Source organism: Pongo abelii, chromosome 12 (genome assembly GCF_028885655.2).
Source record: "Pongo abelii isolate AG06213 chromosome 12, NHGRI_mPonAbe1-v2.0_pri, whole genome shotgun sequence".
In the NCBI taxonomy this organism is placed as follows: Eukaryota; Metazoa; Chordata; class Mammalia; order Primates; family Hominidae; genus Pongo; species Pongo abelii.
This window is the reverse complement of record NC_071997.2, coordinates 18,397,900-18,469,446: the sequence shown is the minus strand read 5'-3', so window position 1 is coordinate 18,469,446 and position 71,547 is coordinate 18,397,900.

Here is a 71,547-nt window from a genome sequence, read left to right as displayed (position 1 = left end):
GTGAGGTCCAGGCAAATGTGTGGTGTGAAGGAAAAAAAAAGTGGTGCACCAGAAGTGCCCCCCACGGGTGAAATTTCTTCCAACCACACATGTAAGGGACCCACGGGATCCTCGGCTTCCCTGATTGTCGCCCATGGAGCATCTCGGGCCCACGGGTGGCAGCCCAAAGCGGCAGGAAGGCTTGAAATGAAAGGATGAGGCACTTGTGTCGAGTGGAAGGAAAAAAAAACTCTGCGACAGAGGTCCCCACATGGGCGAAAGTGCCTCACAACTATGCATGCGAGGGGCCCATGAAATCTAAGGAGTCTCTGCTTCATGCCCACAGTGTGTCTGAGTCCCACGGGGGTAACTCAAAGAGGCAGTAAGTCTTCAAAGGAGAAGTCAAAGCACCTGTGCTGTATGTAAGGACAAAAAAACGTCGGGGCAGAGGCCCTCCAACAGGTGAAAGTGCCTCCCAACCACAGATGCATGGGGCCTTGGGGATCCTGGGCTTCCCTGCTTCAATCCCACAAACGTTTTGGGCCAAAGTGGCGCAGCCCAAAACGGCAGGAAGGCTTGAATGGGGCGGTGGAGGCACCTGTGTGGTTTGGAAGAAAAGAAAACAGCACGGCAGAAGTCCCACCGCAACGGGCAAAAGTAACTCCCGACCGCACATGCACAGGTCCCAGGTAATACTGGGCATTCCTGTTTCAAGCCACGGAGCATCTCGGGGCCACGGGTTTCAGCCCAAAGTGGCAGGAAGTCTTGAAAGTGGAGATCGAGGCATCTTTGTGGTTTGAAAGGAAAAAAAAAACATGGCGTGGCGGAAGTTCCCCCCAAGGGCAAAAGTCCCTCCCAACCGTGCATGCTATGGTCCCAGAGTATCCTAGACGTGCCTCATTCTTGCACATGGAGCATCTCGGGGCCACAGGGGCAGCTCAAAGCAGCAGGAAGTCTTGAAATGGGAGGTTGAGGCACCTGTTTATTGTGAAAGGAAAACAAAATGGTGTGGCACAGTTCTCCCCCACGGAAAAAAGTGCCTCCAAACCGTGCATGTGGGGTGCCCAGGTTATCCTGGGCATCCCTGGTTCATGTCTCTTGAGAGCCTCGGGCCCCAGGGGGGCAGCCTAAAGCAGAAGGAAGCCTTGAACAGGGAGATCGAGGCACCTGTGTGGTGTGAAAGGAAAAAAAAAAGGCGTAGAAGAGGTCCCCACCACGGGAATAAGTGCCTCCTTAACAAGCATGCATGGGGTCCACAGCATCCTGAGCATCCCTGTTTCATTCATGCAGAGCATCTCTGGCCCACAGGGGGCAGCCCAAAGCGGCAGGAATTCTTGAAACGGGAGGTCGAGACACCTATCTGTTGTGGAAGGAAAAAAAAATGGCGTGGCATTGGTCCCCCTTAAGGCGAAAGTGCCTCTTAACTGCCCATGCGTGAGGCCCAGGGGATCCTGAGCATCCTGGTTCATGCCTACAGTGTGTCCCGGGCCCATGGGGGCTGTCAAAATTGGAGGGAGTCTTGAAATAGGAGGTGGAGGCACCTGTGTGGTGTGGAAGGAAAAAAAATGCATGGCAGAAGTACACCCTGGGGTGAAAGTGCCTCCCAACCACACATGTTCATGGCCCATGTAATCCAGCCCATTGCTAGTTCATGCTCACGGAAAGTCTCGGGCCCAGAGGAGGCAGCCCAAAGCGGCATTAAGCCTTGAAAGGGGAAGTCAAGTCACCTGTGTGGTGTGGAAGGAAAAAAATATGGCAAGGCAGACATTCCTCCACAGAAGAAAGTGCCTCCCACCCGCGCATAGGCGGGGCCCAGGGGTTCTGGGCCTCTTTGGTTCATGCCCACAGAGCACCTTGGGCCCAAAGGGGAAGCACAAAGTGGCAGGAAAACCTGAAAGGGGAGGTCCAGGCACATGTGTGGTGAGGAAGAAAAAAAAGGCGGCACAGCAGAGGTCATGCAAGGGCGAAATTGCCTCACAAACCCACATAGGTGGAGCCCTGGTGATTCTGGCCATCCCAGGTTCTCGCCCACGGAGCATCTCAGCCCACCGTGGCAATCAAACTCAGCAACAAGGCTTGAAAGGGAAGGTGCAGGCTCCAGTGTTGTGAAAGGGAAACATAAACAGCAAGCAGAAGCCCCCCACGAGGGCAAAAGTGCTTCCCCATCATGCATGCGTGGGGCCCAGGGGAATCTGGTGGCATCCATGATTGGAGCCCAAGGACTGCCTCGGGCCCACGGGGTCCAGCGCAAGGCGACAGAAACCTTGAAAGGGGAGGTGGAGGCACCTGTGTTGTGGAAGGCAAACACAAACGGCACTGCAGAGTTCCCCAACCATGGGCGAAAGTGTCACCCCAACGCGCATGCGCAGGGCCCAGGGGACTTTAGGCATCCCTAGTTAGCACACTTGGAGCAGCTCAGACGCCCAGGGTCAGCCCAAGGAGGCAGGTAGTTTTGAAATGAGAGGTGTAGTCACCTGTGTTGTGGAAAGAAAACACAAATGGCGAATCAGAGGTCCCCCACAACGGGCGAAAGTACCTCCCCACCGCGCATGTGCAGGGCATAGGGGATCCTGAGGATCCATGGTTCATGCCTGGGGAGGCTCTCGGGCCCACATGGGGCAGCCCAAAGCTGCAGGAAGGCTTGAAAGGGGAAGTAGAGACATCTGTGTGGTGTGGAAGGAAAAAAAAATGGTGTGGCAGAAGTCCTACCCAGGGGAGAAACTGCCTACCAACTGCGCACGCACAGGGCCCACAGGATCCTGGTCATCCCTTCTTCGGGCCCACGGAGCATATCAGGCCCACGGGGGGCAGCTCAAAGCTGCAGGAAGGCTTGAATGAGGAGGTCAAGGCACCTGTGTGGTGTGGAAGGAAGAAAATACGTCATGGCAGAGGTCCCCTCACGGGTGAAAGTGCGTCGTAACTGCACATGTGTGGGGCCCAGGGGATCCTGCGCATCCCTGTTTCATGCCCACAGAGCGTCTCATCACCATGGGATGCAGCCGAAAGTATCAGGAAGTCTTGAAAGGGGTCCTTGAGGCACCAGTGTGGTGGAAAGAAAAAAAAAAGGCACAGCAGAGGTCCCTCCATGGGTGAAAGTGTCTCCCAAACGAGCATGCATGGGGCCAAGGAGATCCTGGGCATCCCTGGTTCACACCCACAGAGCATCTCGGGCTCACGGGCAACTGCGTTAAGTGGCAGGAAGCCTTGAAAGGGAAGGTCGAGGCACCTGTGTGGAGTGCAAGGAAATTAATATGGTACCTCCCAACCGCATATGCGGGGGAACCAGGTGATACTGGTCACCCCGGTTTTGCACACACGGAGCATCTTGGGGCAAAGGGTGACAGCCCAAAGCGGCAGGTAGACTTGAAAGTAGAAGTTGAGACACCTGTGTGGTGTGGAAGGAAAAAAATACTGCACGGCAGACGTCCCCACCCAGGTGAAAGTGCCTCCTAACCATGCATACACGGGTCCCAGGCGATCCTGGCAATCTTTCTTTCTCGCCCAGGGAGTGCCTAGGGCCCACAGGTGGCAGCCCAACATGGGAGGAAGGCTTGAAAGGGGAGGTCGAGGCACCTGTGTGGGGAGAAAGAAAAAAATGGCACATCAGAGATCCTCCATGGGTGAAAGCGCCAACCAGCCAAACATGCGTGGAGCCCTTGGGATCCTGGGCATCCTAGGTTCTTACCTACAGAGAGCCTCGGCCAACGGGGGTCAGCCCAACGCGGAAAGAATTCTTGAAAGGGGAAGTGCAGGCTACAGTGTTGTGAATGGAAAACAAAAATGGAGAGGCAGAGATCCCCCCACATGGGCGATCATGCCTCCCACCACATATGCGTGGGGCCCACAGTACTCTAGGCCTCCTTGATCTGTGCCAAAGGAGTCCAGCCCAAGGCTGCAGGAAGCCTTGAAAAGGTAGGTGGCGGCACCTGTGTTGTGGAAGGAAAACACAAAAGGCAGGGCAGAGTTCCCCCGCAACGGATGAAAGTGGCCCCTAACGCACAAGTCTGGGGACCAGGGGCCCCTGGGCAACCCTGGTTAGCACCCATGGAGCGGCTTAGACCCATGGGGTCAGCCTATGGCTGCAGGAAGTCTTCAAATGGAAGATGGTCTCATCTGTGTGTTGGAAGGAAAACACAAATTTCGAATCAGATGACCCCCTCAGCGGGCGAAAAAGCCTGTACACTGTGAATGCGTGGGGCCTAGAGGACACTGGGGGTCACTGTTTCACGTCCACAGAGCACCTCGGACCCACAGGGGCCAGCCCAAGGCGGCAGGAAGGCTTGCAATAGGAGGAGAAGGCACCTGTGTTGTGGAAGAAAAAAACAAACGGCGAGGCAAAGGTCCAACCCCCCGGTGAAAGTGCCTCACCACCGCGCATGCACGGGGCCTAGGGGATCTTGGCCATCCCTGATTCATTCCCACAGAGGGTCTTTGGCTCACAGGGGCACCCCAAAGGGGCAGGAAGTCTTGGAAAGTGAGGTCGAGGTACATGTGTGGTGAGGAAGGAAAAAAATACAGCATGATAGACGACCCCCCCATGGGTGAAACTCCCTCCCAACAGCGCATGCCCCTGGCCCAAGGGATCCTTGGCATTTCTGGTTCATGCCCACCGTGTGTCTCAGGCACACAGGGGACAGTCCAAAGCGGCAGGAAAGCTTGAAAGGTGAGGTTGAGGCACCTGCGTGGTGGGGAAGGAAATCAAAATGGCGCAGCAGAAGTCCCCCCATAGGCGAAAGTGCCTCCAACCGCGCATTTGTGGGGCCCAGGGGTTCCTGGGCATCCCTGATTCACGTCCACGGAGAGTCTCGAGTCCATGGGGTGCCACCCAAAGCGTCAGAAAAGCTTGCAATGGGAGGTTGAGTCGCTTGGGTCTTGAGGAAGGGAAAAAAAATGGCGTTACATAGGTTACACCATGGGCGAAAGTACCTCCCAATCACACATGTGCAGGGCACAAGGGATCCTGGGCTTCCCTATTTCATGCCCACAGAGCATCTCACGCCCACAGGGGGCAGCCCAAAGCGGCAGGAAGGATTGAAAGGGGAGGATGAGACACCTGTGTTTTGGAAAGTTAACAAAAACGACATGGCAGAGGACCCCCACAGGCGAATGTGCTTCCCAAACGAGCATGTGAGGGGTCCAGGTTATCACAGGTGTCTCTAGATTGCACCCTTGGGGCATCTTGGGCCCACAGGGGGCAGCCCAAAGCGTCAGGAAGGCTTGAAAGGCGAGGTCGAAGCACCTGTGTGGTGTGAAAGGAAAAAAACAGGTGCAGCAGGGGTTGCTTCCCCTGAGAGAAAGTGCCTCAAGCAAGAGCATGGGCAGGGCTCAGGACATCCTGGGCATCCCTGGTTCATCACCCAGAGGGTCTCGGGCCCACGGGGTCAGCCCAAAGCAGAAGGAAGTCTTGAAACGGGAGGTTGAGGCACCTGGTTATTGTGGAAGAAAAAAATGACGCAGCATAGGACCCTCTTAAGGGGAAAATGCCTCTCAACTGCGTATGTGCGGGGCCCAGGGGATCCTGGGCATCCCTGGTTCGTGCTTACAGAGTGTCTCGGGCCCACGGGGTGCTGTCTAAATCAAGGGAAATCTTGAAATAAGATGTGGAGGCACCTGTGTGGTGTGGAAGAAAAAAAAAACAGCAGGGCAGAAATACTCCCAGGGACGAAAGAAAAAAAATACTGCGCGGCAGACGTCCCCCTACAGAGGAAAGTGCCTCTCAACCTCACAAACGCAGTGTCCAGGGGTTCCTGGGCATCTTTGATTCACAAACACGCAGCATTTTGGGCACAGAGGGGGCAGCCCAATGTGGCAAGAATGCTTGAAAGGGGAGGTCGAGTCACCTGTGTGGTGAGGAAGAAAAAAAAAGGCACAGCAGAGTCCCCCACGGGAGAGAGTGCCTCCCAACCCCACATGCGTGGAGCCCTGGGGATCCTGAGTGTCCCAGGTTCTTGTCTATGGAGGGCCTCGGCCCATGGGGGCCAGCCCAGGGTGGCAGGAAGGCTTGAAAGGGGAAGTGCAGGCTCTAGTGTTGTGAAAGGGAAGCAAATGGTGAGGCAGAGGCCACCCGACAGGGGTGAACGTGCCTCCACACCACACATGCACTGGGGCCAGGAGACTCTGGGCATCTCTGATCCGTGCCCAAGGAGTGCCTTGGGCCCACGGGGTCCAGCCAAAGTAGGCAGGAAGCCTTGAAAGGGGAGGTGGAGACACCTGTGTTGTGAAAGGAAAACACGAGAGGCGCCGCAAAGGTCCCCCTTCACGGGCGAAAAAGCCTCCCCACCATGCATGCCTGGGGTGCAGGGGACCCTGGGCATCCCTGGTTAGCACCCATGGAACAGCTCAGGCCGAAGGGGCCCAGCCCAAGGCGTCAGGAAGGCTTGAAAGGGGATGTGGAGGCAGCTGTGTTGCAGAAAGAAAAAACAAACCGTGAGGCAGAGGTCCCATCTCAAGGGCGAAAGTGCCTCCCCACTGCACATGAGCAGCATGTAGGGGAAGCTGAGCATCTCTGGTTCATGCCCACTGAGTGACTCGGGCCCTCATGTGCCCCCCAAAGTGGCAGGAAGTCTTGAAATGGGAGGTAGAGGCACCTGTGAGGTATGGAAGGAAGAAAAAACGGCGAGGCAGAAGTCCCCCCATGGGAGGAACTGCCTCCCAACCGTGCATTTGCAGGGCACACAGAATGCTGGACATCCCTTGTTCGCACACGTGGAGAGTCTCAGGCCCAAGGGGACAGCCTAAAGTGGCAGAAAGTCTTGAAACAGAAGGTTGAGTCCCCTCTGTGTTGTGGAAGGAAAAGAAAAGCAGAGCCGCAGACGTCCCCCCAGTGGGCGAAAGTGCCCCCAACCACGCATTCACTGCACCCAGGGTATTGTGGGCATCTATGGTTCAGGCAAAAGGAGGGTCTGGGGCCCACGGGGCACAGCCCCAAGCAGCAGGAATGTTTGAAAGGTGAGATTGAGTCACTTGTGTTGTGTGGAAGCAAAAAAAAAAACGGCGCACCAGAGGTCCCCACCATGGGCGAAACTGCTCGAAACCGTACATGTGCAGGCCAAGGGGATCCTGTGCGTCCCTGCTTCATGCCAACAGAGTGTCTCAGGCCCACAGAGGGTAGCTCACAGCAACAGAAAGATTTCAAAAGAGAAGTCGAGGTACCTGTGTGGTATGGAAGACAAAAATCGTCGCAGCAGAGGTTCCCCCACAGGCGAAAGTGACTCCCAACTGCGCATGCACATGTCTAGGTAATCCTGGGTGTCCCTGGTTCACACCCATGGAGTACCTTGGGCCCACAGGGGGCAACCCAAAGGAGCAGGAAGGATTGAAAGGGGAGGTCGAGGCATCTGTGTGGTGTGGAGGGAGAAAAAAATGGTGTGGCAGAAGTCCCCCAGTGGGCGAAGGTGTCTCCCAACTACGCAAGTGCAGGGCCCTGGATATCCTGGGATTCCGATTCGAGCACAAAAAGCGTATGGGGCCAAAGGGGGCAGCCCAAAGTGGCAGGAAGCCTTGAATGGAAGGAAAAAAAAAAATGGCACGGCAGAGGTCCACCCCACGGGCAAAAGCATCTCTCAACCTCCGTATGCGTGGGTCCCAGGGGATCCTGGGGATCCCTGTTTCGTGCCCACAGAGCATGTCAGGCCCACGAGGGGCAGCCCAAAGCTGCAGGAAGGCTCGAAATGGGAGGTCGAGGCACCTTCGTTGTTTGAACAGAAAAAAACATTATGAGGCAGAGGTCCCCCCCAAGGGCGAAAGTGCCTCCCAACTGCGTATGTGGGGGTCCCAGGGGATCCTAAGCATCGCTGGTTCTTGTCCTTCCATACCACTCAGGTGCTTCGACTTCCCCTTTAAAGACTACTTCCTCTGTTCTGTCCCCAGTGGGCCTGAGACACTACATGAATGCAAAGCAGGGACACGCAGGACCCCCTGGGCCCCGCGATTGTGTGGCTCGGGGGCACCTTTGCCTGCTGGAGGGACCTCTGCTGCTCTATTTTTTTTCTTCCCACAACACACAGGAAAATCGACCTCCTCTTTCAAGCATTCCTGCCGCCTTTGGCTGCCCCCGTTGGGCCCCAGAAGCTTCGTGGGCACGAACCAGGGAAGCCCAGGATCCCCTGGGCCCCATGCTTGCACGGTTTGGAGGCACTGTCGCCCATGGGGGGACCTCTGTTGAGGCCGGTTTTTTTTTCACAAGAAACTGGGGCCTCCACCTCCCATTTCAAGCCTTCCTTCCATTTTGAGCTGATCCCCATGGGCTGATCCCCTTGAAAGGGGAGGTCAAGGCACATGTGTGCTGTGAAAGGAAAAAAAAATGTCACGGCAGAGGTCCATGCCATGGGCAAAATTATCTCCCAACCCTGCATGCGCTGGCCCCAGGGGACATTGGGCATCCCTGTTTCATGCCAGCACAGCATCTCAGGCCCACGAGGGGGCAGCCCAAAGCTGCAGGAAGGCTTGAAAGGGGAGGTCGAGGCACCTTGGTGTGAAAGGAAAAAAATACGGCGTGGCAGACGTCCTCCCCAAGAGCAAAAGTGCATCCCAACCACGCATGGGAGGGTAAGAGGGGACCAAATGTTTCCCTGGTTCTTGCACACAGAGCTACTCAGACCCACAGAGGGCAGCCCAAAGTGGCAGGAAGTCTTGAAATGGGAGGTCGAGACACCTGTTTGTAGTGGAAGGAAAACAAAATGGTGTGGCAGAGGTCCCCCCCAATAACGAAAGTGCCTCTCAACAGCGCATTTGTGGGGCCCAGGGGATCCTGGGCATCCCATGTTCACGTGTATGAAGCGTTTCAGGCCCACAGGGGGCAACCCAAGGCTGCAGGAAGGCTTGAAAGAGGAGGTCGAAGCACCTATGTGCTGTGGAAGGAACAAAATACGGCATGGCAGAAGTCCCGCTCACGGAAGACTCTGCCTCCCAACCGCGCACATGTGGGTCAGAAGGGATCCTGGGTGTCCCTGATTCATGCCCACAAAGTGTCTTATGCCCACGGGGTGTAGCCCAAAGCAGCAAGAATGCTTGAAAGAGGAAGTCAAGACACCAGTGTGCTGGAAAAGAAAAAAAAAATGAAGCAGCAGAAGTCCCTCCCAACGGGTGAATATGCCTCCCAAACGAGCATTCGTGGGGTCCATGGCATCCTGGGCATCCCTAGTTCATTCACCCAGCGTGTCTTGGGCCCACGGAGGGCATCCCAAAGCAGCAGGAAGCCTTGAAAGTGGAGATCAATGCACCTGTGTGAGGAGGAAGGAAAAAAAATGGTGTGGCACAGGTCCCTCTTAAAGCTAGTGTCTCTCAAATGTGCATGCATGGGGCCCAGGGTATCCTGGACTTCCTGGTTCCTACCTACAAAGTGTCTTGGGCCCATGGGGGGGCTTTTCAAATCGGGAGATGGCTTGAAATAGGAGGTGGAGGCACCTCTGTGGTGTGGAAGGGAAAAAAAAAAAAACAGCGTGGCAAAAGTACCCATTGGGGCGAAAGTGCCTCCCAACCGCGCATGTGCGTGGCCCAGGGGATCCGGGGCATCACTGTTTTATGGTCACGTAGCATCTCGGTCCCAATGGGGGCAGACAAAAGCGGAATTAATCTTGAAAGGGGAAGTCGAGGCACCTGTGTGCTGTGGAAGTATAAAAAATACAGCACAGCAGACGTCCCCCTACAGAGGAAAGTGCCTCCCCACCGCACATGAGGGGGATCCAGGGGACTCTGTGCATCCCTGATCCTTACCCATGGAGTGTCTCAGGGCCACGGGGTCCAGCCCAAGGTGGCAGGAAGCCTTGAAACGGGAAGTGAAGTCACCTCTGTTGTGGAAAGAAAACACAAACGGCGAGGCAGAGGTCCCACCCCAAGGGTGAAAGTGCTTCCCCACCATGCATGCGAGTGGACGAGGGGACTCTGGGCATCGCTGGTTAGCACCCATGGAAGGGCTCGGTCAGCCCAAGGCAGCAGGGAGTATTGAAAGAGGAGGTGGAGGCATCTGGGTTGTGGAAGAAAAAAACAAATGGTGAGGCAGAGGTCCCACCCAGGGGGCAAAAGTGCCTCCCCACTGCACATTAGTGGGTGTTAGAGGATCCTGTGAGTATCTGGTTCATGCCCACAGACTCTCGGGCCACGTGGGGCAGCCAAAGATGCAGGAAAGCTTGAAAGGGGAGGTCAAGGCATCTGTGAGGTGTGAAAGGAAAAAAAATGGTGCAGCAGAGGTCCCACCCAAGGGCGAAGTGCCTCCCAAATGAGAATGCGTGGGGCCCAAGGCATCCTGGGCATCCCTGATTCATGCACCCAGACTGTCTCAGGCCCATGGGGGACAGCAAAAAGAGGCAGGAAGGCTTGAAATTGGAGGTCAAGGCACCTGAGTGTTTTGGAAGGGAAAAAAAATCGTGGCATAGTTCCCCCTAAAGAGAAAGTGTCTGTCAACAGCGCGTGTGTGGGGTGCAGGGGTTTTCCTGGGCATCCCTGGTTCATGCCTACAGAGTGTCTCGGGCCCACATGGAGTTGTCCAAATCGGAGGGAGTTTTGAAATAGGAGGTGGAGGCACCTATGTGGGGTGGGAAAAAAAAAACAGCATGGCAGAATTACCCCAAGGGGCGAAAGTGTCTCCCAAACATGCATGTGCATGGACCAGGTGATCCGGGGCATCCCTGGTTCATGCACAAGAAGCATCTCGGGCCCAGAGGGGTCAGCCCAAACTGGCAGGAATGCTTGAAATGGGAAGTCGAGGCACCTGTGTGGTGTGGAAGGAAGAAAATACGGTGCGGCAGACATCCCCCCACAGAGGAAAGTGCCTCCATCTGCGCATACGCCAGGTCCAGGGGTTCCTGGTCATGTTTGATTCATGCCCACGGACAGTATTGGCCTCACGAGGGGTAGCCCAAAGCGGCAGGAAGGCTTGAAAGGGGAGGTCGAGGCACTTGTGTGGTGAGGAAGAAAAAAAAAGGTGCAGCAGAAGTTCCCCACGGGCAAGAGTGTATCCCAACCACCCATACGTAGAGAGCCGGGGATCCTGGTCATCCCAGATTCTTGCACAAAGAGCACTTCAGCCCATGGGACAAGCCCAAGGAGGGAGGAAGGCTTGAAAGGGGAGATGCTGGCTCCAATGTTGTGAAAGGAAAACACAAAGGGCAAGGGAGATGTCCCTCCCACACTGGCGAAAGTGCCTCCCCACTGTGCATTCACGGAGCCCAGGGGACTCTGGGCTTCCCCGAGCAGTGCCCAAGGAGTGATTTCAGCACACGATGTCCAGCCCAAGGTGTCAGGAAGCCTTAAAAGGGGAGGTGGAGGCACCTGTGTGGTGGAAGAGAAACAAATGGCGAGGCAGAGGTCGCTTTGAGGCCTATGCTGGGAAATGAAATATCTTCATCTAAAAACTAGACAGAAGTATACTCAGAAACTTCTGTGTGATGAGTGCATTCAACTCACAGACTTGAACGCTCCTTTTGAAAGAGCAGTTAGGAAACACTCTTTTTGTAGAATCTGCAAGTGGACATTTGGAGCGCTTTGAGGCCAATTCTGGAAAAGGAAATATCTTCACATAAAACTAGACAGAAGCATTCTCAGAACTTCTTTGTGATGAGTGCATTCAACTCACAGACTTGAACCTTTCCTTTGAAAGAGCAGTTTTGAAACATTCTTTTTGTAGAATCTGCTAGTGTATATTTGGAGCGCAGTGAGGCCTATGCTGGGAAATGAAATATCTTCACCTAAAAACTAGACAGAAGGATTCTCAGAAACTACTGTGTGAGGAGTGCATTCAACTCACAGACTTGAACGTTCCTTTTGATAGAACAGTTTTGAAACACTCCTTTTGTAGAATCTGCAAGTGTTTATTTCGAGCGCTTTGGGGTCTATGCTGGAAAAGGAAATATCTTCACATAAAAACTAGACAGAAGCATTCTCAGAAACGTCTTTGTGAAGAGTGCATTCAACTCACAGACTTGAACCTTCCTTTCGAAAGAGCAGTTTTGAAACACTCTTTTTGTAGAATCTGCAAGTGTTTATTTAGAGTGCTTTGAGGCCTATGCTGGAAATGGAAATATCTTCACATAACAACTAGACACAAACATTCTCAGAAACTTCTATGTGATGAGTGCATTCAACTCACAGACTTGAATATTCCTTTTGAAACAGCAGTTTTGAAACACTCTTTTTGTAGAATCTGCAAGTGGATATTTGGAGAGCTTTGAGGCCCATGCTGGGAAAAGGAATATCTTCACCTAAAAACTAGACAGAAGCATTCTCAGAAACTTCTTTGTGATGAGTGCATTCAACTCACAGACTTGAACGTTCGTTTTGAAAGAGAAGTTTTGAAACATTCTTTTTGTAGAATCTGCAAGTGGATATTTGGAGAGCTTTGAGGCCTATGCTGGGAAAAGGAAGATCTTAACCTAAAAACTAGACAGAAGCATTCTCAGAAACTTCTGTGTGATGAGTGCATTTAACTCACAGATTTGAGCGTTCCTTTTCATAGAAGAGTTTGGAAACACTCCTTTTGTAGAATCTGCAAGTGTTTATTTGGAGTGCATTGAGGCCTATGCTGGAAAAGGAAATGTCTTCACATAAAAGCTAGACAGAAGCATTCTCAGAATCTTGTTTGTGGTGACTGCATTCATGTCACAGAGTTAAACCTTCTTTTTGATAGAAGAGTTTTGAAACTCTCTTTTTGTAGAATCTGCAAGTGAATATTTGGAGTTGTTTGAGGCCAATGCTGGAAAAGGAAATATCTTCACATAAAAACTAGACAGAAGCATTCTCAGACACTTCTTTGTGATGAGTGCATTCAACTCTCAGACTTGAACCTTTCTTTTGAAAGAGCAGTTTTGAAACACTCTTTCTGTAGAATCTGCTAGTGTATATTTGGAGCGCACGGAGGGCTATGCTGGGAAATGAAATACCTTCACGTAAAAACTAGACAGAAAGATTCTCAGAAACTACTGTGTGATGAGTGCATTCAACCCACAGACTTGAAAGTTCCTTTTGATAGAATAGTTTTGAAACATTCTTTTTGTAGAATCTGCAAGTGTTTATTTCGAGCGCTTTGAGGCCTATGCTGGAAAAGGAAATATCTTCACAAAAAAACTAGACAGAAGCATTCTCAGAAACTTCCTTGTGTTGAGTGCATTCAACTCACAGACTTGAACGTTCCTTTTAAAAGAGCAGTTTTGAAACACTCTTTTTGTAGAATCTGCAAGTGGATATTTGGAGCGCTTTGAGACCTATGCTGGGAAAAGAAATATCTTCACCTAAAAACTAGACAGAAGCATTCTCATAAACTACTGTGTGACGAGTGCATTCAACTCACAGACTTAAAAGTTCCTTTTGATAGAACAGTTTTGAAACACTTCTTTTGTAGAATCTGCAAGTGTTTATTTCGAGCGCTTTTGGGCCTATGATGGAAAAGGAAATATCTTCACATAGCAACGAGACAGAAGCATTCTCAGAAACTTCTTTGTGACGAGTGCATTCAACTGATAGACTTGAACGTTCCTTTGAAAGAGCAGTTTGGAAACACTCTTTTTGTAGAATCTGCAAGTGTTTATTTAGAGCGATTTGAGGCCTATGCTGGAAATGGAAATATCTTCACATAACAACTAGACACAAACATTCTAAGAAACTTCTTTGTGATGAGTGTATTCACCTCACAGACTTGAACTTTCCTTTTCAAAGAGCAGTTTTGAAACACTCTTTTTGTAGAATCTGCACGTGGATATTTGGAGAGCTTTGAGGCCCATGCTGGGAAAAGGAATATCTTAAACTAAAAACTAGACAGAAGCATTCTCAGAAACTTCTGTGTGATGAGTGCATTCAACTCACAGACTTGAGCGTTCCTTTTCATAGAAGAGTATGGAAACACTCCTTTTGTAGGATCTGCAAGTGTTTATTTGGAGCGCTTTGAGGCCTAGGCTGGAAACGGAAATATCTTCACATAAAAGCTAGACAGAAGCATTCTCAGAATCTTGTTTGTGATGACTGCATTCTTGTCACAGTGTTAAACCTTCTTTTTGATAGAAGAGATTTGAAACGCTCTTTTTGTAGAATCTGCAAGTGGATATTTGGATGTGTTTGAGGCCAATGCTGGAAAAGGAAATATCTTCACATAAAAATTAGACAGAAGCATTCTCAGAAACTTCTTTGTGATGAGTGCATTCAACTCACAGACTTGAACCTTCCTTTTGAAAGAGGAGTTTTGAAACACTCTTTTTGTACCATCTGCAAGTGGATATTTGGAGCACCTTGAAGCCTATGTTGGGAAATGAAATATCTTCACCTAAAAACTAGACAAAAATATTCTCAGAAACTTCTCTTTGATGAGAGCATTCAACTCACAGACTTGAACGTTCCTTTTGAAAAAGCAGTTTTGAAACACTCTTTTTGTAGAATCTGCAAGGGGATATTTGGAGCGCTTTGAGGCCTATGCTGGGAAAAGGAATATCTTCACCTAAAAACCAGACAGAAGCATTCTCAGAAACTTCTGCGTGACAAGTGCATTGAACTCACAGACTTGAGCATTCCTTTTCATAGAACAGTTTGGAAACACTCCTTTTGTAGAATCTGCAAGGGTATATTTAGAGCGCACTGAGGCCTATGCTGGGAAATGAAATATCTTCACCTAAAAACCAGACAGAAGTATTCTCAGAAACTACTGTGTGATGAGTGCATTCAACTCACAGACTCGAAAGTTCCTTTTCATAGAACAGTTTTGAAAAATTCTTTTGTAGAATCTGCAAGTGTTTATTTCCAGCGCTTTGTGGCCTATGCTGGAAAAGGGAATATCTTCACATAACAACTAGACAGAAGCATTCTCAGAAACTTCTGTGTGATAAGTGCATTCAACTCACAGACTTGAGCATTCCTTTTCATAGAACAGTTTGGAAACACTCCTTTTGTAGAATCTGCAAGTGTTTATTTAGAGCGCTTTGAGGCCTATGCTGGGAAAGGAAATATCTTCACATAAAAACTAGACTGAAGCATTCTCAGAATCTTGTTTGTGATGACTGCATTCTACTCGCAGAGTTGAACCTTGTTTTCGATAGAAGAGCTTTGAAACTCTCTTTTTGTAGAATCTGTAAGGGGATATTTGGAGCTGTTCGAGCCCATTCTGGAAAACGAAATATCTTCACATAAAAACTAGACAGAAGCATTCTCAGAAACTTTTTGTGATGGGTGCGTTCAACTCACAGACTTGAACCTTTCTTTTGAAAGAGCAGTTTTGAAACACTGTTTTTGTAGAATATTCTAGTGTGTATTTGGAGCGCACTGAGGCCTATGCTGAGAAATGAAATATCTTCACCTAAAAACTAGACAGAAGGATTCTCAGAAACTATTGTGTGATGAGTGCATTCAACTCACAGACTTGAACGTTCCTTTTGATAGAACAGTTTTGAAACACTCCTTTTGCAGAATCTGCAGGTGTTTATTTAGAGCGCTTTGTGGCCTATGCTGGAAAAGGAAATGTCTTCACATAACAACTAGACAGAAGCATTCTCAGAAACTTCTTTGTGACAAGTTCATTCAACTCACAGACTTGAACGTTCCTTTTGAAAGAGCAGTTTTGAAACACTCTTTTTGTACAATATGCAAGTGTTTATTTAGAGTGCTTTGAGGCCTATGCTGGAAATGGAAATATCTTCTCATAACAAGTAGACACAAACATTCTCAGAAACTTCTGTGTGATGAGTGCATTCAACTCACAGACTTGAGCGTTCCTTTTCATGGAACAGTTTGGAAACCCTCCTTTTGTAGAATCTGCAAGTGTTTATTTGGAGCTCTTTGAGGCCTATGCTGGAAAAGGAAATATCTTCACATAAAAACTAGACAGAAGCATTCCCAGAAACGTCTTTGTGATGACTGCGTTCAACTCACAGACTTGAACCTTTCTTTTGAAAGAGCAGTTTTGAAACACTCTTTTTGTAGAATCTACTAGTGTATATTCGGAGCGCACGGAGGCCTATGCTGGGAAATGAAATATCTCCACCTAAAAACTAGACAGAAGGATTCTCAGAAACCACTGTGTGATGAGTGCATTCAACTCACAGACTTGAACGTTCCTTTTGATAGAACAGTTTTGAAACACTCATTTTGTAGAATCTGCAAGTATTTATTTTGAGCGCTTTGAGGCCTATGCTGGAAAAGGAAATATCTTCACATAAAAACTAGACAGAAACATTCTCAGAAACTTCCTTGTGTTGAGTGCATTCAACTCACAGAGTTGAAACTGACTTTTGATAGAGTAATTTGGAAACACTCTTTTTGTAATTTCTGCAAGGGGATAGTTGGAGCGACTGCGGCATCTAGTGGGAAAGGAAATACATGCAGATGAAAACTAGATAGAACCATTCTCAGAAACCTCCTTCGGAGGAGTGAGTTCAACTCACAGACTTGAACGTTCCTCTTTAAAGAGCAGTTTTGAAACACTCTTTCTGTAGAATCTGCAAGAGGATATTTGGAGTGCTCTCAGGTCTATGCTGGAAAAGGAAACATGTTCACGTAAGAACTAGACAGAAGCATTCTCAGAAACCTCTGTGTGATTAGTCCATTCAACTCACAGACACGAACGTTCCTTTTGATATAACAGTTTTGTAACACTCCTTTTGTAAAATCTGCAAGTGTTTATTTGGAGGGCTTTGAGGCCTACGCTGGAAAAGGAAATATCTTCACATAAGAACTAGACAGAAGCATTCTCAGAAACTTCTTCATAATGAGAGCTTTCAACTCACAGACTTGAACGTTCCTTTTGATACAACAGTTTGTAAACACTCCTTTTGTAGAATCTGCAACTGTTTATTCGGAGCGCTTTGAGGATTACGCTGGAAAAGGAAATATCTTCACATAACAACTAGACAGAATCATTCTCAGAAACTTCTTTGCGATGAGTGCATTCAACACACAGACTTGAACCTTTCTTTTGAAAGAGCAGTTTTGAAACACTCTTTTGTAGAATCTGCTAGTGTATATTTGGAGCGCACTGAGGCCTATGCTGGGAAATGAAATATCTTCACCTAAAAACTAGACAGAAGGATTCTCAGAAACAACTGTGTGATGAGTGCATTCAACTCACAGACTTGAACCTTCCTTTAGAAAGAGGAGTTTTGAAACACTCTTTTTGTACAATCTGCAAGTGGATATTTGGAGCGCCTTGAAGCCTATGCTGGGAAATGAAATATCTTCAGCTAAAAACTAGACAGAAGCATTCTCAGAAACTTCTTTGCGATGCGTGCATTCAACTCACAGAGTTGAAACTGACTTCTGATTGTGTAGTTTGGAAACACTCTTTTAGTAATTTCTGCAAGAGGATATTTGGAGCGACTGCGGCATCTAGTGGAAAAGGAAATACATGCAGATGAAAACTAGATAGAACCATTCTCAGAAACCTCCTTCTGAGGAGTGAGTTCAACTCACAGACTTGAAAGTTCCTCTTGAAAGAGCAGTTTTGAAACACTCTTTCTGTAGAATCTGCAAGTGGATATTTGGAGCGCTCTCAGGTCTGTGCTGGAAAAGGAAATATCTTCACATAAGAACTAGACAGAAGCATTCTCAGAAACTTCTGTGTGACGAGTGCATTCAACTCACAGACACGAACGTTCCTTTTGATAAAACAGTTTTGTAACACTCCTTTTGTAATATCTGCAAGTGTTTATTTGGAGGGCTTTGAGGCCTACGCTGGAAAAGGAAATATCTTCACATAAGAACTAGACAGAAGCATTCTCAGAAACTTCTTCATGATGAGAGCTTCCAACTCACAGACTTGAACGTTCCTTTTGATACAACAGTTTGGAAACACTCCTTTTATAGAATCTGCAACTGTCTATTCGGAGGGCTTTGAGGCATATGCTGGAAAACGAAATATCTTCACATAACAACTAGACAGAAGCATTGTCAGAAACTTCTTTGCCATGAGTGCATTCAACTCACAGACTTGAACGTTCCTTTTGAAAGAGCAGTTTTGAAACACTCTGTTTGTAGGATCAGCAAGTGGATATTTGGAGCACTTTGAGGCCTGTGCTGGGAAATGTCGTATCTTCACGTAAAAACTAGACAGAAGTATTCTCAGAAACTTCTGTGTGATGAGTGCATTCAACTCACAGACTTGAACGTTCCCGTTGAAACAGCAGTTTTGAAACACTCTTTTTGTAGAATCTGCAAGTGGATATTTGGAGCGCTTTGAGGCCTATGCCGGGAAAAGGAATATCTTCAAATAAAAACTAGACAGAAGCATTCTCAGAAACTTCTGCGTGATAAGTGCATTGAACTCACAGACTTGAGCATTCCTTTTCATAGAACAGTTTGGAAACACTCCTTTTGTAGAATCTGCAAGTGTTTATTTGGAGCGCTTTGAGGCCTATGCTGGAAAAGGGAATATCTTCACATAAAAATTAGACAGAAGCATTCTCAGAATCTTGTTTGTGACGACTGCATTCTACTCACAGGGGTGAACCTTCTTTTCGATAGAAGAGTTTTGAAACTCTCTTTTAGTAGAATCTGCAAGGGGATATTTGGAGCTGTTTGAGGCCAATTCTGGAAAATGAAATATCTTCACATAAAAACTAGACAGAAGCATTCTCAGCAACTTCTTTGTGATGAGTGCATTCAACTCAAAGACTTGAACCTTTCTTTTGAAAGAGCAGTTTTGAAACACTCTTTTTGTAGAATCTGCTAGTGTATATTTGGAGCACACTGAGGCCTATGCTGGGAAAGGGAATATCTTCACCTAAAAACTAGACAGAATCATTCTCAGAAACTTCTTTGCGATGAGTGCATTCAACTCACAGACTTGAACGTTCCTTTTGAAAGAGCAGTTTTCAAACACTGTTTCTGTAGAATCTGGAAGAGGATATTTGGAGCGCTTTTAGGCCTATGCGGGGAAAAGGAATATCTTCACCTAAAAACTAGAGAGAGGCATTCTCAGAAACTTCTGTGTGATGAGTGCATTCAACTCATAGACTTGAGCATTCCTTTTCATAGAACAGTTTGGAAACACTCCTTTTGTAGAAACTTCAAGTGTTTATTTGGAGCGCTTTGAGGCCTATGCTGGAAAAGGAAATATCTTCACATAACAACTAGACAGAAGCATTCTCAGAAACTTCTTTGCGATGAGTGCATTCAACTCACAGACTTGAACGTTCTTTTTGAAAGAGCAGTTTTGAAACACTCTGTTTGTAGAAACTGCAAGTGGATATTTGGAGCGCTTTGATGCCTATGCTGGGAAATGAAATATCTTCACCTTCAAACTAGACAGAAGTATTCTCAGAAACTTCTTTGTGATGAGTGCATTGAAACCACAGACTTGAACGTTCCTTTTGAAAGAACAGTTTTGAAACACTCTTTTTGTAGAATCTGCAAGAGGATATTTGGAGCGCTTTGTGGCCTATGCTGGGAAAAGGAATATCTTCAACTAAGATCTAGACAGAAGCATTCTCAGAAACTTCTGTGTGATGAGTGCATTCAACTCACAGACTTGAGCATTCCTTTTCATAGAACAGTTTGGAAACACTCCTTTTGTAGAATCCGCAAGTGTTTATTTGGAGCGCTTTGAGGCCTATGCTGGAAAAGGAAATATCTTCACATAAAAACTAGGCAGAAGCATTCTCAGAATCTTGTCTGTGATGACTGCATTCTACTCACAGATTTGAACCTTCTTTTCGAAAGAAGAGTTTTGAAACTCTATTTTTGTAGAATCTGCAAGTGGATATTTGGAGCTGTTTGAGGCCAATTCTGGAAAAGGATATATCTTCATATAAAAACTTGACAGAAGCATTCTCAGAAACTTCTTTGTGTTGAGTGCATTCAACTCACAGACTTGAATCTTTTTTTTGAAAGAGCAGTTTTGAAAAGCTCTTTTTGTAGAATCTGCTAGTGTATATTTGGAGCGCACTGAGGCCTATGCTGGGAAATAATATATCTTCACCTAAAAACAAGACAGAAGCATTCTCAGAAACTTCTGTGTGATGAGTGTGTTCAACTCACAGACTTGAAGTTTCCTTTTGATAGAACGGTTTTGAAACACTCCTTTTGTAGAATCTGCAAGTGTTTATTTCGAGCGCTTTGTTGCCTATGATGGAAAAGGAAATATCTTCACATAACAACTAGACAGAAGCATTCTCAGAAACTAGTTTGTGACGGGTGCATTCAACTGACAGACTTGAACGTTCCTTTTGAAAGAGCAGTTTTGAAACACTCTTTTTGTAGAATCTGCAAGTGGATATTTGGAGAGCTTTGAGGCCTATGCTGGGAAAGAGAATATTTCACCTAAAAACTAGACAGAAGCATTCTCATAAACTTCTGTGTGATGAGTGCATTCAACTCACCGACATGAGCGTTCGTTTTCATAGAACGGTTTGGAAACACTCCTTTTCTAGAATCTGCAAGTGTTTATTTGGAGCGCTTAGCGGCCTATGCAGGAAATGGAAATATCTTCACATAACAACTAGAAACAAACATTCTCAGAAACTTGTTTGTGATGACTGCATTCTACTCACAGAGTTGAACCTTCTTTTCAATAGAAGAGTTTTGAAACTCTCTTTTGTAGAATCTGCAAGTGGATATTTGGAGCTGTTTGAGGCCCATTCATGAAAAGGAAATAACTTCACATAAATACTAGACAGAAGCATTCTCAGAAACTTATTTGTGATGAGTGCATTCAACTCACAGACGTGAAACTCTCTTTTGAAAGAGCAGTTTTGAAATACTCTTTTTGTAGAATCTGCTAGTGTATATTTGGAGCGCACAGAGGCCTATGCTGAGAAATGAAATATCTTCACCTAAAAACTAAACAGAAGCATTCTCAGAAACTTCTGTGTGATGAGTGCATTCAACTCACGGACTTGAACGTTCCTTTTGATAGAACAGTCTTGAAACACTCCTTCTGTAGAATCTGCAAGTGTTTATTTCGAGCGTTTTGGGGCCTATGATGGAAAAGGAAATATCTTCACATAACAACTAGACAGAAGCATTCTCAGAAACTTCTGTGTGATGAGTGCATTCAACTCACGGACTTGAACGTTCCTTTTGATAGAACAGTCTTGAAACACTCCTTCTGTAGAATCTGCAAGTGTTTATTTCGAGCGTTTTGGGGCCTATGATGGAAAAGGAAATATCTTCACATAACAACTAGACAGAAGCATTCTCAGAAACTTCTTTATGATGAGTGCATTCTACTCACAGAGTTGAACCTTCTTTTTGATAAAAGAGTTTTGAAACTCTCTTTTTGTAGAATCTTCTAGTGGATATTAAGTGCGATTGCGGCATCTAGTGGAAAAGGAAATACATGCAGATGAAAACTAGATAGAACCATTCTCAGAAACCACTTTCTGAGGACTGCGTTCAAGTCACAGACTTGAAGGTTCCCTTTGAAAGAGCAGTTTTGAAACACTCTTTTTGTAGAATCTGCAAGTGGATATTTGGAGCGCATTGTGGCCTGTGCTTGAAAATGAAATATCTTCATCTAAAAACTAGACAGAAGCATTCTCATTAACTTCTGTGTGATTAGTGCATTCAACTCACAGACATGAACGTTCCTTTGAATATAACAGTTTTTTAACACTCCTTTTGTAGAATCTGCAAGTGTTTATTTGGAGCGCTTTGAGGCCTATGCTGGAAAAGGAAATAACTTCACCTAAGAACTAGATGGAAGCATTCTCAGAAACTTCTTGGTGATGAGTGCATTCAACTCACCGAGTTGAAAACTCCTTTCAAAAGAGCAGTTTTGAAAGACACTTTTTGTGGAATCTGCAAGTGAATATATGGAGTGCTTTGAGGCCTATGCTGGGAAAAGAAATATTTTCACCTAAAAACTAGACAGAAGCATTCTCAGAAACTTCTGTGTGATGAGTGCATTCAACTCACATACATGAAACGTTCTTTCTGATGGAACAGTTTGGAAACATTCCTTTTGTAGCATCTGCAAGTGTTTATTTGCAGCGCTTTGAAGCCTATGCTAGAAAAGGAAATATCTTCACATAAAAACTAGACAGAAGCATTCTCAGAAACTTCTTTATGATGAGTGCATTCTACTCACAGAGTTGAACCTTCTTTTTGATAGAAGACGTTTGAAACTCTCTTTTTGTAGAATCTGCAAGTGTTTATTTCGAGCTGTTTGAGGCATCTGCTGGAAAAGGATATATCTTTACATAACAAGTAGAGAGAAGCATTCTCAGAAATTTCTTCGTGATGAGTGCTTTCATCTCACAGACTTGAACTTTCCTTTTGAAAGAGCAGCTTTGAAACACTCTTTTGGTAGAATATCTTAATGTATATTTGGAGCGATCTGCGGCCTATTCTGGGAAACGTAATATCTTCACCTAAAAACTAGACAGAAGGATTCTCAGAAACTTCTGTGTGATGAGTGCATTCAACTCACAGACTTGATCGTTCCTTTTGATAGAACAATTTTGAAACACTCCTTTTGTAGAATCTGCAAGTGTTTATTTCGAGCGCTGTGAGGTGTATGCTGGAAAAGGAAATATCCTCACGTAACAACTAGACAGAAGCATTCTCAGAAACTTCTTTGTGATGAGTGCATTCAACTCACAGACTTGAACCTTCCTTTTGAAAGAGAAGTTTTGTAACAATCTTTTTCTAGAATCTGCAAGTGATTATTTGGAGCGCTGTGAGGCCTATGTTGGAAAAGGAAGTATCTTCCTATCAAAACTTGACAGAAGCATTCTCAGAAACTTGTTTGTGATGAGTGCATTCAACTCACAGACTTGAACCTTCCTTTTGAAAGAGGAGTTCTGAAACACTCTTTTTCTACAATCTGCAAGTGTATATTTGGAACGCTCTGAGGCCTATGCTGGGAAATGAAATAACTTCTGCTAAAAACTAGAAAGAAGCATTCTCAGAAACTTCTTTTTGATGTGTGCATTCAACTCACAGTGTTGAAACCGACTTTTGATAGAGTAGTTTGGAAACAATCTGTTTGTAATTTCTATAAGAGTGTATTTTGGGCGATTGCGGCATCTATTGGAAAAGGAAATACAAGCAAATGAAAACTAGATAGAACAATTCTCAGAAAACACTTTCTGATGATTGCGTTCAAGTCACAGACTTGAACGTTCGTTTTGAAAGAGCAGTTTTGAAACACTCTTTTTGTAGAATCTGCAAGAGGATATTTGGAGCGCGTTGAATCCTATGCTTGGAAATGAAATATCTTCACCTAAAAACTAGACAGAAGTATTCTCAGAAACTTCTGTGTGATTAGCGCATTCAACTCACTGACATGAACGTTCCTTTGGATAAAACAATTTTGTAACAATCATTTTGCAGAATCTGCAAGTGTTTATTTGGAGCGCTTTGAGACCTATGCTGGAAAAGGAAATATCTTCACATAAGAGCTAGACAGAAACATTCTGAGAAATTTCTTTGTGATGAGTGCATTCTACTCACAGAGTTGAACCTTCTTTTGATAGAAGAGTTTTGAAACTGTCTTTTTGTAGAATCTGCAAGTGTTTATTTTGAGCGCTTTGAGGCCTATGCTGGAAAAGGAAATAACTTCACATAACAACTAGACAGAAGCATTCTCAGAAACTTCTGTGTGATGAGTGCATTCAACTCACAGACATGAAACTTCCTTTTGAAAGAGCAATTTTGAAACACTCTTTTTGTAGAATCTGCAAGTGGATATTTAGAGCAATTTGAGGCCTACGCTGGGAAATGAAATATCTTCACCTAAAAACTAGACAGAATCATTCTCAGAAACGTCTGTGTAATGACTGCATTCAACTCAGAGACTTGAACGTTCCTTTTGATAGACCAGTTTTGAAACACTCCTTTTGTAGAATCTGCAAGTGTTTATTTGGAGCGCTTTGAGGCCTAAGTTGGAAAAGGAAGTATCTTCGTATAAAAACTAGACAGAAGCATTCTCAGAAACTTGTTTGGGATGAGTGCATTCAACTCACAGACTTGAACCTTCCTTTTGAACGAGGAGTTTTGAAACACTCTTTTTGTACATTCTGCAAGTGGATATTTGGAGCGCTCTGAGGCCTATGCTGCGAAATGAAATATCTCCAGCTAAAAACTAGACAGAAGCATTCTGAGAAACTCCTTGGCAATGCGTGCATTCAACTCACAGAATTGAAACTGACTTTTGATAGAGTAGTTCGGAAACACTCTTTTTGTAATTTCTGCAAGTGGATATTTGGGGCGATTGCGGCATCTAGTGGAAAAGGAAATACATGCAGATGAAAACTAGATAGAACCATTCTCAGAAACCTCTTCCTGATGAGTGCGTTCAACTCGCAGACTTGAAACTTCCTTTTGAAAGAGCAGTTTTGAAAGTCTCTTTTTGTCGAATCTGCAAGTGGATATTTGGAGCGCTTTGAGGCCTATGTTGGGAAAAGGAATATCTTCACCTAAAAACTAGACAGAAGCATTCTCAGAAACTTCTGTGTGATGAGTGCATTAAACTCACAGACTTGAAAGTTCCTTTTGATAGAACAGTTTTGAGACACTTCTTTTGAAGAATCTGCAAGTGTTTATTTCGAGTGCTTTGAGGCCTATGCTGGAAAAGGAAATGTCTTCACATAACAACTAGACAGAAGCATACTCAGAAACATGTTTGTGATGAGTGTATTCTACTCACAGAGTTGAACCTCCTTTTTGATAGAAGAGTGTTGAAACTCTCTTTTTCTAGAATCTGGAAGAGGATATTTGGAGGTGCTTGAGACAATGGCTGGAAAAGCAAATATCTTCACATAAAAACTAGACAGAAGCATTCTCAGAAACATCTTTGTGATGAGTACATTCAACTCACAGACTTAACATTTCTTTTGAAAGTGCAGTTTTGAAATACTCTTTTTGTAGAATATGCTAGTGTATATTTGGTGCGCTCTGAGGCCTATGCTGGGTAATGAAATATCTTCATCTAAAAACTAGATGGAATCATTCTCAGAAACTTCTGTGTGATGTGTGCATTTAACTCACCGACCTGAACGTTCCTTTTGGTAGAATAGTATTGAAACACTCCTTTTGTAGAATCTGCAAGTGTTTTTTTCGAGCGCGTTGAGGCCTATGCTGGAAAAGGAAATATCTTTATGTAACAACTAAACAGAAGGATTCTCAGAAACTTCTTTGTGATGAGTGCATTCAACTTACAGACTTGAAAGCCCCTTTTGAAAGAGCAGTTTTGCAACACTGTTTTTGTAGAATCGGCAAGTGGATATTTGGAGAGTTTTGAGGCCTATGCTGGGAAAAGAAATATCTTCACCTAGAAACTAGACAGAAGCATTCTCAGAAACTTCTTTGTGATGTGTGCATTCAACTCACAGACTTGAGCGAACCTTTTGGTAGAACAGTTTGGACACACTCCTTTTGTAGAATCTGCAAGTGTTTATTTAGAGCGCTCTGAGGCCTATGCTGGCAAAAGAAATATCTCCAGCTAAAAAGCAGACAAAAACGTTCTCAGAAACTTACTTGCAATGCGTGCTTTCAACTCCCAGAGTTGAAAATGACTTTTGATGGAGTAGTTTGGAAACACTCTTTTTGTAATTTCCGCAAGTGGATATTTGGAGAGATTGTGGCATCTAGTGCAACAGGAAATACATGCAGATGAAAACTAGATAGAACCATTCTCAGAAACCTCTTTCTGATGAGTGTGTTCAACTCACAGACTTGAACATTCCTTTTGAAAGAGCAGTTTTGAAACACTGTTTTTGTAGAATCTGCAAGGGATATTTGTAGCGCTTTTGAGGCCTATGCTGGGAAAAGAAATATCTTCACCTACAAACTAGACGGAAGCATTCTCAGAAACTTCTTTGTGATGAGTGCATTCAACTCACAGACTTGAGCGATCCTTTTGGTAGAACAGTTTGGACACACTCTTTTGGTAGAATCTGCAAGTGTTTATTTAGAGCGCTCTGCGGCCTATGCTGGGAAAAGGAATATCTCCAGCTAAAAAGCAGACAGAAACGTTCTCAGAAACTTACTTGCAATGCGTGCATTCAACTCCCAGAGTTGAAAATGACTTTTGATGGAGTAGTTTGGAAACACTCTTTTTGTAATTTCTGCAAGTGGATATTTGGAGCGATTGTGGCATCTAGTGCAACAGGAAATACATGCAGATGAAAACTAGATATAACCATTCTCAGAAACCTCGTTCTGATGAGTTTGTTCAACTCACAGACTTGAACACTCCTTTTGAAAGAGCAGTTTTGAAATACTCTTTTTGTAGAATCTGCAAGTGGATATTTGGAGCGCTCTGAGGACTATGCTGGAAAAAGAAATATCTTCACATAAGAACTAGACAGAAGCATTCTCAGAAACTTCTTTGTGATGAGTGCATTCAACTCACAGACTTGAAACTTCCTTTTGAAAGAGCATTTTGAAACACTCTTTTTGTAGAATCGGCAAGTGGATATTTGGAGCGCTTTCAGGCCTATGCTGGGTAAAGAAATATCTTCACCTAAAACTAGACGGAAGAATTCTAAGAAACTTCTGTGTGATGAGTGCATTCAACTCACGGACTTGAACGTTCCTTTTGCTAGAACAGGTTGGAAACACTCCTTTTGTAGAATCTGCAAGTGTTTATTTGTAGCGCTTTGAGGCCTATGCTGGAAAAGGAAATATCTTCTCATAAAAACTAGATAGAAGGATTCTCAGAAACATTTTTGTGATGAGTGCATTCAACACACAGACTTGAACATTTCTTTTCAAAAAGCAGTTTTGAAACACTCTTTTTGTAGAATCTGCTAATGTATATTTGGAGCGATCTGAGGCCTATTCTGGGAAACAAAATATCTTCACATAACAACTAGACAGAAGCATACTCAGAAACTACTTTGTGATGAGTGCATTCAACTCACAGATTTTGACGTTCATTTTGAAAGAGCAGTTTTGAAACACTCTTTTTGTAAAATCTGCAAGTGGATATTTGGAGCGCTTTTTGGCCAATGATGGGAAAAGAAATATCTTCACCTAAAAGCTAGACAGAAGCATTCTCAGAAACTTCTGTGTGATGAGTGCATTCAACTCACAGACTTGAACGTTCCTTTTGATAGAAGAGTTTGGAAACACTCCTTTGGTAGAATGTGCAAGTGTTTATTTAGTGCGCTTTGAGGCCTGTGCCGGAAAAGGAAATATCTTCACATAATAACTAGACAGAAGCATTCTCAGAAACTTCTTCGTGATGAGTGCATTCAACTCACAGACTTGAAGTTTCCTTTTGAAAGAGCAGTTTTGAAACACTCTTTTTGTAGAATCTGCAAGTGGATATTTGGAGCGCTTTGAGGCCTATGTTGGGAAAAGGAATATCTTCACCTAAAAACTAGACAGAAGCATTCTCAGAAACTTCTGTGTGATGAGTGCATTAAACTCACAGACTTGAAAGTTCCTTTTGATAGAACAGTTTTGAGACACTTCTTTTGAAGAATCTGCAAGTGTTTATTTCGAGGGCTTTGAGGCCTATGCTGGAAAAGGAAATGTCTTCACATAACCACTAGACAGAAGCATACTCAGAAACTTGTTTGTGATGAGTGTATTCTACTCACAGAGTTGAACCTCCTTTTTGATAGAAGAGTGTTGAAACTCTCTTTTTCTAGAATCTGGAAGAGGATATTTGGAGGTGCTTGAGACCATGGCTGGTAAAGCAAATATCTTCTCATAAAAACTAGACAGAAGCATTTTCAGAAACATCTTTGTGATGAGTACATTCAACTCACAGACTTGAACATTTCTTTTGAAAGTGCAGTTTTGAAATACTCTTTTTGTAGAATCTGCTAGTGTATATTTGGTGCGCTCTGAGGCCTATGCTGGGTAATGAAATATCTTCACCTAAAAACTAGACGGAAGCATTCTCAGAAACTTCTGTGTGATGTGTGCATTTAACTCACAGACCTGAACGTTCCTTTTGGTAGAACAGTTTTGAAACACTCCTTTTGTAGAATCTGCAAGTGTTTATTTCGAGCGCGTTGAGGCCTATGCTGGAAAAGGAAATATCTTCATATAACAACTAGACAGAAGCATTCTCAGAAACTTCTTTGTGATGAGTGCATTCAACTCACAGACTTGAAAGCTCCTTTTGAAAGAGCAGTTTTGAAACACTGTTTTTGTAGAATCTGCAAGTGGATATTTGGAGCGTTTTGAGGCCTATGCTGGGAAAAGAAATATCTTCACCTAAAAGCTAGACAAAAGCATTCTCAGAAACTTCTGTGTGATGAGGGCATTCAACTCACAGACTTGAACGTTCCTTTTGATAGAAGAGTTTGGAAACACTCCTTTGGTAGAATCTGCAAGTGTTTATTTAGAGCGCTTTGAGGCCTGTGCTGGAAAAGGAAATATCTTCACATAACAACAAGACAGAAGCATTCTCAGAAACTTCTACGTGATGAGTGCATTCAACTCAGAGACTTGAACATTCCTTTTGAAAGAGCAGTTTTGAAATACTCTTTTTGTAGAATCTGCAAGGGATATTTGTAGCGCTTTGAGGCCTATGCTGGGAAAAGAAATATCTTCACCTACAAACTAGACGGAAGCATTCTCAGAAACTTCTTTGTGATGAGTGCATTCAACTCACAGACTTGAGCGATCCTTTTGGTAGAACAGTTTGGACACACTCCTTTTGTAGAATCTGCAAGTTGTTTATTTAGAGCGCTCTGAGGCCCATGCTTGGAAAAGAAATATCTCCAGCTAAAAAGCAGACAGAAACGCTCTCAGAAACGTACTTGCCATGCGTGCATTCAACTCCCAGAGTTGAAAATGACTTTTGATGGAGTAGTTTGGAAACACTCTTTTTGTAATTTCTGCAAGTGAATATTTGGAGCGATTGCGGCATCTAGTGCAACAGGAAATACATGCAGATGAAAACTAGATAGAACCATTCTCAGAAACCTCTTTCTGATGAGTGTGTTCAACTCACAGACTTGAACATTCCTTTTGAAAGAGCAGTTTTGAAATAGTCTTTTTGTAGAATCTGCCAGTGGATATTTGGAGGGCTCTGAGGCCTATGCTGGAAAAAGGAATATCTTCACATAAGAACTAGACAGAAGCATTCTCAGAAACTTCTTTTTGATGAGTGCATTCAACTCACAGACTTGAAACTTCCTTTTGAAAGAGCATTTTGAAACACTCTTTTTGTAGAATCTGCAAGTGGATATTTGGAGCGCTTTCAGGCCAATGCTGGGTAAAGAAATATCTTCACCTAAACCTAGACGGAAGAATTCTAAGAAACTTCTGTGTCATGAGTGCATTCAACTCACGGACTTGAACGTTCCTTTTGCTAGAACAGTTTGGAAACACTCCTTTTGTAGAATCTGCAAGTGTTTATTTGTAGCGCTTTGAGGCCTATGTTGGAAAAGGAAATATCTTCCTATAAAAAATAGATAGAAGGATTCTCAGAAACATCTTTGTGATGAGTGCATTCAACACACAGACTTGAACATTTGTTTTGAAAAAGCAGTTTCGAAACACTCTTTTTGTAGAATCTGCTAATGTATATTTGGAGCGACCTGAGGCCTATTCAGGGAAACAAAATATCTTCACCTAAAAACTAGACAGAAGGATTCTCAGAAACTACTGTGTGATGAGTTCATTCAGCTCACAGACTTGAACGTTCCTTTTGATAGAAGAGTTTGGAAACACTCCTTTGGTAGAATCTGCAAGTGTTTATTTAGTGCGCTTTGAGGCCTGTGCTGGAAAAGGAAATATCTTCACATAATAACTACACAGAAACATTCTCAGAAACCTCTTCATGATGAGTGCATTCAACTCACAGACTTGAAGTTTCCTTTTGAAAGAGCAGTTTTGAAACACTCTTTTTGTAGAATCTGCAAGTGGATATTTGGAGCGCTTTGAGGCCTATGTTGGGAAAAGGAATATCTTCACCTAAAAACTAGAAAGAAGCATTCTCAGAAACTTCTGTGTGATGAGTGCATTAAACTCACAGACTTGAAAGTTCCTTTTGATAGAACAGTTTTGAGACACTTCTTTTGAAGAATCTGCAAGTGTTTATTTCGAGGGCTTTGAGGCCTATGCTGGAAAAGGAAATGTCTTCACATATCAACTAGACAGAAGCATTCTCAGAAACTTGTTTGTGATGAGTGTATTCTACTCACAGAGTTGAACCTCCTTTTTGATAGAAGAGTGTTGAAACTCTCTTTTTCTAGAATCTGGAAGAAGATATTTGGAGGTGCTTGAGACCATGGCTGGAAAAGGAAACATCTTCACATAAAAACTAGACAGAAGCATTCTCAGAAACATCTTTGTGATGAGTACATTCAACTCACAGACTTGAACATTCCTTTTGAAAGTGCAGTTTTGAAATACTCTTTTTGTAGAATCTGCTAGTGTATATTTGGTGCACTCTGAGGCCTATGCTTGGAAAAGAAATATCTTCACCTACAAACTAGACGGAAGCATTCTCAGAAACTTCTTTGTGATGAGTGCATTCAACTCACAGACTTGAGCGATCCTTTTGGTAGAACAGTTTGGACACACTCCTTTTGTAGAATCTGCAAGTGTTTATTTAGAGCGCTCTGAGGCCCATGCTGGGAAAAGAATTATCTCCAGCTAAAAAGCAGACAGAAACGTTCTCAGAAACGTACTTGCAATGCGTGCATTCAACTCCCAGAGTTGAAAATGACTTTTGATGGTGTAGTTTGGAAACACTCTTTTTGTAATTTCTGCAAGTGAATATTTGGAGCGATTGTGGCATCTAGTGCAACAGGAAATACATGCAGATGAAAACTAGATAGAACCATTCTCAGAAACCTCTTTCTGATGAGTGTGTTCAACTCACAGACTTGAACATTCTTTTTGAAAGAGCAGTTTTGAAATAGTCTTTTTGTAGAATCTGCAAGTGGATATTTGGAGCGCTTTCAGGCCAATGCTGGGTAAAGAAATATCTTCACCTAAAACTAGACAGAAGAATTCTAAGAAACTTCTGTGTGATGAGTGCATTCAACTCACGGACTTGAACGTTCCCTTTGCTAGAACAGTTTGGAAACACTCCTTTTGTAGAATCTGCAAGTATTTGTAGCACTTTGAGGCCTATGCTGGAAAAGGAAATATCTTCCTATAAAAATTAGATAGAAGGATTCTCAGAAACATCTTTGTGATGAGTGCATTCAACACACAGACTTGAACATTTCTTTTTAAAAAGCAGTTTTGAAACACACTTTTTGTAGAATCTGCTAATGTATATTTGGAGCGATCCGAGGCCTATTCTGGGAAACAAAATATCTTCGCCTAAAAACTCGACAGAAGGATTCTCAGAAACTACTGTGTGATGAGTGCATTCAACTCACAGACTTGAACGTTCCTTTTGATAGAAGAGTTTGGAAACACTTCTTTCGTAGAATCTGCAAGTGTTTATTTAGAGCGATTTGAGGCCTGTGCTGGAAAAGGAAATATCTTCACATAAAAACTAGACAGAAGCATTCTCAGAAACCTCTTCATGATGAGTGCATTCAACTCACAGACTTGAAGTTTCCTTTTGAAAGAGCAGTTTTGAAACACTCTTTTTGTAGAATCTGCAAGTGGATATTTGGAGCGCTTTGAGGCCTAGGTTGGGAAAAGGAATATCTTCACCTAAAAACTAGACAGAAGCATTCTCAGAAACTTCTGTGTGATGAGTGCATTAAACTCACAGACTTGAAAGTTCCTTTTGATAGAACAGTTTTGAGACACTTCTTTTGAAGAATCTGCAAGTGTTTATTTTGAGGGCTTTGAGGCCTATGCTGGAAAAGGAAATATCTTCACATAACAACTAGACAGAAGCATACTCAGAAACTACTTTGTGATGAGTGCATTCAACTCACAGACTTTGACGTTCATTTTGAAAGAGCAGTTTTGAAACACTCTTTTTGTAGAATCTGCAAGTGGATATTTGGAGCGCTTTGTGGCCAATCATGGGAAAAGAAATATATTCACCTAAAAACTAGACAGAAGCATTCTCAGAAACTTCTGTGTGATGAGTTCATTCAACTCACAGGCTTGAACGTTCCTTTTGATAGAAGAGTTTGGAAACACTCCTTTGGTAGAATCTGCAAGTGTTTATTTAGTGTGCTTTGAGGCCTGTGTTGGAAAAGGAAATATCTTCACATAATAACTAGACAGAAGCATTCTCAGAAACCTCTTCGTGATGAGTGCATTCAACTCACAGACTTGAGGTTTCTTTTTGAAAGAGTAGTTTTGAAACACTCCTTTTGTAGAATCTGCAAGTGGATATTTGGAGCGCTTTGAGGCCTATGTTGGGAAAAGGATTATCTTCACCTAAAAACTAGACAGAAGCATTCTCAGAAACTTCTTTGTGATGAGTGCATTCAACTCACAGACTTGAAGCTTCCTTTTGAAAGAGCATTTTGAAACACTCTTTTTGTAGAATCTGCAAGTGGATATTTGGAGCACTTTCAGGCCTATGCTGGGTAAAGAAATATCTTCACCTAAAAACTAGACAGAAGCATTCTCAGAAACTTCTGTGTGATGAGTGCATTCAACTCACGGACTTGAACGTTCCTTTTGCTAGAACAGTTTGGAAACACTCCTTTTGTAGAATCTGCAAGTGTTTATTTCGAGGGCTTTGAGGCCTATGCTGGAAAAGGAAATATCTTCACATAACCACTAGACAGAAGCATACTCAGAAACTTGTTTGTGATGAGTGTATTCTACTCACAGAGTTGAACCTCCTTTTTGATAGAAGAGTGTTGAAACTCTCTTTTTCTAGAATCTGGAAGAGGATATTTGGAGGTGTTTGGGACCATGGGTGGAAAAGCAAACATCTTCACATAAAAACTAGACAGAAGCATTCTCAGAAACATCTTTGTGATGAGTGCATTCAACTCACATACTTGAACATTTCTTTTGAAAGTGCAGTTTTGAAATACCCTTTTTGTAGAATCTTCTAGTGTATATTTGGTGCGCTCTGAGGCCTATGCTGGGTAATGAATATCTTCACCTAAAAACTAGACGGAAGCATTCTCAGAAACTTCTGTGTGATGTGTGCATTTAACTCACAGACCTGAACGTTCCTTTTGGTAGAACAGTTTTGAAACACTCCTTTTGTAGAATCTGCAAGTGTTTATTTCGAACGCGTTGAGGCCTATGCTGGAAAAGGAGATATCTTCATATAACAACTAGACAGAAGCATTCTCAGAAACTTCTTTGTGATGAGTGCATTCTACTCAGAGACTTGAAAGCTCCTTTTGAAAGAGCAGTTTTGAAACACAGTTTTTGTAGAATCTGCAAGTGGATATTTGGAGCGTTTTGAGGCCTATGCTGGGAAAAGAGATATCTTCACCTAAAAACTAGACAAAAGCATTCTCAGAAACATCTGTGTGATAAGTGCACTCAACTCACAGACTTGAACGTTCCTTTTGATAGAACAGTTTTGAAGCTCTCCTTTTGTAGAATCTGCATGGTTTATTTGGAGCGCTTTGAGGACTATGTTGGAAATGGAAATATCTACATATAAAAACTAGACAGAAGCATTTTCAGAAACTTCTTTGTGATATCTGCATTCAACTCACAGACTTGAACTTTCCTTTTGAAGACCAGTTTTGAAGCACTCTTTTTGAAGATTCTGCAAGTGGATATTGGGAGCGCTCTGAGGCCTATGCTGGGAAATGAAATATCTTCACCTAAAACTAGACAGAAGCAACCTCAGAAACTTCTGTGTGATGAGTGCATTCAACTCACATACTTGAACGTTCCTTTTGATAGAACAATTTTGAAACACTCCTTTTGTAGAATCTTCAAGTGTTTACTTGGAATGCTTTGAGGCCTATGCTGGAAAAGGAAATATCTTCACATAAGAACTAGACAGAAGCATTCTCAGAAACTTCTTTGTGATGAGCACATTCTACTGACAGATCTGAACGTTGTTTTTGATAGAAGAGTTTTGAAACTCTCTTTTTGTAGAATCTGCAAGTGGATATTTGGAACACTTTAACCTATTCTGGAAAAGGAAATATCTTCACATGAAAGCTAGACAGAAGCATTCTCAGAAACTTCTGTATGATGAGTGCATTCAACTCACAGACTTGGAATTTCCTTTTGACAGATGAGTTTTGCAGCCCTCCTTTTGTAGAATCTGTAAGTGTTTACTCGGAGGGCTTTGAGGCCTATCAGGAAAGGAAAATATCTTCACATTAGAATTTGACAGAAACATTCTCAGAAGCTTCTTTGTGATGAGTGCCTTCAAGTAACAGACTTGAACCTTCCTTTTTAAAGAGCAGTTTTGAGACACTGTTTTTGTAGAATCTGCAAGTGGATATTTGGAGCGCTTTGAGGCCTATGCTGGGAAATGAAATATCATCACCTATAAACTAGGCAGAAGCATTCTCAGAAACTTCTGTGTGATGAGTGCTTTCAACTCACAGACTTGAACGTTACTTTTGAAAGAGCAGTTTTGAAACACTCCTTCAGTAGATTCTGCAAGTGGATATTTGAAGTGTTAAGAGGCCAAATCTGGAAAAGGAAATGTCTTCTCTTAGAAACAAGACAGAAGCATTCTCACAAACTTCCCTCTGCTTTATGCATTCAACTCACAGAGTGGAAATTTCCTTTTTATAGCACAGTTTTGAAACACACTTCTTTTTGTAGAATCTGCAATTGGATGTTTGGAGCACTTTGAGGCCTATGTTGGAAAAGGAAACATCTTCACATAAAAACTAGACAGAAGCATTCATAGAAACTTCTTTGTGATGACTGCATTCAACTCACAGAGTTAAACCTTTCTTTTGATAGAGCAGTTTTGAAGCACCCTGTTTGTAGGATCTGCAAGTGAATATTTGGAGCGATTTGAGGCCTACAGTGGAAAAAGAAATATCTTCACATAAAAACTAGACAGAAGCATTCTTAGAAACTTCTTTGTCATGAGTGCATTCAACTCACAGACTTGAACCTTCCTTTAGAAAGAGCAGTTTTGAAACACTCTTTTTGTAGAATCTGCATGTGGATGTTTGGAGCTCTTTGAAGCCTATGCTTGGAAATGAAATATCTTCACATAAAAACTAGATGGAAGCATTCTCAGAAACTTCTTCATGATGTGTGTATTGAACTCACAGAGATGAACCTTCCTTTTGATAGTGCAGCTGTGAAACACTCTTTTTGTAGGATCTGCCAGTTGATAATTGGAGCGCTTTGAGGCCTATGCTGGAGAAGGAAATATTCACATAAAAACTAGACAGAATCATTCTCAGAAACTTTTTTGTGATTTGCACATTCATCTCACAGAGTTGAAACTTCCTTTTCATAGAGCAGTTTTGAAACACTCTTTTAGTCGAATCGGAAGTGGATATTTTGAGTGCTTTGAGGCCTACACTGGAAATGGAAATATCTTCACATAAAAACTAGACAGAAGCATTCTCAGAAACTTCCCTGTTCTTTATGCATTCAACTCACAGTGTGGAACCTGCCTTTTGATAGCGCAGTTTTGAATCACTCTTTTTGTAGAATCTGCAAGTGGATATTTGGTGAGCTTTGAGGCTTATGCTAGAAAAGGATATAACTTCACATAAAAATTAGATTGACTCATTCTCAGAAACTCCTTTGTGATGTGTGCATTCAGCTCACAGACTTGTAACTTCCTTTTGATAGAGCAGTTTTGGGACACTGTATTTGTAGAATCTTCAAGTAGATATTTGTTGCGCGTTGAGGCCTCTGCTGGAAAAGGAAATATCTTCACATAAAACTAGACAGAAGCAGTCTAAGAAACTTCTTTGTGATGAGTGCATTCAACTCACAGACTTGAGCATTCCTTTTCATCGAACAGTTTGGAAACCCTCCTTTTGTAGAATCTGCAAATGTTCATTTGGAGCGCTTTGAGGCCTATTCTGGAAAAGGAAATATCTTCACATGAAAATTAGACAGAAGCATTCTCAGAAACTTGTTTGTGATGACTGCATTCAACTCACTTACTTGAACCTTCCTTTTGAAAGAGCAGTTTTAAAACACTCTTTTTGTAGAATCTGCAATTGTATATTTGTAGTGCTTTGAGGCCTATGCTGGAATAGGAAATATCTTCACATAAAAAGTAGACAGAAGCAAACTCAGAAACTTCTCTTCGATGAGTGCCTTCAAATCACAGAGTTGAACCTTACTTTTGATAGAACAGTTTTGAAACTCTCTTTTTGTAGAATCTGCAGTGGATATTTGGAACGCTTTGAGGCCTATGCTGGAAACGTAAATATCTTCACATAAAAACTAGACAGAAGAATTCTCAGAAACTTCTCTGTGATGTGTGCATTCAACTCACAGAGTTGAATCTTCCTTTTGATATAGCAGTTTTGAAACACTCTTTTAGTAGAATCTGCAAATGTATATTTGGAGTGCTGTGTTGCCAGTACTGGAAAAGGAAATATCTTCACATAAAAACTAGACAGAAGAATTCTCAGAACCTCCCCTGTGCTTTGGGCATTTACCTCACCGAGTTACACCTTCCTTTTGATAGAGCAGTTTTGAAACTCTCTTTTTGTATAATCTGTAAGTGAATATTTTTAGCGCTTTGAGCCCTGTGCTGGAAAAGGGAATACCTTCACATAAAGCTAGACAGAAGCATTCTCAGAAACTTCTTTATGAAGAGTGCATTCATCTCACACAGTTGAACCTTCCTTTTGATAGAGCTGTAAGTGGCAGGAAATCTTGAAATGGGAGGTCAAGGCCCCTGTGTTTTGTGGAAAGAACGAGAACACGGAGAAGCAGATGTCCCCAAAAACGTTGAAAGTTTCCCAAGTGCACATTCACTGCACCCAGAGGGATTAGGGGTATCACTAGGTCAAGCCCAACGATCGGTTTGGGCCCTTTGGGGACAGCCCAAATTGGCAGGAATGCTTGAAATGAGAGGTTGACGCACCTGTGTTGTGTGGAAGGAAATAAAATGACACTCCTAGTCCCCCCCACCCCATAAGCGAAATTCTTCCCAAAGGCATATGTACATGGCCCAGGGAATCCTGGGCGTCACTGGTTGGTGCCCACTGAACGTCTCTGGCCCATGAGTTGAAGCCAAAATTTGCAGGGAGGCTTGAAAAGAGAGGTTGAGGCATGTGTGGTGTGTGTAAAAAATAAAATAAAATAACGGCGAGGCACAGGTCCGCAAATTGGCTAAAGTAACTCCCAAACATGCATGCATGGGGCCCTGGGGAACTTGTGCTCTCCTGATCTACACCCACAAATATTTCAGGCCAAAGGGGAGCAGCCCAAAGCGACAGGAATGCTTGAATGAGGAGGTCGGGGCACCACTGTGGTGTGCAAGGAGAGAAAAACAATGTGGCAGAAGTCCCCCCAGTGGGCCATGTTACCTCCCAGCAGTGCATGTGTGGGCCAGTAGGGACCATGGGCATCCCTGGGTAGTACCCATGGAGCGGCTCAGTCCCACGGGGTCAGCCCACGGCATCAGGAATTGTTGGAATGGGAGGTGGAGTTACCTGTGTTGTGGAAGTAAAACGCAAAAGGCGAATCAGACGTTCCCCCACGAAGGGTGAAAAAGCCTCCCCACCGCGCATGCGTGGGGCCCAGGGAACACTGGGCATCACTGGCTTGCACCCACGGAGCGCCTCGGGCCCACAGGGCACAGCCCAAGGCGACAGGAAGGCTTGAAAGAGGAGGTGAATGCACCTACCTTGTAGAGCGACAAAACTAATGACTAGGCAGAGGTCCGCCCCCCACAGGCGAAAGTGCCTCTCCACCGCTCATGCACAGGGACTAGGGGATCCTAGTCATCCCTGATTCATGCCTACGGAGAGTCTTGTGCCCACGGGGGGCTGTCCAAAGTGGCAGGAATGCTTGGAAACGAGGTCGAGGCACCTGTGTGGTGAGGAAGGAAAAAGATACAGTGCAACAGAGGTCCTCACCACAGGCGAAAGTGCCTCCCAATCACGCATGCGCGGGGCCCAGGGTCTCCTTGGCTTTTCTGATTCACACCCACGGTGCATCTCGGGCCCATGGGGGAAAGCCCAAAGCGGCAGGAATGCTTGAAATGGGAAGTTGAGGCACCTGTGTGGTGTGGAAGGAAAACAAAATGGCGCAGCAGAGGTCCCCTCATGGGCATGCCTACAGAGCGTCTCGGGCCCACAGGAGGCTGCCCAAAGCAGCAGGAAGTCTTGAAATTGGAGGTCGAGGCACCTGAGTGCTGTGGAAACAAAAAAGTATCGTGGCATAGGTCTTCCCTAAAGTCAAAAGTGCCTCCTAACCACTCATGCACTGGACCCTGGGCATCCGGGGACTCCCTGTTTCAAACCCACAGTGCGTCTTGGGGACATGGGGGCAGCCTAAAACAGCAGGAATACTTCAAAGGGAAGGTTGAGGCACCTGTGTGGTGTGGAAGGAAAAAAAGGCACAACAGAGGTCCTTCCCATGGATGAAAGTGCCCCCCAACTGCGCATGCATGGGGCCCAGGGGATCCTGGACATCCCTTGTTCATGTCCATGGAGTGCCTTGGGCACATGAGGGGCAACCTAAAGCAGCAGGAAGGTTTGAAAGGTGAGGTCGATGCACCTGTGTGGTGTGGAAGTGAAAAAAAGGCACAGCACAGGTCCTCTCCATGGGAGAAATAATCCCCAACAGCACTGGTGCAGGGCCCAGGGAATGCTCGGCTTTCCTGGTTGGCACCCTTGGATCATATTGGCAAGGCAGAGGTCCCCCCACACGGGCGAAATTGCCTCCCCACCACACATGTGCAGGGCCAAGGGGACTCTGGACATCCCTGATCGTGCTCAAGGAGTGCTTCGGGCCCACGGTGTCCAGCCCAAGTTGGCAGGAAGCCTTGAAAGGGGAAGTGTATGCTCCTGTGTTGTGGAAGGAAAACACAAATGGCGCCAAAGAGGTTCCCCACATCAGGTGAAAGTGCCTCCCCACCGTGAAAGTGCAGGGCCAAGGGGACACTGGCCATCCCTGGTTAGCACCCATGGAGGGGCTCGGGCCCACGGGGTCAGCCTAAGGCCCCAGGAAGTCTTAAAATTGGACTTGGAGTCACCTGTGTTGTGGAAGGAAAACACAAATGGTGAATCAGAGGTCCCCAAAAATGGGTGAAAGAGCCCCCGCACCGCTTATGTGTGGGGCCCAGTGGACCCTAGTGGTCCCTGTTTCACACCCAGGGATCGCCTTGGGCTTATAGGGGCCAGCCCAAGGTAGCAGGAAGGCTTGAAAGAGGAGGTGGCGGCAACTGTGTTGTAGAAGGGAAAACAAAGGTCGAGGTAGAGGTCTGACCCCACGGGCGAAAGTGCCTCCACATCCGACATGCATGAGATGTAGGGGATCATGGGCATCCCTGGTTCATGCCTAGGGAGCATCTTCGGCCCACATGGGGCAGCCCAAAGTGGTTGGAAGGCTTGAAAGGGGAGGTAGAGGTACCTGTGTGGTGTGGAAGGAAAAAAAAGACGTGGCAGAAGTCCCTCCCACGGGAGAAAATGCCTGCCAACCACGCATGTGCAAGGACAATGGGATCCTGGGAGTTCCTTGTTTGTGCCCAAGGAGCATCTCAGGCCTATGGGGGGCAACCCACATCGGCAGGAATTTGTGAAAGGGGAAGTTGAGGCACCTGTTTGGTGTGGAAGGAAAAAAATCCAGAGCAGCATAAGTCCCCTCACAGAAGAAAGTGCCGTCCAACCGCGCATGTGCAGGGACCACGGGATCCTCGGTGTCCCTACTTCATGCGCACAGAGTATCTTGAGCCCACACGGGGCAGCCCAATGCGGCAGGAATTCGTGAACTGGGATGTCGAGTCACCTGTCTGGTTAGGAAGGATAAGAATACGGTGTAGCAGAGGTCCCGCCCACTGGAGAAATTGCTTTCCAACCGCGTATGGGTGGAACCTAGGGGATACTGGGCTTCCCTGATTCGCACCCACAGAGCATATGGGGATGATGGAAGGCAGTCCAAAGCGGCAGGAAGGCTTGAAAGGGGAGTTCGAGGCACCTATGTGGTGTGGAAGAAATTAAGAAACGATGCGGTAGAGGTCCCCACCAAGGGTGAAACTGCCTCCCAACCATGCATGCCCAGGGCCCAGGTGACCCTGGGCTTCCCTGGTTCGTGTGTACAGGGCGTCTCAGGCCCACGCGGGCAACCCAAAGCGGAAGGAAGCCTTGAAACCTTAGGTTGAGGCACCTATGTGGTTTGGAAAGAAAAAATATACGGCACAGCAGAAGTTCCCATGACAGGAGAAAGTGCCTCCAAACCGCACATGCGTGGGGCCCAGGAGATCCTGGGCATCCCTTGTTCATGCTCATGGAGAATCTCAGGCCAACCAGGGGCACCCCAAAGCTGCAGGAAGATTTGAAAGTGGAGGTCGAGGCACCTGTGTGGTGTGGAAGGAAAAAAACACAGCATGGCAGTGGTCCCCCATGGGCGAAAGTGCCTCCCAAATGAACATGCACGTGGTCCACTTGATACTGGGAGTCCCTGGTTTGCACTCACGCAGAGTCTCAAACCCACAGGGGGCAGCCAAAAGCGGCAGGTAGTCTTGAAAAGGGAGGTCGAGTCGTCTGTGTGGTGTGAAAAAATGATAAACGGAGCTGCAAGAGTCCCACCCAATGGGAGAAACTGCCTCCCAACCGGGCATGCAAGTGCCTCCACGGGATCCTGGGTATCACTTGTTCACACCCATGGAGCATCTCAGGACCACGAGGGCCAGACCAAAGTGGCAGGAAGACTTGAAAGGGGCGGTCGAGGCTTCTGTGTTGTGTGAAAGGAAAAAAAAATGCTAAGCAGAGGTCCCACCTATGGACGAAAGTGCTTCACAAACGAATATTCCCGAGGATGAGGGCATCCTGGGCTTCGCTGGTCCATACACCCAGAGCGTCCCGGATCCACGGGGGGCAGCCCAAAGCAGTAGGAAAGCTTGAAAGTGAAGGTTGAAGCACTTGTGTGTTGTGGAAGAAAAAAAAGTGATGCGGCCTAAGTCCCACCCAAAGGCGAAAGTGCCTCTCACCCACGCATGTGCAGAGCCCACGGAATCCTGGCCTTCGCTGGTTCGTGCCTACGGAGTGTCTCGGGCCCATGGGGGGCATCCCAGGAGCAGGAGGTCTTGAATTTTGTGGTCGAGGTACCTGAGTGTTGTGGAAGGAAAAAAATGGCATGGCATACGTCCCCTTTAAGACAAAAGTGCCTCTCAACCACGCATGGGCAGGGCCCAAGGGATCCTGGGTGTCCCTGCTTCATGCCTAAATAGTGTCTTGCGCCCATGGGGGGCTGTCCAAATAGGAGGAAGATTTGAAATAGGAGGTGGAGGCACCTGTGTGGTGTGGAAGGAAAAAAGTATGGCGCGGCAGACCTCCCCCCACAGATGAAAGTGCCTCCCAGTCGCGCATACACAGGGCCCAGTGGTTCCTGTGCATTTTTGTTTCCAGACCACAGAGCGTCTCCGACCCACAAGGGGCAGCCCAAAGCGGCAGGAAGTCTTGAAAGGGGAGGTCGAGTCACCTGTTTGGTGAGGAAAAAAAAAATAAAGGGCTGCAGAGGTCCCCAACGGGTTAAAGTGGCTCCCAACGCCACATGTCTAGAGCCCTAGGGATGCTGGGCACCCCAGGTTTTTGCACACGGAGGGTTTTAGCCCATGGGGCAGCCCAAGGCGGCAGGAAGGCTTGAAATGGGAGGTGCAGGCTCCAGTGTTGTGAAAGGAAAACACAAAAGGCAAGGCAGGCGTTCCCCCACACGGGAGAAAGTGCCTACTCACCACGCATGCATAGGACCCAGGGGACTCTGGGAGTCCCTATTCCGTGCCCAAGGTGTGCTTCGGGCCCACGGGTTCCAGCCCAACGTGGCAGGAAGCCTTGAAAGGGGAGGTGGAGGCGCCTGTGTTGTGGAAGGAAAACACAAATAGCAAGGCAGAGGTCACCCCGACTGGCGAATGTGCCTCCCTACAGCACATGCTCGGGGCCCAGGGGACCCAGGGCTTACCTGTTTACCATCCATGGAGTGGCTTGGGCCCAAGAGGTCAGCCCAAGGTGGCAGGAATTCTTGAAATGGGAGGTGGAGTCACTTGTGCTGTGGAAGAAAAACACAAATGGTGAATAAGAGGTCCCCCACAACCGGCGAAAGAGCCTCCCGACTGTGCATGCATGGGGACCAGGGGACACTGAGGTCCCTTTTACTCTGCCAGGGAGTGCCTCGGTCCAACGGGGGCCAGCCCAAGGCAGCAGGAAGACTTGAAAGAGGAGGTGGAGACACCTGTGTTGTGGAAGGAAAAAACAAACGGTGAGGTAGAGGTCTCACACCATGGGAGAAAGTGTCTCCCCAATGCGCATGCGTATGGCATAAGGGATTCCTGTTTCACCCCCACGGGGCATCTCGGGCCCACGTCGGGCAGCCCAAAGCGGTAGGAAGGCATGAAATGGGAAGTCGAGTCACCTGTGTGTTTAGGAAAGAAAAAATGGCGCAGCAGAGGTCCCGCCCACTGGCGAAAGTGCTTCCCAACTGTGCAAGAGCGGGTCACAGAGGATACTAGGCATCCCTGATTCATGCCGTCGGAGCATCTGGGGACCACAGGGGCCAGGCAAAAGCAGCAGGAAGGCTTGAAAGTGGAGATTGAGGCAACTCTGTGGTGTGAAAGGAAAAAAAAACGACGCAGCAGAGGTCCTCCCCACGGGCGAAAGTGCCTCCGAATCGCGCATTCGTAGTGCCCAGGGCATCCTAGGCATCCCTGGTTTGTGCATCCAGAGAGTTTCGGGCCTGGGGGCACAGAACAATTTGGCAGGAAGGCTTGAAACTGGAGGTCGAGGCACCTGTGTGTTGTGGAAGGAAAAAAAATGACACAGCATAGGTCCCCCCAAAGGCGAAAGTACCTCTCATCCACACATACGCGGGGCCCACTGGATGCTCCGTGTCCTTTGTTCTTGCCTACGGAGTGTCTGGGGCCCACGGGGAGCTGTTCAAACCTAAGGAAGTTTTGAAATAGGAGGTGGAGTCACCTGTGTGGTTTGGAAGGAAAAAAATAGCGTGTCAGAAGTACCCCCATGGGCCAAAATGCCTCTGAACTGTGCATGTGAGTGGCCCAGGGGATCTGGGGCATCACTGGTCCATACCCACGAAGTGTCTCAGACCCATAGGGGGCAGCCCAAAGCGGCAGGAATGCTTGAAAGGGGAAGTCGAGGAGCCTGTGTGGAGTGGAAGGAAACAAATATAGCACGGCAGAAGTCCCCCCACAGATGAAAGTGCCTCCCAACCGCACATACACGGGGCCCAGGGGTGCATGGGTATCTTCAGTACATGCTCATGGAGCATCTCGGGCCCACAGGGGATGGCCTGAAGTGGCAAGAAGGTTTGAAACGGGAGGCCAAGGCACTTAGGTGGTGAGGAAGAAAAAAGAAAAACGGCGCAGCAGAGGTCCCCCATGGGTGAAAGTGCCTAACACCCCAGCATGCCTGGAGCCCTGAGGATCCGGGGCATCCCAGGTTCTCGCACACAGAGCTCTTCAGCCCACGGGGGCCAGGCCAAGGGGGCAGGAAGTCTTGAAAGGGGAGGTACAGGCTCCAGTGTTGTGAAAAGAAAACACAAACGGCAAGGCAGAGGACCAACCACATGGGTGAAAGTGTCTCCACACCATGCATGCGCAGGGACTAGGGGACTCTAGGCATCCCTGATGTGTGCCCAAGGAGTGCCTCGTGCCCATGGGGTCCAGCCCAAGGCGGCAGGAAGAGGTGAAGTCACCTGTGTTGTCGAAGGAAAACACATACGGTGCCTCAGAGGTCCCCTGCAATGGGTGAAAGTGACTTCCCAACACACATGCGCGGGGCCCAGGGGACCCCGGGCATCCCTGGGTAGCACCCATGGAGTGGTCAGGCCAGGGTCAGCCCAAGTTGGCAGAAGGTCTTGAAAGGTGAGGTGGAGTCACCTGTGTTGTGGAAGGAAAAAACAAACGGTGAGGGAGAGGTCCCAAACCACAGGCCAAAGTGCCTCCCGAATGTGAACACGTGAGGTGTAGGGGATCCTGAGCATCCCTATTTCATGCCGACATAGGGTCTTGGGCCCACGTGGGGCAGACCAAAGCGGCAGGAAGGATTGAATGGGGAGGTCGAGGCACCTGTGTTGTGTGGGAGGAAAGAAACGGCATGGCAGAAGTACCCCCAGGGGAGAAAGTGCCGCCCAACCGCACATGCACGTGTCCCAGGGGATCTGGCCATCACTGCTTGACACCTACGGAACATCTCAGGCCCACAAGGGACAGCCCAAAGCGGCAGGAAAGCTTGAAAGGGGAAGTCGAGGCACCTCTGTGGTGTGCAAGGAAAGAAATACGGCACAGCAGAATTCCCACCACAGGCGAAACTACTTCCCAACCCCTCATACACGGGGCCCAGGGGATCCTGGGCTTCCCTGGTTCACACCCACAGGGCGTCTCAGTCCCACAGGGGGCAGGCCAAAGAGGCAGAAATGCTTGAAAGCGGAGGTCGAGGCACTTGTGTGGTGGTGAAAGCAAAAAAAAAAAAAAAAATGGCGCGACAGGTTCCCCCCCACAGTCAAAAGTGCTGCTTGTGCGCGGGTCCCATGGGATTCTTGGCTTCCCTGATTCAGACCCACGCGGAGTCTCGGGCCCTCTGGAAGCAGCCGAAAGCGGCAGGAAGGCTTGAAAGGGGAGGTTGAGGCACCTATGTGGTGTGGAAAGACCAAATACAGCGTGGTAGACGTCTTGCCACGGGCGAAGGTGCCTCCCAACCATGCATGTGAGGTCACAGGGGATCCTGGACATACCTGGTTCATGCCCACAGAGTGTCTCATCCCCAAGGGGGCAGCCCAAAGTGGCAGGAAGACTTGAAAGGGGAGGTCGAGGCAACTGTGTGGTGGAAAGGAAAAAAAAAGGTGCAGCAGTGGTCGGCGCACGGGTGAAAGTGCCTGCCCCTGTGCATGCATGGGGCCGAGGGGATCCTGGGCTTCCCTGGTTCATGCCTACGGAGCATTTCAGGCCCAAGTGGGGCATCCCAAAGTGGCAGGAAGGCTTGAAATTGGAGGTCGAGGCACGTGAGTGTTTTGGAAGGAAAAAAAATGGCAGGGCATATGTCCCCCTGAGGTGAAAGTGCCTCTAAACCACGCATGCACTGGACCCAGGGGATCCTGGGCTTCCCTGGTTCGTGCCTACGTAGTGTCTCGGGCCCACAGGGGGCATCCCAAAGAGGCAGGAATTATTGAAAGGGCAGATTGAGGCATCTGTTTGGTGTGGAAAGAAAAAAAAAAGGCGCAGCAAAGTTCCCCCAATGGGCGGAAGTTCCTGCTAACCACGCATGCGTGGGGACCTGTGGATCCACGGCTTCCCTGGTTCACGCCCACAAAGCATATCATGCCAAAAGGGGGGAAGCCCAAAGCGACAGGAGGGCTTGAATGAGGAGATCTGGGTACCTGTGTGGTGTGGAAGGAAAAAAAACAGTGCGGCAGACGTCCTTCCCCCACGGGCAAGAGTATCTCCCAACCACGTATGTGTGGGGCCCAGAAGATACTGGGCATCCTTGTTTTGCTCTCCCGGAGCATCTCGGGCACACAGTGGCAACCCACAGCTGTAGGAAGGGTTGAAAGTGGAGGTCGAGGCATCTTTGTGGTTTGAAAGGAAAAAATACATGGCGCGGCAGAGGTCTCCCCCAAGGGCAAAAGTGCCTCCCAACTGCACATGCGAGGGTCCCTGGGGATCCTAGGCATCCCTGGTTCTTGCACATGGAACATCTCAGGCCCACGGGGGGCAGCTCAAAGCAGCAGGAAAGCTTGAAATGGGAGGTCGTGGCAGCTGTTTGTGGTGGAAGGAAAACAAAATGGCGTGGTAGAGGTCCCCCCCAAAGATGAAAGTGCTTCTCAACCGCACATCCATGGGGTCCAGGGGATCCTGGGCCTCTCTGGTTCCCAGGCTTGGAGTGTTTCAGGTCCATGGGGGGCAGTCCAAAGCGGCAGGAAGCTTGAAATGGGAGGTCGAGTCACCTGTGTGGTGTGGAAGAAAAAAAAGGCACGACAGAGGTCCTCCCACGGACGAAAGTGCCTCGTAACTGCACATGTGTGGCACCCAAGGGATCCTGGGCATCCTGGAAGCTCCCAGAGCGTCTCATGCCCACAGGGGGCAGCCTAAAGCGGCAGGAAGGCTTGAAAGGAGAGGTTGAGACACCTGTGTGGTGTGAAAGGAAAAAAAAAAAGGTGTGGTGGAGGTCTCCCCCATGGGCGAAAATGCCCCCCAAACGAGCGTGTGCAGGACCCAGAGGATCCTGGGCATCCCTGATTCATGCACCAAGAGTGTCTCGGGCCCATAGATTGCTGCCCAAAGCGGCGGGAAGGTTTGAAAGGGGAGGACGAGGCACCCATCTGTTGTGGAAGGAAAAAAAAGATGCAGCATAGGTCCACACCAAAGGCGAAAATGTCTCTCACCCGCACATGTGTGGGACCCAGGTGATCCTCCTATTCCTGCTTCATGCCCACAGAGTGTCACAGGTCCACGGGGAGCAGCTCAAAGTGTCAGTAAGTCTTCAAATGGGAAGTTGAGGCACCTGAGTGTTGCGGAAGGAAAAAGAAAATGGCACGACATAGGTCCTCCCTAAAGGCGAAAATGCCTCTGAACCGCGCATGCACAGGACTCTGGGAATCCTGGGCATCACTGTTTCATACTCACAGAGCGTGTTGGGGAAATTCGGGGAAGCCCAAAGCAGCAGGAGGGCTTCAAAAGGGAGGTAGACGCACCTGTGTGGTGTGGAAAGAAAAAAAAAAGGCACAGCCGAGGTCCTCCCCACGGGCGAAGTAGCCCCCACTGCACATGGCCTGGGTGCAGGGGATCCTGGGCTCCCCTGGTTGGCACCCTTGGAGCATCTCGGGCTCACGTTGGGCAGCCCAAAGCGGCATGAAGACTTGAAAGGGGAGGTCCAGGCACTTGTGTGGTGTGAAAGGGAAAAAATAAAATGCTCGGCAGATGTCCCGCAATGGGAGAAAATGCCTCCCAACCACTGATTCGCAGGGCCCAGGGCATCCTGTGTCTCTCTGCTTCAAGTTCATGGAGTGTCTCATGCTAATGGAAGGCAGATCAAAGCGGAAGTAAAGCTTCAAAGGGGAAGTTGAGTCACCTGTGTGGTATGGAAGGAAAAATGTATGGCACAGCAGAGGTTCCCCCACGGGTGAAAGTGCCTCCCAAACGCACATTCACCACACCCAGGGTATTGTAGGCATCCCTGGATCAGGCACAAGCAGTGTCTCAGGCCCATGGGGGACAGCCCCAAGCAGCAGGAAAGCTTGAAAGGTGAGGTCGAGGCACGTGTGTGGTGTGGAAAGGAAAAAAAAGGCACACCATATGTCCCCACAATGGGCGAAAGTGCTCCCAACCGCCCATGAGAGGTGCCCAGGGGATCCTGGGCTTCCCTGCTTCATGTCCACAGAGTGTCTCAGGCACAGGGGGGCAAGTCAAAGTGGCAGTAAGGATTCAAAGCGGAAGTCGAGGCACCTGTGTGATATGGAAGGACAAAAATGTCGCAGCAGAGGATGACCACACAGGCGAAAGTGACTCCCAACAGCGCAAGCGTGGGTCTCAGGGTATCTGGGCGTTCCTGATTTGGGCCACGGAGCACCTCGAGACCACAGGGGGCAACCCAAAGTGGTAGGAAGGATTGAAAAGTGAGGTGGAGGCATCTGTGTGTTTTTGTAAGAAAAAAAAAAAAAAACGACCGGGCAGAGGTGCCCCAGTTGGCGAAAGTGCCTCCCAACCACGCATGCTTGGGGACCTGGGGATCCTGGGCTTCCCTGGTTCACGACCGCAAAGCATATCAGGCCAAAGGAGGGCAGCCCAAAGCAGCAGGAAGTCCTGAATGGGGAGGTCGAGGAACGTGTGTGGTGTGGAAGGAAAAAAAACCACATCAATAGAGGTCCTCCAAGGGAGAATGTGCCTCCCAACCGCTCATTTGCTGGGCCCAGGGAATACTGTCTCTCCATGTTCGCATTCACTGAAGGTCTCAGGCCCATGGGAAGCAGATCAAAGTGGAAGTAAGGCTTCAAAAGGGAAGTCTACGAACTTGTGTGGTATGATAGGACAAAAAAACACCAAGGCAGAGGTCCACCGACGGGAGAAAGTAACCCCAACCACGCATGTGTGGGTCCCAGGAAATCCTGGGCATTGCTGCTTTATGCACACGGAGCATCTCGGGCCCACAGGGCTCAAACCAAAGCCGCAGGAAGGAGAGAAAGGGGAGGTCGAGGCATCTGCCTGGTGTGGAAGAAAAAAAAAAAAAACGGCACGGCAGAGCTCCCTTAAAGGGCGAAACTGCCTCCTAACCACGCATGCGCGTGGCACTCGAGATCCAGGGCTTCCCTGGTTTGTGGCCACAAAGCATAACAGGCAAAAGGGGGGCAGCCCAAAGCGGCAGGAAGGCTCGAATGGGGAAGTCGAGGCACCTGAGTGGTGTGGAAGGAAAAAAACCCCGGTGAGGCAGAGGTCCCCATCAAGGGCAGAAGTACCTCCTAGCAGCACAGGCGTGGGTCCCTGGGGATACTAGGCATCCCTGTTTCACACTCACGGAGAATCTCAGGGCCACAGGGGCAGCCCAAAGTGGCAGGAAGTTTTGAAAGGGGAAGTGGAGGCACCTGTGTGGTGAGGAAGGAAAAAACTACGACGTGGCAGATGTTCCCCTACACGCGAAGTGCCTCCCAATTGCCCAGCATGGGGCCCAGGGTATCCTGGGCATCCCCTGTTCATGTCCACGGAGTGTCTCAAACCCACGAGGGGCAGCCAAAAGCAGCAGGAAATCTTGAAAGCGAAGGTCAAGGCACCTGTGTGGTGTGGAATGAAATAAATGCGGCGTGGCAGAGGTCCCGCAAAGGCGAAAGGGTCCCCCAATTGCACATGCGTGAGGCCCAGGGTTTCTTGTGCATCCCTGGTTCATGACCGTGGAGCATCTGGGGCCAACGGAGTGTAGCCAAAAGCGGCAGGAAAGCTTGAAAGGGGAGGTGGAGGCACCAGTGTGGTGAGGAAGGAATAAAAATGGCGCAGCAGATGTCGCCCCACGGGCGAAAGTGATTCCCAACAGCGCAGGTGTGGGCAACCGGGGACCATGGGTTTCCCTGGGTACCATCCATGGAGCAGCTTGGGCCCATGGGGTCAACCGAAGGTGGCAGGAAGACTTGAAAGGGGAGGTGGAGTCACCTGTGTTGTGGAAGGAAAACACAAATGGCGAATCAATGGTGCAACCCACGTTTTAAAGAGCCTCCCCACCACGCATGTGTGGGGCCCAGGGGACCCTGGGGTCCCTGGTTCACACCTACAGAGCACCTCGGCCCTACGGGGGCCAGCCCAAGGCGGCAGGAACGCTTGAAAGAGTAGGTGAAGGCACCTCTGTTGTGGAGGGAAAAAACAAATGGCGAGGCAGACGTCTGCCACCCGCTGGCGAAAGTGCCTCCCCACAGCACATGCTCAGGGCCTAGGGGATCCTGGGCATCCCTGGTTCATGCCCCCGGAGAGTGTTGGGCCAACGGGGGCAGCCCAAAGTGGCAGGAAGTCTTGGAAAGTGAGATCGAGGCACCTGTGTAGTGAGGAAAGAAAAAAATACGGCGCCACAGAGGTCCCCCCAGGGGCCAAAATGCCTCCCAACTGCGCAAGCATAGAGCCCAGGGGATCCTTGGCATTTCTGTTTCTTGCCCACCGTTTGTCTCAGGCCCACGAGGGGCAGCCCAAAGCGACACGAAAGCTTGAGATGGGAAGTCGGGGTACCTGTGTGATGTGGAAGGAAAACAAAACGGTGTGGCATGGGTCTCCCCCCAGTCGAAAGTGCCTCTCAACTGCACATGCATGGGGCCCAGGGGCTCCTGGGCATACTTGCTTCACTCCCATGGAGGGTTTCAGGCCCACAGGGGCAGCCCAAAGCCTCAGGAAGGCTTGAAAAAAAGGACATCCAGTCACCGTGTGGTTTGGAAGGAAAAAAAAAATGGCGCAGCCGAGGTCCCCTCCACGGCCAAAATGACGCCCAACCGCACATGTCCGGGGCACAGGGGATCCTGGACGTCCATGCTTTGTACCCACAGGGCATCTCAGGTCCCGCGGGAGAAGCCCAAAGCGGCAGGAAGTTTTGAAATGGGAGGTCGAGGCACCTGTGTATTGTGGAAGGAAAAAAAAAATGTCGCGGCTGAGGTCCCCCCCACAGGCCAAAGTATTTATCATCCGCGCATGTGCTTGTCCAAGAAGACCCTGGGGTTCCCTGATTTGTGCCCACAGAGCGTCTCGGGCCCAAGTGTTGCAGCCCCAAACGGCAGGAAGTCTTGAAAGAGGAGGTAAAAGCACCTATGTGATGTGGACAGAAAAAAAATGGGGTGGCAGAAGTCCCCCCACTGGCAGAAGTTCCTCCCAAGTGTACATGCGTGGGGCCAGGAGATAGTGGGAATCTCTGTCTTTCACCTACGGACCATCTTGGGGCCACGGTGGGTAGCCAAGAGCAGCAGGAAGGCGTGAAATAGGAAGTCGAGGCAACTTTGTGGTTTGAAATAAGTAAAACACAGCGCGGCAGAGGTCCCCCCCAAGGACGAAAGTGCCTCCCAAACACTCATGTAAGGGTCCCAGAGGATCCTAGGCATCCCTGGTTCATGCTTACAGAGCATCTCGGGCCCACGGGGGGTAGCTCAAAGCGTCAGGGAGACTTGAAATTGGAGGTCGAGGCACCTGTGTGTTGTGGAAGGAAAAAAAATGACGTGGCATATGTCCCCACCAAAGGTGATAGTTCCCACCTGCACATGCATTGCGGCCCAGGAGATCCAGGACTTCCCTGGTTCTTGCCTACAGAGCATCTCTGGCCCACGGGGGACAGCCCAAAGCTGCAGGGAGGCTTGCGATTGGAAGTCGAGGCACCTGAGTGTTATGGAAGGGGGAAAAAAAAAAAAAGGAGCCACAGAGGTCCCCAAAACGGGCGAAAATGTCTCCCAAACACACATTCACTGCACTCAGGGTATTGTGGACATCCTTGTTCTGGCCCAAGAAGCATCTTGGGCCCACAGCAAACAGTCCGAAGCACAGGAAGGCTTGAAAGGTGATGTCGAGGCACCTGTGTTCTGTGGAAGGAAAAAAAAACGGCACACCAGATAACCCCCCACAGGGGAAACTGCTTCCAACCGCGCAAGTTCAGGGCCCTGGGGATCCTGGGCATCCCTGGTTGTCACCCATGGAGCATCTCGGGCCCACGGATGGCAACCCAAAATGGCAGGAATGCTTGAAAGGGAGGACGAGCACTTTTGTGGTATGGAAGGAAAAATAAACGCCACAGCAGAGGTCCCCCCACAGGAGAAAGTGCCTCCCAACCGTGCATGTGCAGGGCCCACGGGATCCTGGGTGTCCCTGCTTCACGCCCACAGAGTGTCTCAGGCTTACTGGGGGCAGCTCAAAGCGGCAGTAAGGCTTCAAAGGGGAAGTCGAGGCACCTGTGTGATATGGAAGGACAAAAAATGTCCCAGCAGAGGTCCCACCCATGGGCGAAAGTGCCACCCAACCGAGCATGTGTGGAGCCCTGGGGATCCTGGGCATACCTAGTTCGTGCCCACGGAGCATCTCATGTCCACGGGGGCCAGCCCAAAACGACAGGAAGTCTTGAAAGGGGAGGTGAAGACTCCAGTCTCGTCAAAGGAAAACACAAAAGGCGAGACAGAGGTCCCCCAACACGGGCAAAAGTGCCTCCCCACCGCACATGTGAAGGGCCTAGGGGACTCTGGGTGTCCCTGATCCATGCCCAAATAGTGCCTTGGGCCCATGGGATCCAGCCCAAGGCGGCAGGAAGCCTTGAAAAGGAAGGTGGAGGCACCTGTGTTGCGGAAGGAAAACACATGGCACAGCAGAGGTCCCCCCAGTAGGCGAAAACGGCTCCCTACCACGCATGTGCGGGGCCCAGGGGACTCTGGGCATCCCTGGTTAGCACCCATGCAGTGGCTTGGGCCCACGGGGTCTGCCTAAGGCGGCAGTAAGTCTTGAAATGGGAGGTGGAGTCACATGTGTTGTGGAAGGAAAACACAAATGGCGAATCAGAGGTCCTCCCCAACTGGTGAAAGAGCCTCCCCACTGCACATGCGTGGGGCCCAGGGCACACAGGGGGTCCCTTGTTCGCACCCACTGAGTGCCTCAGACCCACGGGGACCATCCCAAGGCGGCAGGAAGGCTTGAAATAGGAGGTGGAGTCACGTGTGTTTTGGAAGGAAAAAACAACGGCGAGGCAGAGGTATCCCCCAATGGGAGAAAGTGTCTCCCAACCATGCATGCATGGGAACTTGGGAATCCTGGGCTTCCCTGGTTCACATCCACAAAGACTTTTGTGGCAAAGGGGGGTAGCCCAAAGCTTCAGGAAGGCTTGAAATGGGAGGTCGAGTCACCTGGCACCTGTTCGTTGTGGTAGGAAAACAAAATGGCGTGGCGGATGTTCCCCTCAAAGATGAAAGTGCCTCTCAACCTCACATGCATGGGACCCAGGGGATCCTATGCATCCCTGGTTCGCGCCCATGGAGCGTTTCAGGCCCACAGTCAGCAGCCCAAAGCAGGAGGAAAGCTTGAAAAGGGAGGTCAAATCACCTGTGTGGTGTGGAAGGAAAAGAAAAAACGGCTTGGCCGAGGCCTCCCCCGCGGAACAAAGTGCCTCCCAACCGCAAATGTGGAGGGTCCAGAGAATCCTTGGCTTCCCTTTTTCATGCCCATGGAAGGCCTAGGGCCCACGAGGGCAACCTAAAGCGGCAGGAAGTCTTGAAGGGGGAGGTTGAGGCACCTGTGTGGTGTGGAAGGTCAAAACAACAGTGCAGCCGAGGTCCCCCCACGGGGAAAAGTGCTTCCCAAATGAGCATGCGCAGGGCCCAGGGGATCTTTGTTGTCCCTAGTTCATGCACCGAGAATGTCTCGGGCCCACAGGGGACTGCACAAAGTGGCAGGAATGTTTCAAAGGGGAGGTTGAGGCACCTGTGTGCTGTGGAAGGAAAAAAAATCATGCGGCATAAGTCTCCACCAAGGAGAATGTGCCTCTCATCGATGCATTCATGGGGACAAGGAAATCCTGGGCATCCCTGATTCGTGCACACAGAGCATCTCGGGCACAGAGGGGGGCAGCCCAAAGTGGGAGGAAATCTTGAAATTGGAGGTCGAGGTACCTGAGTGTTGCGGAAGGAAAAAAAATGGCGTGGCATAGGTCCTCCCTAAAGGAGAAAGTGCCTCTTAACTGCACATGCGTGGGGCCCTGGGGGATCCTGGGCATCCGTGTTTCACATTCATGGAGCGTACTGTGGACATGGGCAGAAGCCCAAAGCAGCAGGAATGCTTCAAATTAGAGGTCGAGGCAACTGTGTGGTGTGTAAGGAAAAAAAAAAAAAAAAAACGGCGCGGCAGAGGTCCCCCCCAAGGACAAAAGTACCTCCCAACTGCACATGCGTAGGGGCCAGAGGACACTGGGCATCCCTGTTAAAGGCCCACAGAGTGTCTCGGGCCCACAGCGGGCAGCCCAAAGCAGCAGGAAGTCTTGAAAGGGGAGGTCGAAGCACCTATGTGGTTTCAAAGAAAAAAACACGGCGCGGCAGAAATCCCCCCCAAGAGCGAAAGTGCCTCCCAACCTGTCGTGCGTGGGTCTCAGGGGATCCTAGGCATCCCTGGTTCTTGTGCACAGAGTGTCTCGGGCCCATGGGGGGCAGCTTAAAGCGGCAGGAAAGCTTGAAATGGGAGGTCGAAGCACTTCGTTTTTGTGGAAGGAAAACAAAATGGAGTGGCAGAGGTCCCCCCCAAAGATGAAAGTGGGCTCTCAGCTGTGCATGCGTGCGTCCCAGGGGATCCTGGGTGTCCTTGTTTCACACCCACAGGGTGTATTGGGGACATGAGCGAAGCCTAAACCAGCAGGAAGTATTCAAAAGGTTAGTGGAGGCACAGCAGAGGTCCTCCCCTTTGGCGAAATAGCCCCCAACCACGCATGCCTGTGGCGCAGGGCAGCCTGGGCTTCCTTGCTTGGCACATTCAGAGCATCTCGGACTCACGGGGGACAGCCCAATGTGGCAGGAAGGCTTGAAAGGGGAGGTCGAGCCACCTGTGTGGTGTGGAAGGAAAAAAAACGCCACAGCAGAGGTCCTCACAAGGGCGAAAGTGCCTCCCAACCACGCATGCGTGGGGCTCAAGGTATCCTGGACATCCCTGCTTCATGCCCACAGCGTGTCTCAGGCCCAGGGGGTGCAGCTGAAAGCGGCAGTATGTCTTCAAAGGGGAAACCGAGGCCACTGTGTGGTATGGAAGGACAAAAAAAGTAGTGGCAGAGGTACCCCCACCGGTGAAAGTGTGCATGTGCACATCCCAACTGTGTATGTGCGGGTCCCAGGGAATCCTGGGCATCCCTGATTCATGCCCACGGACCATCTTGGGACCACAGCGGGCAACCCAAAGCAGCAGAAAAGATTGAAAATGGAGATCGAGGCATCTGTGTGGTGTGGAAGGAAAAAAAAAATGGCCCAGCAGACGTCCCCCGATGGGGGAAAGCACCCCCCAACCACACATACCTGGTGCCATGGGGATCCTGGGATTCCCTAGTTTGCACCCACAAAGCGCGTCAGGCCAAAGGGGGGCAGCCCAAAGCGGCAGGAAGGCTTGAATGGGGATGTGGAGGCACGCGTGTGTTGTGGAAGACTCCCTACTGCACATGCGCCAGTCCCAGGGGATACTGGGCATCCCTATTTCATGCTCACGGAGCATCTCAGGTCCACAGGGGGCAGCCCAAAGAAACAGGAAGGCTTGAAAAGGGAGGTCAAGGCACATTTGTGGTTTGAAAGGAAAAAACACGGTGCGGCAGAGGTCCCATCCAAGGACAAAAGTGTTTCCCAACCACGCACGCTAGGGTCCCAGGGGATCCCAGGCATCCCTGGTACTTGTGCAAGGAGCATCTCAGGCCCACGGGCGGCAGCTGAAAACAGCAGAAAGGCTTGAAATAGGAGGTCAAGGAATCTGTTTGTTGTGAAAGGAAAACAAAACGGCTTGGCAGAGGTCCCCCGCAAAGATGAAAGTGCCTCTCAATCGGGCATCCATGGGACCGAGAGGATCATGCACATCCCTGGTTCGCTATCATGGAGCATTTCAGGCCCACGGGGGGGCAGCCCAAAGCAGCAGGAAGGCTTGAAATGGGAGGCCAAGTCATCTGTGTGGTGTGGAAGGAAAAAAAAAAACGGCACAGCCGAGGTCCCGCCCACGGGCGAAAGTGCCTCCCAAACTAACATGCACAGGGCCCAGTGTATCCTGGACGTCCCTGATTCGGACCTACAGAGCGTCTCGGGCCCACGGGGGCAGCCGAGGCGGCAGGAATGCTTGAATTTGTAGGTCAAGGCACCTGAGTTTTGTGGAAGGAAAAAAAATGGCTCAGCACAGGTCCTCCCTAAAGGCGAAAGTACCTCCTAACCATGCATGCATGGGCCCTGGGGATCCTGGGAGTCCCTGTTTCATACCACGGAGAGTCTTGGGGACATGGTGGCAGCCCAAAGCAGCAGGAAGTCTTCAAAATTGAGGTCGAGACACCTGTGTGGTGTGGAAGGAAAAAAAAGGCACAGCAGAGGTCCTCCCCACTGGTGAAATAGCCCTCAACTGCACATGCGCAGGGCCCAGAAGCTCCTGGGCTTCCCTGCTTTCCACCCTCAGAGTGTCTCGAGCGCATGAGAAGCAGCCCAAAGCAACAGAAAGTCTTGAAAGGGAAAGTCCAGGCACTTGTGTGGTGTGAAGGGAAAAAAAATGCCACAGCAGAGGTCCCCCCAAGGGAGAAAGTGCCTCCCAACCACTCATTCGCGGGGCCCAGGGGATCCTGTGTGTCCCTGTTCACATTCATGGAGTGTCTCAGGCCTACGGGGGAAGATCAAAGCGGAAGTGAGGCTTGAAAGGGGAAGTCAAAGCATCTGTGTGGTGTGGAAGGGATAAAAATGGGGCAGCAGATGGCCCCACCACGGGTGAAACTGCCTCCCAACTGCACATGTGCATTGCCCAGGGGATCCTGGGCTTCCCTGGTGTGCACGCACAGGGCGTCTCACGCCCACGCGGGCAGTCCATAGTGGAAGAGAGTCTTGTAAGGGGAGATCAAGGCACCTGTATGGTATGGAAAGAAAAAAATAATGGCATGGTAGACTTCCCCCCAACAGGAGAAACTGCCTCCCAGCCAGGCATGCATGAGGCCCAAGGGATCTTGGTCGTCCCTGGTTCGTGCCCACATAGTGTCTCATGCCCATGGGGTGCAGCCCAAAGGAGCAGTAAGGTTTCAAAGGGGAGGTCGAGGCACTTGTGTGTTGTGAAAGGAAAAGAAAAATGATGAGACCTAGGTCCCCAACAAAGGCTAAATTGCCTCTTGCCCGCACATGCGTGGGGCCCAGGAGATCCTGGGTGTTCCTGGTTCGAGCTTAAAGAGTGTATCGTGCCCATGGGGGGCAGCTCAAAGTGGCAGGAATGCTTGAAATGGGAGGTCGAGGCACTTGGGTGTTGTGAAAGGAAAAAAAAAAAACGCCAGGGTATAGGTACCCCCAAAGGAGAAAGTGCCTCCCAACCACTCATTCATGAAGCCTGGGGAATCCTGAGTGTCCCTGCTTCATGTTCACGGAGTGTCTCAGGCCCACAGGGGCAGATCAAAGCGGAAGTAAGTCTAGAAAGGGGAAGTCAAGACACCTGTGTGATTTGGAAGGAAAAAAAATGGTGTTGCAGAGGTCCTCCCACGGGCGACAGTGCCACCCAACTGTGCATTCACTGCACCCAGGGGATTGTGGGCATCCCTGATTCAGGCCCAAGGAGCATCTCAGGCCCATGGGGGAAAAACCCAAGAGACAAGAATTCTTGAAAAGTGAGGTCGAGGCTCCTGTCTGGTGTGAGGGAAAAAAAAATGGCTTCAAGAGGTCCCCTGCATGGGCGAAAGTCCTCCCAATCGCACATGTACAGGGCCCAGGGGATCCTGGGCTTCGCTGCTTGAGGCCTACGGAGCGTCTCAGGCCAACTGGTGGCAGCCCAAAGCGGCAGGAAGTCTTGAAATGGAAGGACAAGGCACTTGTGTGGCGTGGAAGGAAAAAATAATGCCATGGCAGAGGTCCCCCCATGGGCGAAAGTGCCTCCAAACTGCATGCGTGGGGCCAGGGCATCCTGGGCATCCCTGATTCATGCCCCCAGAGCATCTCGGGCCCACAGGGGACAACCCAAAACAGCAGGAAGGGTTAAAGTGGTAGTTGAGGCACCTGTGTGGCGTGGAAGGAAAAACATATGGTGCGGTAGACGTTCCCCCACAGGCGAAAGTGCCTCCCAACTGCGCATACGTGGAGCCCAGGGGATACTAGGCATCTTTGTTAAACACTGACAGAGCGTCTCGGGACCACAGGGGGCAGCCCATAGCGGCAGGAAGGCTTGAAATGCGAGGTTGAGACACCTGTGTGGTGTGAAGGAAAAAAAAAAAACGCTGCAGCAGAGGTCCCCCATGGGGGAAAGTGCCACCCAACCGTGAATGCGTGGAGCGCTGGTGTTCCTGGGTGTCCCAGATTGTACCCATGGAGCTCCTCGGCCCATGGCTGCCAGCCCAGTGTGGTAGGAAGGCTTGCAAGGGAAGCTGCAGGCTCCAGTGTTGTGAAAGGAAAACACAAACGGCGAGGCAGAGGTCCCTCAACAAGGGCCAAACTGCCTCCACACCACACATGCGAGGACCTCAGGGGATTCTAAGCATCCCAGATCTGTGCCCAAGGAGTGCCTCAGGCCCATGGGTTCCAGCCCAGGGAGGCAGGAAGCCTTGAAAGGGGAGGTGGAGGCACCTGTGTTGTGGAAGAAAAACAGAAATGGCGCAGCAGAAGTTCCCCACAATGGGCCAAGTGCCTCCCCACTGCAAAAGCATGGGACCCAGGGGACCCTGGGCATCCCTGGTTAGCACCCATAGAGCTGCTCGGGCCCAGAGGGTCAGCCTAAGGCAACGGGAAGTCTTGAAAGGGGAGATGGAGTCACCTGTGTTGTGGAAGGAAAACACAAATGGCAAATCAGAGTTCCCCCACAACGGGTGAAAAAGCCTCCCCACCATGCATGCGTGGGGCCCAGGGACCCAGGGATCCCTGACTCACACCCACGGAGCCCCTCAGACACACGGGGACCAGCCCAATGTGGCAGGAAGGCCTGAAATAGGAGGTCGAAGTACCTGTGTTGTGGAAGGATAAAACAAACTGCGAGGCATAGGTCCACCGCAAACGGGTGAAAGTGCCTCGCCATAGCACATGCGCAGTGCCTAGGGGATCCTGGGTGTCCCTGTTTCACGCCCACAGAGCGACTTGGGCCCAGGTGGAGCAGCCCAAAGCGGCAGGAAGGCTTGAAAGCAGAGATCGAGGCACTTGTGTGGTGGTGAAAGAAAAAAAAAAACAACGCGGCCAAGGTCCCCCACACAGGAAAAGTTGCCTCCCAACCGCTCATGTGTGGGGTCCAGGAGATCCTGGGGGTCCCTGTTTCACAACAACACAGAGTCTCGGGACCACGGGGGGCAGCCAAAAGCAGCAGGAATCCTTGAAATGGGAGGTCGATGTAACAGTGTGGTGTGAAAAAAAACATGGCGTGGCAGAAGTCCCCCCCATGGGAGAAATTGCCTCACAACCGTGCATCTACTCGGCCCACGGGATCATGGGCTTCCCTTGTTCATGCCAACGGAGCATCTCAGGCCCACTGAGGACAGCCCAAATCTACAGGAATGCTTGAAACGGGAGGTCGAGGCACCTGTGTGGTGTGGAAGGAACAAAATACGGCATGGCAGAAGTCCCCCCACGGGTGAAAGTGCCTCCAAACAGCGCATGTGTGCAGCACAGCTGATCCTGGGCATCAGTGGATCATGCCCAGCAGCATCTCATGCCCACGGGGGGGCAGCACAAAGCGGCAGGAAGGCTTCAAAAGGGAGGTCGAGGCATCTGTGTGGTTAGGAAGGAAAAGAAAATGGGGCAGCAGAGGTCCCGCCCACGGGCGACAGTGAGTGTCAAACGTGCATGTGCGGGGCCCAGGGGATCCTGGTCGTCCCTGGTTCACACCCAAAGTCTGTCTGGCGCCCACGTAGTGCAGGCCAAAGCAGCAGGAAGGCTTGAAAGGGGAGGTCTAGGCACCTGTGAGTTGTGGAAGTAAAAAATTACGGCACAGCAAAGATCCCCCACCGGCGAAAGTACCGCCCAAACGAGCATGCACAGGACCGAGGGGTTCCTGGGAATCCCTCTTTCACACCCACGGATCATCTCGGGCCCACCGGGGGCAGCTCAAAGTGGCAGAAATGCTTGAAATGGGAGGTCGAGGCACCTGTTTGTTGCAGAAGAAAAACAAAATGGCACGGCAGAGGTCTCCAGCAAAGACGAATGTGCCTCTCAACCACACATGCATGGGGCCCAGTGGATCCTGCACATCCCTGGTTCATGATCATGGCGCATTTCAGGCCCACAAGAGGCAGCCCAAAGTGGCAAGAAGGCTTGAAATGGGAGGACGAGTCATCTGTGTGGTGTGGAAGAGAAAAAAAAAAGGCACAGCTGAGGCCCCTCCAAGGGTGAAAGTGCCTCCCAACGGTGCATGAGCAGGGCCCAGGGGATACTGGGCATCCCTGGCTCATGCCTATGGAGTGCCTTTGGCCCACGGGGGCAGTCTAAGGCAGCAAGAAAGCTTGAAAGGGGAGATTGTGGCACCGGTGTGGTGCGGAAGGACAAAAAAAGGAGAGGCCATGGTCCCCCCCCACCGGCAAAAGTGCCTACCAAATGAGCATGCACAGGGCCCACGGGATCCTGGACATCCCTGGTTCATGCACCCAGGGCGTCTCGGGCCCACAGGGGGCAGTCAACGCCGCAGGAAGTCTTGAAACCGGAGGTTGAGGCAACTGAGTGTTGTGTAAGGAAAAAAAATGGCGTGGCGTAAGTCCTCCCTAAAGGCGACAGTGCCTCCAAACTACGCATGCACATTGCCCTGGAGATCCTGGGCGTCCCTGTTTCACACCCAGAGAGTGTCTTGCGGACGTGGAGGGAAGCCCAAAGCAGCAGGAAAGCTGCAAATGGGAAGTCGAGGCAACTGTGTAGTATGCAAGGAAAAAAAACGGCGCAGCAGAGGTCCCCCCACGGGCTAAAGTGCCTCCAAAGCCTGCATGCGCAGGGCCCAGGGAATCCTGCGTGTCCCTGGTTCGTGCCCACGGTGCGTCTCGGGCCCACAGGGGGCAACCCAAACTGGCAAGAAGGATTGAAATGGGAGGTCGAGGAATCTGTGTTGTGTGGAAGGAAAGAAAAATGACGCATCAGAGGTCCCCCAACGGGAGAAAGTGCCTACCAACCACGCATTCATGGGGACCTGGGGATGCTGGGCTTCCCTGGTTCACGCCCACAAAGCGTATTGGGCCAATGTGGGGCAGCCCAAAGCAGCAGGAATTCTTGAATGGGGAGGTCGAGGCACCTGTGTGTTGTGGAAGGAAAAAAAAATGGCATGGCCCCCACAACGGGCAAAATTACCCCCAACCACACATGCGTGAGGCCCAGGGGATACTAGGCATCCCTGCTTCACACCCATGGAGTGTTTCAGGGCCAAAGCGGCATCCCAAAGCGGCAGAAAGGTGGAAGCGGCAGGAAGGGGAAGTGGAGGCACCTGTGTGAAGTGGAAGGAAAAAAAATACGGTGCAGCAGACGTCCCCCAATAGGCAAAAGTGTCTCCCAACCACGCAACCTGGGAGCCAGGGGATTCTGGGAATCTTTGTTTAATGCGCACGTAGTGTCTCAGGCACACAGGGGGCAGCCCAAAGCGGCAGGAAGGCTTGAAAGGGAAGACTGAGACACCTGTGTGGTGAGGGAAAAAAAAAAAACACGAAGCAGAGGTACCCCACGGGTGAAAGTGCCACCCAACCGCAAATGTGTGGAGACCTGAGGATCCTGGGTGTCCCAGATTCTCACCCAAGGAGTGCCTCGGCCCACGGGAGCCAGCCCTAGGCAGCAGGAAGGCTAGAAAATGGAGGTGCAGGCTCCAGTGTTGTGAAAGGAAAACACAAATGGCAAGACAGAGGTTTCCCCTGACGGGCAAAAGTGCCTCCCACCACCCATATGTGGTGCCCAGGGGATCCTTGGCATCCCTGCTTCATGCCCACGGAGCGTCTCTTGCCCATGGGGGGCAGCCCAAAGCAGCAGAAACGCTTGAAAGGGGAGGTTGAGGCACCTGTGTGGTTAGGAAGGAAAAGAAAACAGCACGGCAGAGGTCCGGCCCACCCGCGAAAGTGCCTCTCAACTGCTCATGCGCGGGGCCCACGGGCTATTGGGACTCACTGTTTGATGCCCACGGAGCATCTCAGGCCCACAGGGGTAGCCCAAAGTGGCAGAAAGTCTGGAAAGGGGAGGTCGAGGCACTTTTGCGGTTTGAAAGGAAAAAAACACGGCACGGCAGACGTTTCCCCCAAGGGCGAAAGTGTCTCCCAACCGCGACGGCGCGGGTCCCAGGGGACCCTAGGCATCCCCCTGATTCTTGTGCATGGAGCGTCGCGGGCCCACAAGTGGTAGCTCAAAGCAGCAGGAAGGATTGAAATGGGAGGTCGAGGCACCTGTTTGTAGTGGAAGGAAAACAAAATGGCGTGGCAGACGTCCTCCCCCCAAAGACGAAAGTTCCTCTCAACCGCGCTTGCATGGGGCCCAGGGGATCCTAGGCATCCCTGCTTCACACCCATAGAGCATTTCAGGCCCACAGGAGCAGCCCAAAGCGGCAGGAAGTCTTGAAATGGGAGGTCAAGGCAACTCTGTGGTGTGGAAGGAACAAAATACGACGTGGCAGAGGTCCCCTCACGGGCGAAAGTGTCTCCCACCCGTGCATGTGCAGGGTGCGGGGTATCCTGGGCATCCCTGGTTCACGCACATACAGCATCTCATCCCCACGGGGGTCAGCCCAAAGCAGCAGGAAGGCTCGGAAGGGGATGGAAGGAATATAAAACGGCATGGCAGAGGTCCCTCCCCGGGCGAAAGTGCCTCCAAACCGCGTATGCGTGGGGGACCAGGGACTCCTGGGCATCCCTGTTTCACATCGACGGAGGGTCTCAAGCTCACAGGGTCAGCCCAAAGTGGCAGGAAGGCTTGAAATGTGAGGTCGAGACACCTGTGTGGTGTGAAGGAAAAAAAAAAAACGCTGCAGCAGAGGTCCCACCACTGGAGAAAGTGGCTCCCAACCGCTCATTCGCGGGGCCCAGGGGATCTTGCATGTCCCTGCTTTGCATTGACCGAGTGTCTCAGGCCCACGCGGGGAAGATCAAAGCGGAAGTAACGCTTGAAAGGGAAAGTCGAGGCACCTGTGTGGTATGGAAGGTTAAAAAAAAAAAAACGGCAGGGCAGAGGTTCCCCCAAGGGCAAAAGTGCCTCCCAACCGCGCATGCCTGGGATTGAGGAGATCCTGGGCTTCCCTGGTTCGCACCCACGAATTGTCTCGGGCCCAAGGGGGTGAGACAAAGGCAGCAGGAATGCTTGAAAGGGGAGGTCGAGTCCCCCGTGTGTTGTGGAAGGAAGAAAAACTGTAGCCGCTGAGGTCCCCCCAACGGGCAAAAGTGCCCCCAACCATGCATTCACTGTGCCCAGGGGATTGTGGGCATCCCTGGTTGAGGCCCAAGGAGCGTCTTGGACCCACAGGGGACAGCCCCGAGCTGCGTGAAGGCTTGAAAGGTGAGGTTGAGGCACTTGTGTGGTGTGGAAGGAAAAAAAAACAGCGTGACAGAGGTCCCCACCAAGGGCGAAAGTGCTCCCAACAGCATATGTGCGGGGTCCAGGGGATCCTGGGTGTCCCTGCTTCATGCCACAGCATGTCTCAGGCCCACAGGGAGCAGCTAAAAGTGGCAGTAAGGTGTCAAAAGGAAGTCGAGGCACCTGAGTGGTATGCTAGGAAAAAAAACTCGCTTCATAGATTCCTCTCACGGGCGAAAGTGACTCCAAACCATAAATGCGTGGATAGCAGGGAATGCTGGGCGTCCCTGATTCACACGCAAGGAGCATCTCGGGCCCACAGCGGGCAACCCAAAGCGGCAGGAAGGATTGAAGTGGGAGGTGGAGGCATCTGTTTGTTGTGGAAGGAAAAAAAAATTGCATGGCAGATGTCCCTGCCAAAGACGAAAATGCCCTCAACCACGCATGTGTGGGGTGCAGGGGATGCTGAGCATCCCTAATTCACAGGCATGGAGTGATTCAGGTCCACGGGGTGCAGTCCAAAGCCGTAGGAAGGCATGAAAATGGAGGTCTAGTCACCTGTGTGGTGTGGAAGAATAAAAAACGGCATGGCGGAGGTACCCCCCACGGAGGAAAGTGCCCCCCAACGGTGAATGCTCAGGACCCTGGGGATCCTGGCCATCCCTGCTTGATGACCTTGGAGCACTGCCGGCCCACAGGGGCAGCCTAAAGCAGCAGGAGGTCTTGAAAGGTGAAGCTGAGGCACTTTTGTGGTGTGGAAGAAAAAAAAACGGCCCGGCCGAGGTCCACCCCACAGGCCAAAGTACCTCCCAACAGTGAATGCCTGGGGCCCAGGGTATCCTGGGGTTCCGTGGGTCGCGCCCACAGGGCGTCTCTGGCCCACAGGGAGAAACCCAAAGCGTCAGGAAAGCTCGAAAGGGGAGGTCGAGGCGCCTGTGTTGTGTGGAAGGAAAAAAAAGTCACGGCCAAGGTCCCACCCACAGGCAAAAGTGCCTGCCAACCACGCATGTGCAGGACCCAAGAGATAATGGGCATCCCTGTATTGTGCCCACAGAGTGCCTCAGGGCACCACGGGGGATAGCCCAAAGCGACAGGAAGGCTTGAAAGTGAGTCGAGGCACCTTTGGGGTTTGAAAGTTAAAAATCGGCATGGCAGAGGTGGCCCCAAGGCTGAAAGTGCTTCCCAACCGCACATTTGAGGGTTCCACAGGATACTAGGGATCCCTGTTTTGCACCCACGGAGCGCCTTGGGGACACAGGGGCAGCCCAAAGTGGCAGGAAGTCTTGAAAGGGGAAGTGGAAGCACTTGTGTGTTGTGGAAGGAAAAAAATACGGAGCGGCAGACTTCCCTACACAGACGAAAGTGTCTCCCAACCGCGTATACTTGGGGGCCAGAGGGTCCTGGATATCTTTATTTCACTCCCACTGAGCGTCTCGGGCCCACAGGGAGCAGCCTAAAGCTGCAGGAAGGCTTGAAAAGGGAGGTGCAAGCTCCAGTGTTGTGAAAGGAAAACACAAACGGCGCAGCAGAGGTCCCTCACGGGCGAAAATGTCCCCCAACCGTGCATGCTTGAAGCCCTGGTACCCTGAGCTTCCCAGTTTCTCACCCACGGAGGGTCTTGGCCCACAGGGGCCAGCCAAAAGCAGCAGGAAGGCTTGAAAGGGGAGGTGCACGCACCAGTGTTGTGAAAGGAAAACACAAATGGCGAGACAGAGGACCCCCCCCACACGGGGAAAGTGCCTCCCCACTGCACAAGCACAGGGCCCAGGGGACTCTGGGCGTTCCTGGTCTGTGCCCAACGAGTGCCTCAAGCTAAGGGGTCCAGCCCAAAGTGGCAGGAAGTCTTGAAAGGGGAGGTGGAGTCACCTGTTTTGCAGAAGTAAAACACAAATGACGAATCAGAGGTCCCCCACAACGGGCAAAAGTGCCTCCCCACCGCACATGCCTGGGGCCCAGGCGACACTGGGGTTCCAAGTTTTGCACCCAGCGTGCGCCTCGGCCCTACAGGGGCCAGCCCAAGGTGGCATGAAGTCTTGAAAGAGGATGTGGAGGCACCTGTGTTGTGGAAGGAAAAAACAAACAGCGAGTCAGAGATCCCACCCCAGGGGCTAAAGAGCCTCCCCGCCGCCCATGCACAGGGTGTAGGGGATCCTAAGCATCCCTGATTCATGCCCACGGAGTGTTTTGGTCTCACGTGGGGCAGCCCAAAGCTGCAGGAAGTCTTGAAAGGGGAGGTCGAGGCACCTGTGTGGTGTGGAAGGAAAGAAAACGGCGTGGCAGAGGTACCCCCAAAGACGAAAGTGCCTTCCAACCACCCGTACATATGCCCCAGGGGATCCAGACGTCACGGATTCACACGCACGGAGCATTTATAGCTCACGCTGCCCAGGCCAAAGTGGCAGGAACGCTTGAAAGCTGAAGTAGAGTCACCTCTGTGGATTGAAAGGAAAAAATATGGTGGAGCCGATGTCCCCCCACAGGCGAAAGTTCCTCCCAACCGCGCATACGTGGGGCCCAGGGGATCCCAGGCTTCCCTGGCTCACGCCCACAGGGTGTCTCAGGCCCACAGGGGACAGGCTAAAGCGGCAGAAATGCTTGAAAGCGGCAGTCGAGGTACTTGTGAGGTGGTGAAAGGAAAAAAAAATGGCGTGGCCGAGGTCCCCCCACAGGCTAAAGTGCCTCCCAACCACGCATGTGTGGGGCCCAGGGGATTCTGGGCATCCCTGGTTCACACACACTCAAAGTCTTGGGACCACGGGGGCACCTGAAAACGACAGGAAACTTGAAAGGAGAGGTCGAGGCACCTGTATGGAAAGAAAAAAAAACGGCGCCACAGAAGTGCCCCCCACGGGAGAAACTGCCTCCCAACAACGTCTGTGAGGGGAACACGGGATCCTGGGCAAGCCTTGTTCACACCCACGGAGCATCTCAAGCCCACAGAGGGCAGACCAAAGCAGCATAAAAGCTTCAAATGGGAGGTCGAGGCACTTGTGTGGTGAGGAAGGAACAAAATATGGAATGGCAGAGTTCCCCCCACTGGCTAATGTGCCTCCCTACCGCACATGTGCAGGGTGCAGGAGACCCCGTGCATCCCTGATTCATACCCACGGAGTGTCTCATCCCCATGGGGTACGTTCCAAAGCGCAGGAAGTCTTGAAAGGGGAGGTCAAGGCACCTGTGTAGTGAGGAAGGAAAAAATACTGCACTGCAGATGTTCCTTCATGGGCGAAAGTGGCTCCCAATAGTGCTGGTGTGTGGCACAAGGGACCATGGGTATCCCTGGGTAGCAGCCATGAAGTGGCTTGGGCCCACGGGGTCAGCCCAAGGCGGAAGGAAGACTTGAAAGGGCAGGTGGAGTCACCTGTGTTGTGGAAGGAAAACACAAAGGCGAATAAGTGGTCCTCCCCAACAGGTGAAAGAACTTCCCCACCTTGCATGTGTGGGGCCCAGGGGACTCTTGCGGTCCCTGGTTTGCACGCACAGTGCTCCTCGGGCTCACAGTGTCAGCCCAAGGCGGCAGGAAGGCTTGAAAGTGGAGGTGAAGGCATCTATGTTGTGGAGGGAAAAAAACAAAGGGCAAGGCAGGGGTTCGCCCACCACGGGCGAAAGTGCCTCCACACCGCACATGAGCGGGACCTAAGGGATCCTGGGCCTCCCTGGTTCAAGCCCACGGAGAGTCTTTGGCCCACTGGAGTCAGGCCAAAGTGGCAGGAAGGCTTGAAAGGGGAGGTCGAGGCACCCGTGTGATGTGGAAGGAAAAAATAATGGCATTGCAGAGGTCCCCACGACAGGTGAAATTGCCTCCCAACCGCACATGTGCATGGCCGGGGGATCCTCGGCTTCCCTGGTTCACACTCAGAGGGCGTCTCAGGCCCATTCAGGCCCCTTCCTTCCAAATCGGAAGGAAGGCTTGAAAGGGGAGGTCGAGGCACCTGTGTGGTATTTAAAGAAAAAGCAAACGGCTCAGCAGAAGTCCCCACCATGGGATAAACTGCCTCCCAACCGTGCATGCGCGGGTCCCAGGGTATCCTGGGTGCCCCTGGTTCATGCCCACAGAATGTCTCTTGCCCACAGGGGACAGTGAAAAGTGGCAGAAAAGTATGAAATGTGAGGTCGACACTGGTCGCGACTCAGCACAGGAGTGGGTGGGGAGCCGACTCCTGGCAGAGGGGGTCACTCGCTGGATGGAACACCGGGGAAGAAAAAAACAAACAACCCCATCAAAAAGTGGGCAAAGGATACGAACAGACACTTCTCAAAAGAAGACATTTATGAGCCAAAAAACACATGAAAAAATGCTCACCATCACTGGCCATCAGAGAAATGCAAATCAAAACCACAATGAGATACCATCTCACACCAGTTAGAATGGTAATCATTGAAAAGTCAGGAAACAACAGGTGCTGGAGAGGATGTGGAGAAATAGGAACACTTGGTGGGACTGTAAACTAGTTCAACCATCGTGGAAGTCAGTGTGGCGATTCCTCAGGGATCTAGAACTACAAATACCATTTGACCCAGCCATCCCATTACTGGGTATATACCCAAAGGACTATAAATCATGCTGCTATAAAGACACATGCACATGTATGTTTATTGCAGCACTATTCACAATAGCAAAGACTTGAAACCAACCCAAATGTCCATCAATGATAGATTGGATTAACAAAATGTGGCACATATACACCATGGAATAGTATGCAGCCATAAAAAAATGATGAGTTCATGTCCTTTGTAGAGACATGGATGAAATTGGAAATCATCATTCTCAGTAAACTCTCGCAAGAATGAAAAACCAAAAACCACATATTCTCACTCATAGGTGGGAATTGAACAATAAGAACACATGGACACAGGAAGGGGAACATCACACTCTGGGTACTGTTGTGGGGTGGGGGTAGGGGTAAGGGATAGCTTTAGGAGATATACCTAATGCTAAATAATGACGAGTTAATGGGTGCAGCACACCAGCATGGCACATGTATACATATGTAACTAACATGCACATTGTGCACATGTACCCTAAAACTTAAAGTATAATAATAATAAAATAAAATAAAAAAAAGAAACTTGAACAACACGGGAGTTAGGGGCACTGACCTAACACAGTCAAATCTATGTGTAACTGTTGACTCCTCAAAACTTAACTACTAATAGCCTACTGTTGACCAATAGCACAAGCAATTAATGAACACATTTTATATCTTTTATGTACTGTATACTGTATTCATATAATAAAGTTAGAGAAAAATTAAAAAGAAATGTGAGGTCGAGGCACCTGTGCTGTGAAAGGAAAAAAACAAAACAGCACGGCAGAGGTCCCCCCGAAAAACGAACAAGCCTCTCAACCACGCATACGTGGGTCCCAGGGCACCCTGGGCACCCCCGATTCGTGACGATGGAGCGTTGCAGGCCCACAGGGTGCAGCCCAAAGGGGCAGAAATGTATGAAATGGGAGGTCAAGTCATCTGTGTGGTGTAGAAGGAAAAAAAACGGCACAGCAGAGGTCCCTACCACGGGTGAAATTGCCTCCCAACCACGCATGCACAGGGCTCAGGGGATTCTGGGCTTCCCTGGTTCACACGCACAGGGCCATTCTCAGGCCCATTCAGGCAGCCCAAAACGGAAGGAAGCCTTCAAAGAGGAGGTCGAGGCACCTGTGTGGTGTGGAAAGGAAAAAAAAGGGCGCAGCCAATGTCTCCCAACACCGCTTGTGTGGGGGATTGTGGGTTTCCCTGCTTCATGCCCACAGAGTGTCTCAGGCCCAAGGGGGGCAGCTCAAAGAGGCAGTAATTCTTCAAAGGGGAAGTCGAGGCACCTGTGTGGTATGGAAGAAAAAAACCGGCCGGCAGAAGTACCCCCCACGAACGAGATCCTGGGCGTCCCTGGTTCATGCCCATGGAGCACCTCGGGGCCACGGGGGGCAGCCTAACGCGGCAGGAAGGCTTGAAAGGGGAGATTGAGGCACATGTGTGCTGTGGAAGGATAAAAAAGACGCAGCCAAAGTTCCCGTGCATGGGAGCGGCCCAGGGGCCAAAGGGGGCCATCCCAGGGCGTCAAGAAGTCTTGTAAGGGGAGGTGGAGGCACCTGTGTTGTGGAAGGAAAACACAAACGGCAAGCAGAAGTCACCCCGTCGGGAAGATGTGCCTCGACACCGTGCATGGGCAGGGCCCAGGGTACACTGACTATCCCTGGTATGCACCTACAGAGCGCCTCTGCCCACGGAGGCTATCCCAAGGCGGCAGGAAGCCTTGCAAGGGCAGGTGGAGGCACCAGGGTTGGGGAAGGAAAACACAAACGGCGAGGCAGAGGTCCCCAACCACGGGTGAAAGTGAACCCCCACCGTGCATGCACAAGGCCCAGTGGACCCTGAGCATCCCTGGTTCATGCCCACAGAGCACCTCGGGCCAACGGGGGCCAGCAGAAGGCGGCAGGAATGCTTGAAAGGTGTGGTGGAGGGACCAGTGTGGTGGAAGGAAAACACAAGTGGCGTGGCAATGGTCCCCCCAACAGGTGAAAGTGCCACCTCTCGAGGCATGGGTGGGACCCAAGGGACCCTGGGCGTTTCTAGTTCCTGCCCACGGAGTGCCTCGAGCCCATGGTGGCAGCCGAAGGTGGCAAGAATGCTTGAAATGGGAAGTGGAGGCCCCTGTGTTATGGAAGGAAAACAGAAATGGCAAGGCCTAGGTTCCCGCCGCGGGGTAAGTGCCTCCCCATCGCACATGCTTGGGGCCCAGGAGGCACTGGGCATACCTGGAACGTGCCCACAGAGCACCTCGGCCCTCGAGGGTCAGCCCAAGTTGGCAGGAATGCTTGAAAGGAGAAGTGGAAGCACCTGTGTTGTGGAAGGAGAACACAAACAGGGAGGCAGAGGTCCCCCGTACGGGCGAAAGTACCTCCCCACTGCACATTTGCAGGGGCAAGGCAACCATGGGCGTCCTTGTTTTGTGCCCTTAGAGTGCCTAGGCCCACATGGCCCAGCCCAAGGCAGCGGGAAATCTTGAAACTGGAGTTCGAGGCACCTGTGGTGTGGAAGGAAAACACAAACGGTGTGGCAAAGTTCCCTCCCCATGGGGGAAAGTGCTCCCCACCGCACATTCTGGGACCCAGGGGATGCAGGGCATTTCTGGTTCATGCTCACAGAGTGCCTCAAGCCCACGGGAGCCAGCCAAATGCGGCAGGAAGGCTTGAATGGGGAAGTGGAGGCAACTATGTTGTGGAAGGAAAACATAAATGGCGAGGCACAGGTCTCCCACCACGGGCAAAAGGGCCTCCCCACCGTGCATGTGCGAGACCAGAGGAATCTGGGGGTCCCTGATTCATGCACACGGAACACCTGGGGCCAAAGGGGGCCAGCCAAAGGCGGCAAGAAAGCTTGAAAGGGGAGGTGGAGGCATCTGTGTTGTGGAAGGAAAACACAAATGGAGAGGCAAAGGTCCCCCACCATGAGAGAGAGTGCCCCCCCACCACGCATGCACGGGGCCTAGGGGACCTTGAGCATCTCTGATTCTTGCGGACGGAGATCCTTGGACCCCCAGGGGCCAGCCCAAGATGGCAGGAAGGCTTGAAATGGGAGGTGGAGGCACCAGTGTTGTGGAAGGAAAAGACAAACAGTGAGGCAAAGGTCCCCCTGTCGGGAGAAAGTGCCCTGACACCACGCATGGGCAGGACCCAGGGTACACTGACCATCCCTGGTATGCGCCCACGGAGTGCCTTTGCTCACGAGGGCCAGCCAAAGGCGGCAGGAAGACTTGAAATGGGAGGTCGAGGCACCTGGGTTGTCTAAGGTAAACACAAATGGCAAGGCAGAGTTTCGTCCCCACAGGTGAAATTGCCTCCCCACTGCACATGCGTTGGGCCCAGGAGACCCTGGGCGTCACTGGAAAATGGCTACAGAGTGCCTCAACCCACAGAGGCCAGCCCAAGGCGGCAGAAAGGTTTGCAAGGAGAGGTGGAGGCACTTGGGTTGGGGAAGGAAAACACAAACAGCGAGGCAGAGATTCCCACCCATGGGCAAAAGCGAATCCGCACCGTGATTGTGCAGGGCCCAGTGGACACGGGGCTTTCATGATTCCTGCCCACATAGCACCTCAGGCCAACGGGGGCCTGCCCAAAGTGGCAGGAATGCTTGAAAGGGGTGGTGGAGACACCAGTGTGGTGGAAGGAAAACACAAGAGGCACGGCAATGGACCCCCCCCCCACGGGTGAAAGTGCCTCCCCTCCACGCATGGGTGGGGCCTAGAGGACCCTGGGCATCCCTAGTTCCTGCCCACGGGGCGCCTCAAGCCCACGGTGGCCATCCCAAGGCGGCAGGAATGCTTGAAAGGGTGGTGGAGGCATCTGTGGAATGGAAGTAACACACAAACGGCAAGGCGTTTTCCCCCTGTGGGGAAAGTGCCATCCCACCGCACTTGCGTGAAGCCAAGGGGACCTTGGGCATCCCTGGTTCGTGCCAAGGGAGTGCCTCGGGCCCACGGTGGGCAGCCCAAGTTGGCAGGAAGGCTTAGAAGGGGAGGTGGAGGCACTCATGTTGTGGAAGGAAAACACAAACTGTGCGGCAAACCTCCTCACCAATGACGAAAGTGCCACCCTGCTGCACAAGCGTGGGGTCCAGGGGACCCTTGGTTTCCCTGATTCTTGCCCACGGAGCATCTCAGACACACAGGGTCCAGCACAAGGCTGCAGGAAGGGTTGAAATGGGAGGTGGAAGCATCTGTGTTGTGGAAGGAAAACACAAATGGCGATGCAGAGGTCCTACTCCACAGATGAAAATGCCTACCCACCACTCATGCATGGGGCCGAGGGGACACTGGGCGTTCCTGGTTCAGGCCCATGGAGCCCTTCAGTCCAGGGGGCCAGCCCAAGGCGCAGGAAGGCTTGAAAGGGGAGGTGGAGGCACCTGTGTTGTGAAAGGAAAACACAAATGGTGAGGGAGAGGTCTCCCTCACAGGTGAAAGTGCCTCCCCACCGTGCATGCGTGGGGTCCAGGGGACTCTGGACTTCCCTTGCTCATGCCCACAGAGTGCCTAAGGCAGACGGGTGCCAGCCCAGGGAGGCAGGAAGGCTTGAAAGGGGTTGTGGAGGCTCCCATGTTGTGGAAGGAAAAC